This window comes from Ipomoea nil, unplaced genomic scaffold (genome assembly GCF_001879475.1).
Source record: "Ipomoea nil cultivar Tokyo-kokei standard unplaced genomic scaffold, Asagao_1.1 scaffold1237, whole genome shotgun sequence".
Classification (NCBI taxonomy): domain Eukaryota; kingdom Viridiplantae; phylum Streptophyta; class Magnoliopsida; order Solanales; family Convolvulaceae; genus Ipomoea; species Ipomoea nil.
In genome coordinates, this window is record NW_017617665.1 from 249,939 (window position 1) to 315,000 (window position 65,062).

Genomic DNA, 65,062 nt, shown 5'->3' on the forward strand with positions numbered 1-65,062 from the left:
AACAAACGGGCTGATCCCATCCGAGTTAATCCGGCCCATCAAATCTACACATCCAACGGCTCCCAATTGTCCACAAGTTTGTATTTTAAGATGTGTTTTCACCTGAATGAAATTCTATATATATATATATATATATATATATATATATATATATATATATATATATATATATATATATATATAGAATTACATTCAGGTAAAAACAAGATTTAAAATACAAACTTGTGGACAATATTGAACCATTGGATGGTGAGATTTAATGGTCCAGATTCGTTGAAGATTTTCCGCGTCTGAATAGTGTTTTTACGTTAAGGGTGGGTTTTTTTTTTCTTGTGGGGTATTTATGGTATTTTGTATTAATTTGAGTCCTAGTCAGAATTGTCCATATTTCATTCATCCACTCGCAAGACTTCTCTGTTTCGCCATTCATCTCGCTGCTAAGCTGTGCGTGCCTCACGTTTGCGGTCTTCGCGTCTCGTTTCCTCTCGCGTTTTTCACTTCCACGGAGCAATGGTAGAACGTGGGGACCTCGGGGCGTCGAAGAGGCGGGGACCACCGGTCCGAGGTGTCGGCCGAGGTACGGCGTCTATTTTTTTTTAAAAAAAAAATTTTTGGGGATTTTTTGTGTTTCTTGCGGTTTTGTTTTCTGTTGTTCGTTGTTTTCTCCTTTCTATGCATCGATTGTATAACAGGGGTGGAGGGGGTGATTTTTCCCTGGTTTATTCATTAATTTGGAGCTAGGGTTCATATTTTGGGGGTTCTCTTGCATGTGTTTGCCCAGTTAATTCCTTGGGGTTTTTTATTAGTATGCATTAAGTAGGAATGGGAATTGTTGCTGGGTTGTTTTATTGTTAGCATTTCTGCCAAAATTTTTTTTTTTTTCCGGTGGTTCTGCCGTGTTCGGGATTTGGGTGGGGGTGTGTGTGGATTGTTTGGGGTTTGGAATTTGATTGTTTTGGCTTGTCTATTATTGGTTTGTTGGTATGGAAATTGTGGCTTTGGGTTTTTGTTCCTTGCATTTCGTTAGTTCTTGTTGTTTTTTTTTTTTTTTTTCTAGAATTCTGCCGCCATTAGGGGGGTATTTGTATGCTTGCATTGTTGTGTTTACTTTCACCTCTGTTTTGCATTTGTTGTTTGATGTTAGGTCTTAATTTTATAACCCTGTCGTGATGCATATTTTACATGAGATACTTCTATTCTTTTTTTTTTCTACTTTCTGCTGCCAGTAGGGGGTTTGGGGGGGGGGGGGTGGGTATTTGTATGTTGTGTTTAGTTTCACCTCTGTTTTGCATTTGTTGTTTGATGTTAGGTCTTATTTTCATAACCCTCTTGTGATGGATATTTTACTGCTTCTATACAGACATATCTTCTTGTACATGGAGATAAAATAATTGTATATGTTTGATGTTTTAGTTTTTTTTTTTATTTCATATATACACATTTTATTTCCAGTTTATTTTTCTGGAAAACTCCTTGTATGTAAACAAATCAGCAACAAGTGTTGAGTTGTGCACACGTATGTCTGCCTGTGTGCACGGAGTAGTGGTACATTCTTTGTTGGTGTTTAGATTACTGTGGTGTGGGTTTTTTAATTTGGTGTATTACTTCTGTAAATGTTGGCTGTGTAATTGCAATTTATTTGGATGCAATAATTACTTTTGTTGCGTGTATTGTTATTTCATGTTTGTGTGTCTCCGTGGTAGTTGGTTGCGTATGTCGATGCGTTTTTTTTTTTCTAGGTAAGAAGGTTAAGGTGGCGCAGTGTGCTCCTGGTGGCCCTTTAAGTTGTTTGAGTGATGATGATTTTGTTTCACCGCCTTTGGCTTTTTTGGCGAGATTGCAACAAGATCCATTGTGGAATGGTGCTGATGCTGTTCCCGATGATGATGCATTGTCTGAGCAGTCTGTTGGTGGGGATGTTTCTGAAGAGGGATCTGATTTTCCTACTATTAAGTTTCGGGCACAGGCTACAGCGCTTGTGGATTCGCTTGTAGATTTGTCAACGCAGCAAAAGGATGATATTAGGAGCTTGGGGTTTGGGTCATTGTTGGATTTCAAGGTGGCTGAGTGTCCTCCCCGTCTTTTGCATTGGCTTTTAAGTCAATTTAATGGCCAGACGAGGACATTTGACCTTGGTGGTGGTAGATCTTTGTCTGTCAGTGAACACGATGTTGAGTTAGTGTTGGGGTTTCCACGGGGTCATATTGAGATGGCAAAACGTGATAAGCATCATATTAGTAATTTGTTGAAACACTGGAGGGGTTTGTTTGAGAAGGTGAGCCATAGGGTGACTGCGTCTCTTATTGCAGAGAAGGTTATGGGCGAGGTGAATGGTGGGGTGTGGTTCAAGAGGCATTTCTGTATGTTGGTGGTTTCCACGTTGGTGTCGTCTATGAGCAACGGCTATGCTAATCAGATGTACTTCCAGTGTTTTGATGACGTTGGACGCATTCGCGATTTGAATTGGTGCAAGCTTCTTTTGGATTCGTTGGTTGAGACGCAGGATGCTTGGAAATCTGGTCGGCATAAGTGCTTTGTTGGGCCTGCTGAGTTTGTTGCGGTATGAGTTTATTTTTTATTTTGTGAGGGAATTATTTTTTTTGTTGCATGTTGCCGTAATTTGGTGTGTTTATTTTTCAGTTGTTTTATGTGGACCGGGTCTTGCCTTTTGAGCGTTCTGTACCCCGTTAGTTGCCCTCATTTCGGGGGTGGACGTCTGAGTTGTTAGCTTCCCGGGAGGGTGCGGAGATAAGCCGTGGTGGATTTGGGGTTGGTGTCATTGAGCCCCCTATGGTTGTATTTGAATCGCATGCTGGGGATGTGCATCATCCTGATTTTGGCCCCAAGGTAAACCTTTTTTTTCAGTTTCTTATTTTTGTTCTATGTTCTGTGGTGTATTTGTTTTCGTTACATTGTGGTTCGAGTTACCAGTGCACAGACATTTGGGTTATTGTGCACGTGAGTACGTTTAGTTGCAAGGTTGTTCGTTTCATTTGTTTACGTAGTGCCGTCATGTGGTTTACTGTTGTGCACATTAGTTTAATCTTGTGTGCGTATTTGTTTCATGCTGATATATGCGCTTCTGTTTGTGTTCCCCTAGACTTTTGAATGCGTGGTTGGTGAGGTTGGTGCTATGTTAGAGAGTTCCATTCGTGGGTTGGCCGATTTCTTCGCGATGGCTCTTGGTACAGTTATGGAGGCTGAGGTTTGTCGGCAGGTGTACGGTCCTATTCAGCCCCGTTTGCGTGAGTTGGATGCTGACTTTCGGGCCATTGTTGGGTCTGTGAGCTTGAGTGATGTTCCGTCTTTTAGCCTTGGTTTGACCCAGGATTTTGGGTTCGGGGGTGTTTATGTTAGTGGTCCGGATGCAGTTACTGAAGTGGTTAACAATATTGCTGCGGAGTGTGTCGCTGTTGAGCGTGACGGGGGTAATGTTATGGATGAGGTAAATGCATTTTGTTCCCGGTATTATACGTTGGTTGTTTGATGTTGTTTAGTGGCTACTTTTGTGCTGTTGGTTGTAATGTATTGGGTGTGTTCCTTTGTAGGGCGTGGGGGATGTGTGCGCTGAACAAGCTGTTGTTGGGGTGCCGGGTGATGAGGCTATTTTGCCTGAGGGGGGCGATGTAAATATTTTGTGTTCCCCTTACTAACTATACGTTGGATGTTTGAAGCTGTTTAGTGGCTACTTTTGTGGTGTTTGTTGTAATGTATTGGGTGTGTTCCTTTGTAGGGCGATGGGGATGTGTGTGCCGAACAAGCTGATGTTAGGGTGTCGGATGAAGATGTGGTTTTGCCAGAGGGGGGCGATGTTGGCATTGGGTGTTTCCCGTATGTCGGACTGTGCACCATTCAGTACCCCAGTTGAGGTTCGTTGTTTTTGTTTGTGTTCGCAAACATATTCTATTCATAGGCCTCATGTTATGTGCATACTGGTTATTATAGATGTGCGTAGCAGATGTTTGTTTTGGTGATTTCTTTTTTTAAGGTGTGTTCTGATAGCTGATGTAGACAGCTGTGGGATTTGTGGGTTATTTTAATTTTTTTGGGGGTTGCTGTGTGCTAGTTTATATTTGTAATTGTGCACGGACGTTTTGGATTTGTAGTGGTTCCTTTAAATGTTTATGGGGTTGTGTTTGGTGTCATTTGTTGTTGTTTGTTTCTTTGTTTCATGGCAGGAATGTTTAAAAATTAATGTGGTTTCGGAGCCCACATTGTCTGATGGCCCGGTGTGTGCGGCTCCGGTGAAAGCGGTGCGTCCCGTTATGCCTCTTGGATCCGTCCCCCACGTTGTTGCCGCTCCTATTCAGTATGAGCCAACTTGCCCAAGTGAAGCTGTTGCGTTTCCCATGCCTGACCTTCCGGAGGATGCGTTAATAGTGAATTGGTTATTGGGGGGGTCGCCTGCTGACATGTTAGTTTACCGGTTTTGTTTCTTATGTTGGTTTGCATATGTGTTTTATTCTTTGTACTTACTATTTGGTTATATTAGGGTTGAGACTATATTCTGTGTTGGTGAACGGACTTTGTCGTGGGAGAGTTTGCTGTCGCTGACACCGGGTTCTGAGGTTGATGTTGGTGTTATAGATGCTTGGTCAGCTGTGTTGAATCGTCGGGAGGCTACTAAGGGCCGTGCGTCACCCTCACGGCTTTTTGCTTCGACGTTCACGACGGTTAGTATCAATTCCATCACTTCCATTTCATTTTACTGTTGGTTGCTTTGTTTGGGGTTTTTGGTATCCGGTTTTTTATTTGTTTTTTTTTTTTCCTGTATTCTTTAGTTGTCTACGGTGGTTGATACTTCCCATCCCCCGGAGAAGAGGTTAGCTTGGTTCTCTGAGCGGTTGAGGATGGACTTGAAGTTGTCACCGTATGAAGATATTTGTGAAGTTGACATGGTATGCTTGATGAAGTTTTGTTTTTCCCATCTTAGGTTTGTGTGTTTCTGTATGCTCGCACGTCCAGTCTCAGGTGTGCGCACTGCACAATTCTTATGTGCATACTATTATAACATGTCCTCACCATTTGCAGCCACCAAGTCTATTAGTATTTCAAGTTTTCATACATGCATTGTGTGGATACTGTAATGCCATATGTATATTTTTTAATTATTATTTTAGTATTTTTCTAAATAGCATTTAGTATCTTGGTGTATATCAGGTGTGCACATTGCACACTTTTTATGTGCATACAGGTTGAGTTCATGTGTTCGGTCTGATATTTTGGTGTACCACTGGATCACACCCGAATGCTTTTTTTTTTTTGTCGTGTGCAGCTGTTTTTCCCAATTCTACGGCGTGGTCACTACTTCTTGTTGTGCCTTGATTTCCCCCGGTTTCGTTATGAGATTATTGACAATGATTCTAATCCTAAAGCAAAGGCGTTGAAATATGGCGATTGTATTGAGGATTTGGTTAGTATTGCTCTCTGTGTGCCCCTACTCCGCTTTTGTTCTGTTTGTGTTATTTATTTATCCAGTTTTCTATAGTATGAGCGTTGAGTATTTTGGATTTCAGCTAGGGATGCTATCTAAATTCTTTGAAGTTATTTCTCCTCCGCGATCTACTGCGTGTGTTTGTGTGGAGTCAAAACGGTTGCAAATGCCTTGGCGGGATTCAAAGAATAAGGTTGATTGTGGTGTTTTTCTCATGCGGCATATGGAATCGTATGTTGGCCAACGTGTTCGTGATTGGGAGTGTGGTCTATTGAAGGGGGACACCCGTTCGTTGCACAAGCTTAGGCTGCGTTACATGTCAGAGATTGTGATTTCAGTTCATAATGTGCACAGGCAGATCAATCTTTCTCGGGCGTACCAGTCCATATCTGCTCCTCTTCCACCTGTGTAGACTTGTGACCTATTTAGTTAGGCATTTTTGGCTTTTTTGGGGTTGTGTGCACCCAGACGTTGTAGTTGTGCTTAGAGTTTGTTTTTGGTTCTGTACGCTGTTCTCTCCTGCTGTGGTGCGCACTGTGATGTGCTATTTCGTGGTTGTGCTTTTTACTCAATATTTGCTTATATCCAATGCTTATTAGTTTATCTTTTTGCATGGTATCCTAATTACTGCTCCCTTTAATGTTTGTGCGATTAAGTGGGTGCCTGTGTGCACTGCAGTGTAGCTTGTGTGCGCTGGGTGTGCGGTATATATACTTTGGTATGGGATCACGTTCGACCATGTGTGCACCGATGTGGCGTGTTTCTGTGCGCGGGGATTATTTTCGATCATTTGTGCGCGGCTTTGTGGTGTATGTGTGCGGGGGTTTGTCTGTGAACTTGGTGTGTAGACTAATAGTTGTGTGCTTGGACTTATTTCCCCGGGTGCGTAGGGTGGTTGCTGTGTTTTTTTTTTTTTTTTTTTTTTTTTTTTTTTTTTGGTTTAAAACAGAATGCTACGGATTAATGGGTCCATGTACTCAATGGGTGTTCATATTATCCAATTAATGAGTTTTGTGGTTGTGTGCACCGCTATGATGTGTTTCTGTGCGCGGGGTGAGTTTTTGGTCACGAGTGGGCGGATGTGTGTTGTAGTTGTGCACGAGTGGTTGTCAACTTGGCGTGTAGACAATTAGTTGTGTGCTCGTACGTATTGCCCTGTGTGCTGACTTACGCTTCATAAAATCGAATTAATAGCAATATTGTGCAGTTTATAAATTAATGGCAGTGCGCACATCGTATGTATAACAAGGGTGCTTCATATAAATAATGGTGTACGGTTCGTAATCGTAAACTAAATTGCATTGTTCACTGTTTTTAAAATAAATAGTATTCTAAACTTCGTGTGATGCAAGTTTATCTGGACAGGTGCGACTGTTGTGGCCTGGCAAGTCGCATATATTGCATGTTCGTCCTTTTTTCTGTTGTTTATTTGTGATGGCTTTCTCTTTGTTGCTTTTGAGTCTCTTCCCACTTCCTTTGTTCTTTGCCACTTGTGGTGGTTTTATTTGTATGTCTCCTGGTCTGCGTGATCCTATTAGTCTTTCGAACACAGATTCGTTGTTGCCACTCTGTTGTGTTTGTTGCGTCTCTCTTTCTAGATCTTTTTTCAGTTGTTGTAATGTTGCCAAAGTGCAAAACTGGTGGGTATATAGTCCATGCAATGGAACTACGACATACACATTGTCTATGCTCGGACAATGGCAAACCTTTTTTAAAGATAAATAGACAACTTGACATCGGCCACAAAACCTTCTTGGCTCACTGTGCAAAGGCAAACATAGGACCCACAAAAGCATTCAGACTGTTCAAAGAGATGGTGGGCAGTTTCACAGATATAGGAGCAACATGCATTGACTTCTGCAATTTTAGACGGGACCTATTGGCCTACATAGCTGAGGCGGACGCCCAAATGCTGATAGAAGACATGTTCAAAAGAAAAGATGACAACCCGGACTTTTATTTCGATTTTGACATAGACGAAGAAGCACAATTAACTAGGTTATTCTGGGCAGACGCAGAATGTCGGAGGAATTATGCATGCTTTGGAGACGTCATGTCATTTGATGCTACATACAGCACAAACAGGTAAATATCGCACTTCATTACATATGATACCTACTGACTGTGCATGCATGCTAAAAAAGATGTGCGCGTACACTGCTTATGTTAATAAAAAATATATATATAATATATATACTCGTGTGCTTGATGTACCAGATTTGTGTGCGCAGTAGCGTGCAGGACACTGGTACTACAACCACAACAAGTTTGCGAACTACTAATTGCAACCGTGCTTACATTGCAGGTACAAGTTTGCGAACTACTAATTGCAAGCGTTGTATATGTATATATACATATATATATGTATATATATATATATATATATATATATATATATATATATATATATATATATATACCCGAGCGACAGTGTCGATCACCGAGCGGTAGCCCTTTAGCGTGAGAACTGACGAGGGACACGTGGCGGCTCCACGCGTTGACAGGTAGGGCACCCGGGGATGCGACACGTGGTTGCTACGTGGGAAGCATGCCGAACGATCGGATTTGTGTCTCCGGCTCCGTGACTATAAATACCCGCGACAGCGGCCGTGTGGGGGACTTTTGGACGATCGATAGGTTGTTGTTAGAGAATCCCGACCGCATTCAGTCGGTACTCAGAGCAACCAAGTAGATTGTACTTGGGGCCTTCACTGTGATCAATAAGAGTTATTTATTTGCTTTAATTGGTCTCGTGTTTATTTAATTACCGCATTACGTGGCAATTAACACTATCATTTTGGCGCCGTCTGTGGGGACCCGTGCAAGAAAGCTATCGTCTTGACGAGCACCCGGTCTCATAGCAATCATGTATCCGTGGGCATACAACAACTTCGCCGACGATCAAGCGGATGCAGCGAGTTCATCCGACCACCAGGCGACCCAGCAGCAAGGTCAGACAATGGACCTTAATCTCAATCTCTCACCACCCCATCCTTCGAATACGTACCCGGCCGCCCAACAGCCGGTGAACTACATCCATCCAGGATACCCAACACCCGGTCAGCAGTACCAGCAGCAGCAGATGCCGTACCCCGGCCAATATCCATACCTGGTCCCACCTCAGTCGTACGGGTATTGGCCCGGTCAACCGATGTAATACACACCACCGGTTGGCTACCCACCATATACGCCTGCGTACACGGCTCCAGCCGCCGTCCCTCCAGTCTACCCGACCGCATAGGTAGAGCCGTAGCATCAGCCCACTTCCCGGGCTCGACGCTCGGCTCGTTCGCGGTTGGGGTCGGGGGGTGCTGATGAGATGGAGGCACCACGGCAGGCCCAGCAAGCACCGGAGGTTCCAGCCCGAGCAGAGGACCTCGAAGAAGTTGCCCGGGCGGTAGCTTTTGATCGCCTTCGACCGGCGATGCGACAGCGCTTGGGACCGCAAGACCCAAGCCGGCAGCCGGAAGACGTACAGATGCAGGAGGCCTGCCAGGAGGCTTCGTCCAGGCATAGCGGGTCGAGATATCACCGTCGACGACGCGCTCGGGAATCAGCCCAAGCCGCTCAGACGGCCGAGCTCAACGAGACCCGAGAATTGCTCTACAACCTCCAGGCGGAGTTTGCTCGATTCCGGAACGAGCACCCAGTGGCACCCCTGGTCGACCAATCGTCCTTGTTGAGGACACGTTTTACAGCGGAGGTAATGGCTCAGCCCTACCCCCTCGATTTGAAGGTCTCCGGGGAGAAAAGTTATGATAGCCGTACGGACCCCGAAGTCCAAGTCAACGATTTTTACGGAAACATGATAATGAAGGGCGTATCAGACGCCGTAATGTGCAGCGTTTTTTATTCCACGCTCACCGGTCGGGCGGCGGAATGGTTCCGAACTTTGCAGTCGGGCTCAATTTCTAATTTTAACGCCCTAGCAATCAAGTTCGTGAGGAAGTTCATCACCTCTAAGGTGGTGAGGAAGCCCTACATGTACTTGGAGAAGGCCAAGCAACTCGAAGGGGAGAGCTTGACCGATTTCCTCGTCAAGTGGAAGGCAGCGGTCGGGGAAGTCGAGCCAATGGACGACGCCACCGCCACCCACATGCTCCACATTTCCCTCCGGGCGGGTTACTTATACCAGGATTTCATTCTACACCCCCCGACCACATATGAAGAGGCCCTTCGAAGGGTCACGGACTATACCAACGCCGGCGAGGCGAACGCCATGAAACGCTCGCAAGAGGTCGGGTCTTCGCCCCGTAAACTGGCCGGGCGGGCGGAACATCGATTGGGTGATGACCACCCCCGATCCCGCACCAGGCCTGGTGAGTTTACGGCCTTGAACCGACCCGCAGCGGAGGCCATGCAGTACGCCCAGTCCTGCAATCTCATCAAACTCCCCCATCCCGATCAAGACGGCCCAGACAAGAGTAAGCACTGTGCTTACCATCGGTGTGCCGGGCATGACACTGAAGAGTGTACCCACTTGCGCCAACTGTTGGAAGATCTGCTCAATCTAGGGAAGTTGGACAAGTGTGTGGGGAAGAGAGAAGAAACAAAGAAAAATACCGATCGGAGAGACCACCGGCGCTCTCACCACCATTCCGATCGCTCTGATCGTGAAGGACGCTCCGATCGGTCAGGTCAGGACCGGAGAGATGATCGTAGGGACGATCGTCGAGATGACCGGCGGGATCCTGACCCCCCATCAAGCAGCCGACCGACAGGAAAGCCGACCATCCACGTAATTTTTGGTGGATTGGAGGATGCTTCCCGACCGAGGGATAACTGCCCGGTTGCGATAGTGGATTCCCGGGACACCGGGAAGAGGCAAAAAATGGAACCCATAACCTTCACCCTTGAGGATCAACCTAGCAGTGGTGACCACGGTATGGAGGCACTCGTGGTCACGATCGATGTCAAAGGGACGGATGTCCAGAGGGTCATGGTGGACACTGGGAGCAGTGTCAACGTCCTTTACTTGGATGTGTTTGAGAAGCTTGGGCTTGACAGGAAGGAGCTGACTCCGGTCGGTGTACCACTGTCGGGATTTACCGGGGCTCTTATTTACCCCGAGAGAAAAATAACGCTCCCAGTAGAGATCGGCACCTCCCCGAAGTCGATCAAGACGAAGCTGGAATTCGTTGTGGTCAACCTCCACTGTGTCCACAACATTATCTTGGGCCGACCCGCAATCATGAAGATTGGTGGGATAATTTCGATGCCTCACCTATGCATGAAATTCCCCACCCCAACGGGGTCGGTGTGGTCCGTGGCGATGTCCAATCCGCCCGGAAGTGTTATACCCGAGCGGTCAATAGACGTGACTCCGGTCAGTCTTCCTGAGTGAACACGATTGCCAAAGAGGATTCCAAAGACCGGAAGGAACAACCCGAGCCTTCCGAGGAAATAGAGGAAGTTGCCCTGTCCGAGGACCGACCGGACAGGAAGATCAAGATTGGCCGGGCCCTCACCCCCGAGCTCCGAGCGAAAGTTTTGGCAATACTCCGGGAGTTTGCTGACATCTTTGCATGGGGGCCCGAAGATATGCCCGGGATCGACCGAACAGTCATCTGGCACAAGTTAGCAGTCGATCCCGCAGCAAAGCCGGTCGTGCAAAAGACCCGGCACCTTTCTTCCGATCGTCGCGAATTTGTCAGAGAAGAGGTCAAGAAGATGGCGGCGATCGAGCACATCCGGCCGGTAATTTATCCCGAGTGGGTGGCCAACATTGTCCTTGTTCCGAAGCCCCCAGCTTGGAGGATGTGCATTGACTTCACCGACCTCAATAAGGCCTGTCCGCTCGACCCATACCCCTTACCGAGTATCCACCAGATGGTCGACGAGACGGCCGGGGCCGAGTTGATGAGCTTCATGGATGCATTCAAGGGATATCATCAAATAATGATGCACCATGAAGATGAGAGCAAAACAGCCTTCGTGACCCCGGACGGGCTGTATTGCTACCGAGTGATGCCGTTCGGCCTCTGCAACGCGGGAGCGACCTATCAGAGGATGGTCAATATGCTCTCCGCTGATCTGTTAGGCCGAACGATGGAGGCGTACATTGATGACATGCTGGTCAAGAGTCGGGACCGATCCGACCACACTCGGGATCTCCGGGAGTGCTTCCAGATCATGAGGAAGTACCAGTTGCGGCTGAACCCGACCAAGTGTACATTTTCGGTTCAGACCGGGAAGTTCCTCGGCTATATGATGACTAAGAGGGGAATCGAGCCCAACCCGGCCAAAGTTAAAGCGATTCTGGACATGCAACCACCTTCAACCGTTCGGGAAGTCCAGCAATTGACCGGTCGGTTGGCAACTCTCAGCCGGTTTCTCTCCAAGTTAGCCGAGCGCGCTCTACCTTTCTTCAAGGTATTGCGTAAAGTTAATGGGTTCGTTTGGGACGACGAGTGCCGAGCGGCTTTTGACGAGCTGAAGGAATATCTTATGTCACCAATAGTCCTGTCGAAGCCTGAGCTCGGGGAAGAGCTAGACGTATACCTCGCCGTGTCCGATGGTGCAGTAAGCACAGTATTGTGCCGAGCGATCCGGAAGGGGTCCAGCAACCGGTGTACTATGTAAGCCACGCGCTACATGGTCACGCGCTACAGAAGCTTACCCAGTTCCGGGGGTATATCGTTCGACATATACCTCGATTGGATAATGCCGATGCGGACATCTTGTCCAAATTGGCTCAAGACGCCCCGGAACACATGTCAAAGATCGCTCGGATTTTGGTGATCCCGAGACACAGCATCCACCGGTTGCCGGTTAATCCTATCCAACCGGCAGAAGACAATTGGATCACCAATCTAAAGGAATTCCTCGAGCACGGTCGACTCCTAGATGACCCCCAGCGTGCTCGGAAGGCCAAGCTTAGAGCCCCGAGGTTCCAAGTCTTGGACGGTCGTCTCTACAGGCGATCGTATGGAGGTCCTCTTATGCGCTGCTTGACCGCATTCGAGGCCGATCTAGTCATGAAGGAATTGCACTCGGGCATCTGTTCGTCACATCAAGGAGGTCGTTCTTTAGCCCGTCGAATCATGCTGATCGGGTATTATTGGCCGTCCCTCCAATTAGACTGTGAAAAGCTAGCTCGGGAATGTGAGACGTGCCAATTATTTACCCGGATGCCTGGACGACCGGCTACCTTTTACCAACCGGTCACGACTGCAATTCCCTTCGCTAGATGGGGGTGGGCATTTTGGGACCCTTCCCTCAACTCTCCGGTCGGAGAAAGTTTGTTATTGTCGCCATTGATTACTTCTCCAAGTGGATAGAAGCCGAGCCTTTAGCCACGATCACCTCTCAACAGTGTGCTCGGTTCTTATGGCGCAATGTGATTTCCCGCTTTGGTGTGCCCGTTCATCTCATCAGCGACAACGACCGCCAATTCATAAGCCAGTATTTCCAGAACTTCTTGGCCACGATCGGGACGAGCCACGTCCGGTCGTCGGTGGCTTACCCGCAGGGAAATGGGCAAGTAGAAAATGCCAATCGGACGATTCTGGAAGGTCTAAAGAAGAAGCTACACTCGGCTGGTCGTAGTTGGGCCGATGAGTTGCCCGAGGGAGGCTACTTTGGAGACCCCTTTCACCCTTGTCTACGGAGCAGAAGCCCGACTCCCGATCGAGGCTTGGATCCCGACCGACCGAGAGCGAACTTACAATGCGGAGGAAAACGAACACTCGATGGTCGTGGATCTCGACGGGGTCGAGGAAAAAAGAGAGCTAGCCGCTCGGCGTATGGCCGAGTATCAGAAGAGAGTCAAGAGTTTGAAGGATGTCCGGGTCAACCCTCGTTATTTTCAGGAGGGAGATTACGTTTTACGACGACGGGAGGCAAGTCAACCTTTGGAAGGTGGAAAGCTAGCTCAGAATTGGGAAGGGCCGTACATCATCAGCGCTGTCATACGGCCGGGGACATACCAACTGGAGACAACAACCGGTCGGGTAATCGAGGGGACTTGGAATTCCGAGCACCTCGTTATGTTTAGGCATTAGACTATTTTTTGTAATTTTAGACGAAGTGGGGGCTCGACCTGCGAGTTGGCCTCAGTCGTCATTTATTTGTGAGTTGTAAATATTTTCTTAACCGCCTGTGAGCGGGAAGATTTAATCTATATACGATCGGTGATTGCTCGACCGTTTGCATACGGTGGCCCGATCGGTTTTTTCCTTATCTTCATTAAACGCAGGTTGAGTCATCACCAAGTTATCTCGACCGGGCGAGTTCATCGACTGGTCATATGCGCTCCTCTTCGGCGGACACCTGGGTCACGCCACCGATCGGGAAAGCCAGAACTCCAAGCATAATTCCCCGATCCGTCCAACTTCTTTCCACTATCGCACCCGCTCGTGCCTCGAGGCCACAATAGTGTGGGGGCTAGGATGGAGAAAGTGCTATAGGTCCGTCTGTAGGTCCGTCGCTCGGGAACACCCCGATCCTAGAGGCTTACCAATTTTCAAAAACTCGACAAGGCCAGGAGATCGGGTAGGCCAGCACAACGTCGAAATTCCGGTCGAAAGATGCACGACTAGGCCATAAGGCCGTGGGGTCGGGCATTAGACCAATCAGAAGACGCATGACCGAGCCATAAAGCCATAAGGTCGGGCATTGAGTGGGTCGAGAAATGCATGACCAGGCCATAAGGCCGTAAGGTCGAGCACTAGTTGTTTGGTGCATGTATAATTAAAAGTAGAAGAGCAAGTAAAGACGAAAAGTGCCCGGTACAAACTCGGGACCGGGCTCCCGATTTAATTCGCTCAAACAGAAACAAGAAGTACTCTACAGACGGTCGGAGTCTACACGACCGAACTACTTCTTTGTAGCAGCATCACTGGGCTCGGCCACATCTTCTTTGGGGTCGAACGGCGGCGGGCCGGGATCAGCAATCTCGTCCGGGAGAGACGACAAGACTAGCTCGAGATCTTCGCCCTCAAGGGCTTCCTTCAAGAAGGTCTTGGTCTTCTCGCGCATCTTGCGCTGGCCGCACTTGAACCCCCATCAGCCAAACGCCCAGATCAACTTCTCCCCGACCAGAGTATTCCGGACCTCTCGGAGGAACTTCGTCCCAGAGGCATCATCCTGGAAGAGGAATTTCGCCAGGTCTCCAAGATTGGCCAGTCGGGCCTTCAACGTCTTTGTTTCCCCGAGTGCCTCCTTGGCCGCCATCTCGACCACCTCCTGAGCTCCTTTTGCAGCTCGGGCCGCTTTTTCGGCCGTATCCCGCTCCTCCCTGACCTTCTTTAGTTCGGTCCGGAGGTCGGCATTCTCCTTCTATCGTTGCTCGACGACCTTCTTCAGGGCATCAGCTTCGTTAGCCAGCAGCGCTCGGCGTTGAAGAAGCTGGGTCGCTTGGGATATCTGCAAGATAAAAGGGACGCTCGGGATTAGTCCGAGCGGGGGAACTTGCACAAATTTAAAAGGACGAAGTGTGCTTACCTCAGCCAGATCGTGGCCAATGCGTTCGGCCACCTGGGTCGGGGAGAGCTTGCTCAGGTCCTCTCTAATCGGTGCAGCATTGCCGATCCGTGTAAGAGCGGAAGAATCGGCCTTGTCGATAGGGGTGTTCAATCGGTTAACCGTTCGGTTAACTGAACCGAATTAACCGAAATTTTTTTTTCTTTAACCGTTAACTGAACCGAAGTTTGCTCTACCGAATTCACCGAACCGAAATTTTTTTCGGTTAATCGGTCGGTTAACCGATTAACCGAACTTTTTAAAGCTAAAATTTAAAATTCTAAAAATAACACCTAAAATAATAAATTCAATTAAAATAAAATACATATCATAACAAATTCATAATAAAATATACAAAAACATTAATAATAAACTCCAAACATCCATAACTTCAAATTAGTATTTATATTTATATTATTATTTATATATATATTAAAAACTTCGGTTAACCGTTCGGTTAACCGACCTTTCGAACCGAATTAACCGTTAACCGAAATTTTAAAATTTCTTTAACCATTAACCGAACTGAAAAAGTTCGGTTCGAAAACGGTTAACCGAACTTTGTCGGTTCGGTCGGTTAACCGAAAATTATCCGAAGTTTGCACGCCCCTACTTGTCGATCCCGGCCGGAGGGCTCGGGCTCTGCTGTTCCCTTCGGCGCTTCAGTGCGCCACTTTCCTCTGCCCCTTTCTCGGGCGCTTTGCCTTTGCCTTTGGGGGCGGCCACCCGAGTGACGAGAACGTCACCAGCATCCACCACGTAGCCTTCCGTGGTGGTGATAGTTGTAGAGGCACCGAGCGGCTTGGCCGTCGGGATTTGCTTATCCCCGGCCGGCTTGCCCTTGGGCTTTTACTTCCCGAGCACAATTTTAGGCTTGGGGGCTCGGGGTGCTTCCTCTTCCTCGAAACCTGCCATATCTGCAAACAAAGATAATTTGGTTAGGTCAGAATCGTGAAATGGCTCGGGGAGTTAGGATCGGGGACGAGCGGTTAGTGTTAGACCTTCATCTGCTGCCTCGACCCGAACGCCTGCCACTGCTATTGTCACCCCCATCGGCTGGGGTACATACTTTTCGGTCAGATCGTATTGCGGCGGAGACAGACGGGCTTCTTCGTAGCTTTCCTTCGAGCGGAAGATTTTATACACATAAATCTCGCTCGAAATCTTCGCAGCGGCATCTATGAGGGCCGTGGTCTCGACCGGCACTACTTGCTTTCTGTAGTGGCTGCTCCACGTCCTCTCGACCGGGAGGATCCACGGGTCGTACTCGATCGAGAAGAGCCGGTTTTTCCATCCCTTGTTGTTCCCGAGGAGGCTCTCGATCGCGCACATGTCGGCCCGGGATTGTATCATCAGAAATCCGCCCCCGTATTTGGCCGGCAAGGTCTTCACCTGGTAGATGAAGTTGAAGACCTCCATCGTGCACGCTACCTTATGCCGAGTGCATATCTGCGGGAAACACGCCAAGATCCTATGCGCGTTCGGGCAGATTTGGGCCGGGACCACTCGGTAGTAGCCTAGGAAGGCGGTCAGAAGGCCGAAGAACGATACCTGGATCGGGGCCAGGAGCGAGTCATAATGCATCCCGATCCATTTACCTTCATGCCTGTCAATGATGTGCCCCAGATCGCGGCTGACATCAAACCGGACCCGACCGGCGAGCAGAGCGGAGAGTCTTGTAGCTTCCGCCTTTGTCAGGAGGCTGTATTGCTGCTCGACGCTCTCCCGGTTTAGGAATACGAATTCCTCGGTAGCCGGGGCAGGCGGCGCGGCCGGATTTTCCTCGACCGGCTCGAACGCGGCTTCCCGATCGGCAGGAGAAGCAGCTGGTTCAGGGTAATCCCCAATTACCCGGGTCGGGGTGCCCCGAGTGCTTCCGGTCGGGGACTCTGGCGAGCTCGTTGACATTTGGCCACTCTTGCTACTCGAACTGCCAGATTCGCTCGAGCTTGACGTTCCCTCCGAGTTGAATGACCTTCCCTACTCGGGGGTTCCTTGTGGTCGTTGTGCGACTTCTGGGGAGTAGGACATGATGTCCACTTCTTCGCTGATTTCTTCGACTGCGTCATCATAGTCCGCGACCGACACGTTCTGACTATCCGTATCCGACATGGTGACTACCTAAAGGGCGGTCGGGACATTATTAGGGTCGGGTACGACCCGGGTATGGTCGGTTAATGCCTAGAGACGGCTATGAAAGAAAAGGGAAATGCGAAATTTAAGAAATTGGGAGAACAAAGGACTTACCGATTGGTTGTGGTTGGTGGCGAATCTGGAAGTTCTAGTTGATCCGACTGGTTCGCTCGGGATGCTCTTGCTATACCGATCGACTCAAGAAGATTGGGAAAGGTTCAAATGAAGGCCTCAAGGGCCTATTTATAGGAGAGCGTTTGGGCGGGAAACTAGCCCACTTGCGCGACGTGACCGTTGCAGACTTCGAGGCGACCATTGCATTCGCAGAGGCCGGCAGTTGTCAACACGTGGCGAGGGAGGGAATGACAGCTGGCCGGTCGGTTTGGTGGCTGATGGTTGGGCTTCTTCATCCCGTCCCGTTTTTTCCCGGACGGTCAAAAGGCCCGGGCTGGGGGGGGCTCTTGGTAGGGAATACCCCGACCGACATAGCGTTACCCCGACCGGTGAGCCTTCGTCCTTTTCTTCTTGTCTTTGCAGGTTACAGGTCGGGTTTCTTGTGAAGAACCCGGTCGGGATCCGACCGGGAGTTACCCGAGCGACAGTGTCGATCACCGAGCGGTAGCCCTTTAGCGTGAGAACTGACGAGGGACACGTGGCGGCTCCACGCGTTGACAGGCAGGGCACCCGGGAAGGCGACACGTGGTTGCTACGTGGGAAGCATGCCGAATGACCGGATTTGTGTCTCCGGCTCCGCGGCTATAAATACCCGCGACAGCGACAGTGTGGGGGACTTTTGGACGATCGATAGGTTGTTGTTAGAGAATCCCGACCGCATTCAGTCGGTACTCAGAGCAACCAAGTAGATTGTACTTAGGGCCTTCACTGTGATCAATAAGAGTTATTTATTTGCTTTAATTGGTCTCGTGTTTATTTAATTACCGATATATATATATATATATATATATATATATATATATATATATATATATATATATATATATATATATATATATATATATATATATATATATATATATATATATATATATATATATATATATATATAGACTTGCGTTCAAATGAGGACAAGTATATTATAGAGGACTGTGATGACGGATGTAGTGTGTGCCATTAGCCTGTATGTTGTGTGCATGGCCGAATGTAGTCGTGTGCCCCAGTTTGTATGTCGCGTGCATATATTTGTTAATTAATAGAGCCTGGGTTCGAAACCTAATGCTTACATGTATTCTTGTGTGCCATTATGTATTAAATTGTGTGCCTGATAGTAATTTGTTGTGTGCCCATTATTTGTCCTCATTTGAACTCAACCATATATATATATATATATATATATATATATATATATATATATATATATATATATATATATATATATATATATACTTATTATTAAAAAAAAAAATCCTTCTTTCATTCTTGCCACACTTCTTCCCAAAGAATAGAAAATAAAAAATGAAAAAGGAAACAAAATTATCTTAATAACAACAACAACAACAACAACAACAACAACAACAACAACAATAATAATAATAATAATAATAATAATAATAATAATAATCTACTTCTATACTATAATTAAAAAAAAAATCATATTTACTTAATTTCCGCCCAAACAATAGTAAATAGTAAAAGTAAAATTAAAAAAGGAACGTGAACTAAAAAATGAATATAAATATGTCACAATAATATTCTACATCATCAATTAAAAATGGAACTAGAATTATGTAAATTGGAAAATGAAATTAATATTAATAATTGACTGAAAATTAAAAATGACAAAATGAATGAAAATTAGGTTAATTGAAAAAGAAAATGAATATTAATAATTGACTGAAAATAAAAAAGATTCATAATTGACTAAAATGGAAAAGAAAATGGTCAAATTATTGCATTTTAATTTTTCACAATAATATTACACAGTAGAAAAAATCAAATCACAATTATATCATACATCTTTCAGAATTTCAAACAATGGAACGGAAATTAAAAATGGAACGAAAATATTTCAATAATAATATTCTACATCATCAAGTAAAGGAAAATTAAAAATGGAAAAGAAATATTTCAATAATAATATTCTACCTCATCAATAGTAAAGGTAAATTAAAAATGAAACGGAAATATTTAAAAAATAATATTCTACATCATCAAATAAAATTAGAACGGAAATTAGGTAAAAATATCATTACATTTATATTTGAATTGACTAATTGACTGAAAATAAAAAAGAATAATTAGCTGAAAATGAATCTAATATTACTAATTGACTGAAAATATAAAAGAAAATGGATATTAATGATCCATAAATGACTAAAAAATGGTCAGATCATTGCATTATAATTAAAAATCGGACATAAATTAAAAATTAGATGAAAATATTTCAATAATAATATTCTACATCATCAATAGTAAATGTATATTTTAAACAATAGTAAAGGTAAATTAAAAATAGAACGAAAATATTTCAATAGTAATATCTACATCATCAATTAAAAATGGAATGAAAATTAGGTAAAAAATATCACTGAATTTGATATTCTAGCTAATTGACTGAAAATAAAAAAGAATAATTAACTGAAAATGAATATGATATTACTAATTGACTGAAAATATAAAACGATCATCACTAATTGAGTGATATTCTACCATTATATATTTTCACCCGAGTAACTCGTCCTAATGCACTGAAGCTGTTAGCTCTAGAGGAGGATGGACAAGATTGTGTTGACACTACCAATGTCGTCTACAAAGAGGTCTCAGTAATGTGTAAATACAATCGTTGATATTATGTTTTTTTTTAAATGACAAAATTGATATATATATATATATATATATATATATATATATATATATATATATATATATATATATATATATATATATATATATATATATATATATATATATATATATATATATATCTAGACAAAAAAAATATTCCATATATACAAATGAATTAAGATAGCGATTCATTCATATAACTTAGTTGCTAGAGAACGAGCACATTTGCCTAATTTAAAAAAAAAAAAAAAAAAAAAACTTAAAAATGATAAATAAAATCTCCAAAGTTACAGCACTGCATGCGTACATCTACACATTAACTATTAATTTGAGCAATTATTTGCTCAAATTCAACCAATAATAACATCAAAACACATAAATGATTCAAATCACATTTTCAATTGCAATATATAATATTTGATGTTCTAATTTAAATACTTATATATTGATCCAAATATTCTTAATATATTACAACAAATTCATTCCGTGCATTGCACGGGCGAAAAAAAAAAACTAGTTAATTCTTAATTAGAGGAAATTTCAATTTTGGTCATATGACTATAAGGGTCTTGTTAATTTCAATCCTTGACTTTTAAAAGTGTCAATTTAGTACCTTAACTATGCAATTTTTGTCAATTTTGGTCACTCCGGTCAAATTGCCGGCCAAATTTCGCCGAAAAATTTTAATTGTTAAAATAATGAGGGTATTTTGATCATTTCACGTCTATTTTCTTCTTCCCAGGCGAGTCCATCCCTTCTTCTCCCATTTCCGGTGAATGCAATGAACTAAGATGATGGAGAAAGGAGGCTTGATGGTATTAAAGATAGGGTTTAGAGGGAGAAAGAATGTCGGAAACGCCGGAGAAGAAGAAAAGAGGCGTGAAACGACCAAAATACCCTTATTATTTTAACCATTAAAATTTTTCCGGCGAAATTTGGCCGGAGTGATTAAAATTGACAATACCCCTATAGTCATATGACCAAAATTGAAATTTCTTCTTCTTAATTATAAAATAAACAAATTTGCATAATCTTTTTCTTTTTTTTTGAGATAAATTTCAATAATCTAAAACCAAACAGTTTAATTTTGATGTCGCCGGGAAAAGCTCAAAAGATTAATGCGGTGAGCATGGATCGAACACGCAACCTTCAGATCTTCAGTCTGATGCTCTCCCAACTGAGCTATCCCGGCACTTGGTTTTGCTGTCGAACCCTTTTTTAATATCCTTTTGAGCATACATCTTGCATTTCAATTCTTTGTTTGGGGATGTTAATGAACCAGAGAACAAAAGCAGAAGACCAGAACAGAATTGCAAGAGGAAGAAGAAGAAGAAGAAGATCAGAGTTTGCAGGAGGAAGAAGAAAATTGCAGAGAGAATTGAGAGGAAGATGTAAGTGTACAAATTAGTACACGTTAGATTGGCTAATTTATTAGTTTATTTTATTAGTATGTAATGTTAATTAGTATCAGTTGTAATTAATATTATTGGAGCAAGCTAAAATGTGTGGTGGAGATTTCACTTTAATGAGTTGAACCAAGAGCAAGTCTGAAGATCTCAAATTAAGGAATATGTGGTTGAGAAGAATTCAAGCCACATGAAAGCTACAATCAAGGCATGGGGAAATGGAATTTGCGTACAGTATATAAGGAAGAGAAAACGAAAGAGGAAGTTGCCAATTCTGAAATTCTGATCACATACGCAAGCTTCCTATATTACTACTTTAATATTGATTATGTTATATTTGTGATTTAATTCTGTACTTCAAGTCAGTACCTGTGACAGCTGAAGAGATACACCAAAGGTGGTTATGGCATGCACGGTTCAGTCCTGAATAGGTGTTTAAGAAGAGTTGTAGTGGTAAAGGCTGTGAGCCGTTTGTAGTTACCTCTTGTAATACTCCGTGGTGAACATCTATAGTGGATTGGGCAGACGTGGGTTGCCCCGCAGGCGTAGGAGAAGCGCTCCGAACTGCGTAACAATTCTACTGTGTCTTTACTTTATTTATGCTTTCAATTTCGTTATTTATTCTTTGATTAAATTGATTTCATTAAACAACGAAATTGTCTGGTAACATAAAATCAAGTAGAATCCTTATTGTTAAATTGATTTCAAGATACACAGGAATTTTCAATTGGTATCAGAGCCACCAGACTTAAGTTATTAGTCTGTCGATCTGGCTACTCCGTGCCCTTTGAACTCAATTCTTCAGCGGCTATTATTATTATTTTTGATTTTGTTAAATTGTTCGATCTCACGGGTTGTTGAGTGTTACAGAATGGAGCATACTAAGGCTCTTCCCCAGCTAGTCGGTGACAACTATGCATATTGGAAGGTGCGCACGCGCACTCATCTCAAAGCACAAGGTGAAGCAGTATGGTGTATCGTTGTAACAGGCTGGGATCATCCAACCAAAGCCAGTACCAGTGAGGATGAAACTCGAGTGACGAAACCTGAAAATGAATGGACCCAAGCTGAGAAAACGAGTGCTGGACACAACGATAAGTCACTGGATATTGTTTATGGGCTAATTCATGAAAGTCAATTTCCTATTGTTGCAGGCCATGATTCAGCTAAAGGCGCATGGGAAGCTCTAGAGGCTACTTATGAAGGCACAACGTCGGTGAAACAATCAAAACTGCAACTGGTACAGTCAGATTTTGAGGAGCTCCGGATGAATGAAGATGAAACCATCGTGACCTTTCACACTCGTGTGCAAGAGCTAGCAAATCGAGCTACGGTCCTCGGAGAACCGTTCACTCAAGAAAAGTTGGTGAAAAAAATTCTACGATCTCTACCACCTCGGTTCCGGATGAAAGTTACAGCTATCCAGGAACATGACAACTGGGAGAAAAAGACCGTAACACAACTAATGGGGAATCTAAGAACTTATGAGATGGAAATCTTAACAGATCACACGAAAAAACAAAAAATTGTAGCTTTTACCGCTGAAGAAAATAATTGTATACCTGATTTAGATGAAATAGGTGATGATGCAGTTGTATTTCTGACTAAACAGTTTTCTAAAATTTTGAAACAGGTATCAAAAGGTTCACGAAACAAGAATATGCAAAAGGGAGCGTCATCATCTAAAGCGAGTCCTAAATCAGGATCATCAACCTTCAAGCCTTCTGGTTCACGTCCAGGACAGTCCAAAGAGAAACCCAACAGTAAAGGGATCAGATGCTATGAATGTGAGGGCTTCGGACATGTACAAGCAGAGTGCCCCACCTATCTTCGACGCAAGAAATCTATGTCAGCAGTTACTTGGAGTGATGATGACTCGGACAGTGAAACAGGAGGATCTGGTCCAGACGAAATTTCTGGTAATTTTGTTGCCTTTACTGCACATATGGCTGCTGGACCGTGTCATGAAGATGTTGCTGATTCAGAGGGAGGCGAGTATATCTCTGCAGAAGATTTAGAGTCAAGTGAATCATCTTTTGAAATTGAGTTTAATAAGTTGTATCCCAAATGGGCAGCACTAAGGAAAGAAAATCGTAGATTAACTAGTGAAATAGGGATTGTAACAAATGCAAAGAAAGTGTATCAAACTCAAATAGCTGATAGAGATCTGCTTCTTAAAGAGGCATTAGCCCGAGAAGAAAAACTGAAACAAGAGGTACAGACTCTGAAGCAGGAGCTGAACACCTACAAACGCCAAATCCAAATGATGGATACCACGTCTACACTTGACGAGATCCTTGAGTCTGGAAGAAAGACTTCTGCAAAATTTGGTCTGGGTTTCACAGGAAACAGCTCAAAGGATAAAACGGTGTTTGTGAAAGCGTCAGGCCCTGGTCGAGGAGATATTCCAGAATCTAGCACAGCGACACATCGCGTTGGTACAGTAAGATCACTCAAGCCATATTATAAATCCTATAACCCGGTATGTCATTATTGCAGGTTACGGGGTCATACCGGACCTGAGTGCTATTACTTCTACAAGGATCAAAGAATCGAGAAGTTCAAACATAAGAACATCCAACCCTTTACAAGACAAATTTGGGTTAAAAAGACAGATTATATCTCATTTGTCTCTTTCCACTCTAAAAGTACAGGTCGAGAAGAAAAATGGTACTTCGATAGCGAGTGTTCACGTCACATGACAGGAAATCCTAAATTTCTGAGTAACGTAAATACAAGCAAAGGTGAAGTTACTTTTGGTGACGGTATAAAAGGACAAGACACTAGTATAGGCACGCTAAACGTAGTTGGTCTGCCAAAACTAGAGAAAGTTCTGCTAGTCAAAGGACTTCATGCAAATCTTATAAGTATAAGTCAACTATGTGACCAGAACTGGAACGTGAGCTTTACCAAAAATAACTGCAGTGTCCTAGACAAAACAAATCAATGTGTTATGGAAGGCACAAGGTCAACTGATAATTGCTATATTCTCACTAACAATGTTTTGTGTTGCAGGATTAATGGAGATGAAACTGAGCTTTGGCACCAAAAGCTAGGACATCTAAGTTACAGACTTCTTGACAAACTTGTGAAGATTGAAGGTGTTCGTGGATTACCCAAGCTAAAAGTCAAACCAACCATATGTGGTGCGTGTCAAGCAGGAAAGCAAACCAAATCCTCTCATCCAGCTCAGCACACCATAAACACAAGTCACTGCTTGGAACTGATCCACATGGATCTCATTAGTCCAACTCAAACAGAAAGTGTTGGAGGTAAGAAATACATACTAGTTTGCGTTGATGATTATTCTCGTTTTTCTTGGGTTACCTTTCTCAGGGACAAGTCTGAAACCCTCGAAGCCTTCAAAACTCTGGCATTAAAACTCCAAAAAGAAAGAAATGAACCCATCATTCGACTCCGAAGTGATCACGGACGAGAATTCGACAACAATCTGTTCGATACCTTCTGCAACCAAATAGGAATCACACATGAATACTCAGCACCGAAAACACCTCAACAAAACGGAGTTGTTGAACGGAAGAACAGCACAATTCAAGAAATGGGACGTGTTCTGCTCAATGCCAAAGGACTACCTCAAAAATTTTGGGCAGAAGCTGTGAACACTGCATGTCACATCATCAATCGGTCTATCTACGTCCAGACACGAATCAGACCCCGTATACATTATGGAAAGGTAAGAAACCAAACATTAAATATTTTCATATTTTCGGATCACGTTGTTTTATCTTGAAGGATCGAAACCCTGTCGCAAAGTTTGAACCAAAAAGCGATGAAGGCATCTTCCTCGGCTATTCAACGAACAGCAGGGCATATCGTGTATACAACAAAGTTACCAAAACCATCATGGAGTCCACAAATGTTGTAATCGATGATCAACCGAGCGATATTATCACAATGTCTCAGCCTGGACCAGTGACAGAACCTGACACAAATTGTCCTGAAACTTCTGATTCCAGAACCCCTGAACCTAATCCAGAGTCCTCTATGCCATCTCCCACATCAACTCAACCTGAGCAAGGAACTGAGTCTGAGTCTGAATCTGACACTGATCACTGTAACATTGATATCCCTACTCGCATCCGGAAAGCTCATCCAATACAAAACGTAATTGGAGACCCCAGTTCCGGCGTAAAAACCAAAGGTAAACCGAAACGTGATTACCTTTAATTAGCAGGATATTCTTGTTATACTTTGCAGATCGAACCGAAGAATATCAAAGAAGCTCTAACATACGAACACTGGATCAAGGCCATGCAAGAAGAACTGGGGCAGTTCGAACGAAATAAGAACAACTACAAAAGAGGAGGATCAGAAAAAACGTTATTTATAAAACGATCAGACTTATTCACCAAGCCGTTAGACAAATCGAGATTTGAACTGCTTAGAGCTGCCCTTGGGGTTTGCAATCCCACAGCTTAATCTTCCACACCAGGTACAACAAATAATCTCTAATTAATTTTTTTTGCTAACGTGGTTGTTGTTTATTTGTTGCAGGAAAATAAAATTCTAAACCTCTCCTTATTTTTAATATTCTCTTTTTACCATTCTAATTATGCCAAGCGTCATTAAGAACCCTATACCTGCATGTTTCCTTACACGGCTTACCTACCTTATATATCTATATATTAGTTTACACCACTACAAAATTAAATGTGTCTTGAAATAATAATTCCAAACAACTTCCACCACTCTCTCCTAGTATGACTCTACTACTACCCCTACAAACTAGTCACATCCTCATCCCATCCATCACAACTTTTGAGAAGCCCATTAATTAAATGTCTCCTTGTCTTTCTTACTCTTACACGCCAAACCCACACCCTTCATCTTCATCTCTACCACGCGCAATCACCAAACCTTCAACAATGGAAGAAGACAACCCTTTCGCCATTTTCACAACCAAATCTGAAAGATTGGAGCTATTTCGCCACATCATCAACGCTGAATCTCCTCTTACATCTGATGATATGGATCGAGTTCTCGCCACAATCAAGCACCATGCAAGCCTTCTTGAAGGACTCTCGGATAAGGAAATCAGGCAAATCCAAGCTTTAGCTCGGTTCATATCAGTGGAGTCGTGGGCTTTTCCGGCCGAATCAACCGAGCTACCTCCGCCACAATCCGAGTTCGTGCATGCCTCATCCCCGGAAACTATGGTAGTATCCTCACCTTTAGATGAAACTGTTTCTGTTTCTAGAAAATTAAATTTCAACATCTCTTTGCCGAATCAGTTTGTGTTTACCTCTACTGATATGTGTGCCCCTTCCTTTCCTTTACAAGGTGATCCGTATGATTCTTCTTCACATAAATTACCTGAAAATCTTCTGCCATTATCTGATTTTGTGCATGCTGTGTCAACTCCCTTCACCATTCGAAATATTAACCAATTTGTGTCTCCCATGACTTGTGCGGCATTCTCTATTCCCATAACCATCCCAGTCTCAAAATCAGTAGAGGCTCTCATCCCAGTGCCCACCTCACATGACTCTGTTCCTATCATCTCTATGCCCGTGGGCAAAGCTTCCCAAAAAGGGAAAGAAAAAATTACTGTTTTAGGTACAGCCGAGAAAAGAAAAATTGGAGCATTGGATGATGTTGTCTGCTTGTCTGATTCCAAGCAACAAAAAAAAGGGTCCACACTGCTACCCAGGATGACAAGGTCCAGATCAGTTTCAGGCCCAGTACCAAGTCCAGCCCCTGCATAAGCGACTGTCACTGTTCCTTCTGGCTCAAAGATAAAGAAACCCAAGACGTAATACCATCCGATTTTACTGTCTCTCGCCTTGATGTCTGATTGGCAAGTTCATGCTACTAGGGAATTTATTTTAGAGAAGTCCATCAATGTGGAAGACTTGACAGAAAAATGCAACATTATCCCTATCTTGCGAGATCAATGCCTGCTTGCATCCCTTGTTCATGTTGGACCGTATTCCACATGGCTCACTGCCGAGTTCTATACAAATTTTTCCTTGGATACTTTTTCGGAGGGGTCACCTCGGTTTCAACAGGTTTTCATCCGGGATAAATGGTATCTCTTAAGTCCAGCTGTGGTCAATTCCTATTTTGGCACTCCAAATCATCAAGCTGCCCCTGACCCGAGTCCTAATCTCCTAGCCGCTGCTTTAACTCACAACAAAGAAGTCATTTGGCCAAGCACCGGACTCGAAAGCCTAAAGCTCACCACGGTCTACTTTGTTCTTTTACGGCTTGCCTCAACAAATTGGATGCCGGCTGTTCGTCATCATCTTATGTCTGACCAACTTGCTGCCCTCCTTTACAAGATCAGGAACCGACTTTCCTTCAACCTTGGAGAAATCATCTTTGGGCATCTCGCGCAATTTGTGAGACGAAGGGAACCTAAGGTACATCTTCCGTTTCTTAGTCTAATTTTCGGGATTCTACAGGAACATGGGTTCAAGCCCTACAAAGATGAGGTGGTAACTGCTCATGACTCGGTCTATAAATATGATGATCGTTTAATTCATAAGGAACACTATGATGATAGAGCTACACTCATGATCACTCCCGGCGCACCAACTGTCACGCTCCCTGTGTCTGCCCCTGCATCATCCGCTGACACTGCTTCAGCTCCAAATCCACGTCCTACGGCAGTGCTCAAGGAACCTCAGACGCTCATGGATCGACGTCAAATTGTCCTCACTCTTCAAGCATCGATCGCTCAACATCGTACATCGGTTGCTTCTCAACAAATTACTATTGCTGGCTTAGAAAATTGAAGAGATGCTTAGTTGGAAGAAATAGCCCGAATAGAGGCCATCTATTCTCGAATTCGGTCTAATACTGGCGCTGGCACAGGTTCTATTTCTGACAGCGATGACTCTGAGTCAGGCACCCGGTCTACAAGTTAATCCAATCCACTAATATGATGTTCACCGTTTTTGTTTGTCATTTATTTGGCAAAAAGGGGGAGTATTGGAGAAAAGGGGAGTCTGAGAATATTTGGTTGGGAATATTTGGTAAGTTTTTGGTATATTTTGATATGGATGTTAATCCTTGGTATGACTTAAGTATTAATAATATTGGTATGACTTAAGTATGAATTGTCTTGGTATATTTGGTATGTTGAATGCATGGTATGAATCAGTTTTACTTGGAATGCATATGAAGAAAGGAAAGCTCCAAATTAGGGGGAGTAACTCAAATTACAGTATGGAAAGCGTGACATATATGGTATGCTTGATACAACATTATTTCATGCATGATTCACTATTTGTTAATTGGATGAAGTATGTGAGTCAACATCAACTAAGGTCCAAAATAAAATCCCACACACAAATAAGCTTTGGTCTGGTCCTAAAAGAATTAAATTGCACATTTATTTTTTTTCTATATGTTCAGTACGTATACTATGGGATGTTAATAAAATATTCGTTCTTTTTCCCAAAGTATAATGATACTATTGTTTTACTAAATAAATTGCCAAAGGGGGAGATTGTAAGTGTATGTACAAATTAGTACACGTTAGATTGACTAATTTATTAGTTTATTTTATTAGTATGTAATGTTAATTAGTATGAGTTGTAATTAGTATTATTGGACCAAGCTAAAACGTGTGGTGAAGATTTCTCTTTAATGAGTTGAACCAAGAGCAAGTCTGAAGATCTCAAATTAAGGAATATGTGGTTGAGAAGAATTCAAGCCGCATGAAAGCTAAGGCGTGGGGAAATGGAATTTGCGTACAGTATATAAGGAAGGGAAAACGAAAGAGGAAGTTGCCAATTCTGAAATTATGATCACATACACAAGCTTCCTATATTCTGCTTTAATATTGATTATGTTATATTTGTGATTTAATTTTGTACTTCAAGTCAGTACCTGTGATAGCTGAAGAGATACACCAAAGGTGGTTATGGCATGCACGGTTCAATCCTGAATAGGTGTTTAAGAAGAGTTGTAGTGGTAAAGGCTGTGAGCCGTTTGTAGTTACCTCGTGTAATACTCTGTGGTGAACATCTATAGTGGATTGGGCAGACGTGGGTTGCCCCGCAGACGTAGGAGAAGCGCTCCGAACTGCGTAACAATTCTACTGTGTCTTTATTTTATTTATGCTTTCAATTTCGTTATTTATTCTTTGATTAAATTGATTTAATTAAACAACGAAATTGTCTCGTAACATAAAATCAAGTAGAATCCTTAGTTTAAATTGATTTCAAGATACACATGCATTTCCAGAAGAAGATAACAATTGTATAACGTTGCTGCCGAACTTCAATTTTTCATCATTCTGCAGACGCCGAAGAGGTAATCTCAAAGTCCCATACTGAAAATTGTTAAATTAAAAAGAAGTTTTTAAAATTCGAGTGTAGTGTGATGATAAATGATTATATGTAACGTTGAAGAGTTAGCGGGTTGTTTTTGTTTCGTTTCTGCCATTTGGACTTCACACCAAGTGTTGAGTTATTGCCTCAAAGAGAGGCTTCATTACCATGAGTTCTTTTCACTGCATTCCAGTGGAGGTTGGTGCTTAATTTGAATAGTATACTAACAATTCTTGATTTTCTTTTCTGATTTTTACTATGGCTGCTTGTGCTATTATTTTATACAAATTGCTACCCTGAAATAGTATATGGGCAACTAACAAGTGTTTTTATGGAGTTAATTTTGGGCACTAATCCAGTCTGTGTTTTCTGTTTGTTTGATTTTTTTTTTTTAATTATTTGATTCAATTTCTATATATACGTGGAAAAAGAATATATCTGAACTAAGTGCCGCTACTTAGATGATTTTTTTTTCTGGAGGTTGGTGCGGGGGCAATGGGTATCTAAGTTTAAATCTTTTAGCTTTTACATGTTTTCTTCTACAACATGGACTGTGTTGTGCACCCATAAGTTCAAAACTTTGTTGACTAATCAAAGTATCAGATGGCATGCTATTCCAATTGTTGTAATAATCATAATGCAAAATTGATATGCATGAAAAGGGGGATGAGTTTTTTATAATGAAGAGCAAACAGACAATGTAGACTTAATGCACTTTGGATACTATTAGATGTTGTCTTTGCAAAAAATGTAATTAGTATAATGAAGCTGATGTTTTGGTGGTTGTTTGGTGACTGATACATTCAGTGAGCAATATTCTTTCACTGTTTCCCTTATGCAATCTTGTGACATTATCACTTCATGTTTTCTTGCACTTATCTCTCTGTAAATGCGAAAAACTTGAATTATATATATTCAAAATTCAAAGTATCGGTTACAAGTAGTATGTATCAATCAAGAAGGGGTACAATCTCTGTATATGAGAAGTCCTCTGATTCTCTACTAGAAGTATGCCTATTAGATGTGTGCCAAATTTGGAATATGCCAAATTGGAAGTGTGCCGAGTCCAGAGTATGCTGAACTTGAAGTATGCCGAGTTCGGGAGTATGGCCGAACTGGAAGTATGCCGAGTTCCTTGTTGGAAGTGTGCTGAGTTCAGAGTATGCTGAACTGGAAGTATGTCAAGTTCGGGGGTATGGCCGAACTGGAAGTATGCCGAGTTCGGGAGTATGCCGAACTGGAGTAGTTCCTTGCTGAAGGACCTCCGGAGTTGGTAGCTTGTTCCTCAATGAAGGGCTAATATGCAGCTTGATCTTCAAAGAAGGGCTTCCAGTTTTCAAGTGGCGTGTTCCTCAGTGCGGTATACGCAGTACAACTGCGGGCGTGTTCTAGACGATATCCTGGCGAGACTTCGGCAGAGCTTCACTATGCAGATTTCCAGAGCTTTAATTCTTGAAAATGAAACCACTATTTATAGTGGTGAGGGTGAGGGAAAATCTCCAACCAACTCTTAATTCCTTATTTAATTTAATTATTTTAATTAAATTAAGGAACGTATCGGGACACCATTGCGTCCAGGTTCATGATTTCATCAAATTTCCACATAATATCAAATATCCAAATTCCTCAAAATTATATAATCCACATATAATTTTAGTGGGCCAAGACCAAGTCAAACCCGCTATATGCAACCCAATTAATCCAAGCAGCCTGGTCCGATTTAATTAAATATTCCACCAACTTAGGCCAAACAATTCAACATTCAATTACATTTAATTAAGTAATTAAACCAATTAATTATTTAATGGGCCATTTAATTAACCCAATTAAATAAATATTAGTCCAATTAAATTAATTAAAGTAATTAATTTAAGAATTAAATATCCACCACGGTCCAACAATATTATTTAAATTTTCAATGCTTAAAAATTGCCCCTTCGAGACTTGCTTGACGTGCCTCAAATGCAAAGAGAAGGTAGTCTCGAAATTAACCGTAGTAGTCCAAGAGTCCAATTTTGCAAATAACAGCCCAAAATATTATATTCCAAAATTTTTTTTTTGCCAAGATCCAACAAAACTGTAGGCAAAAGCCCAACTATAGAGGCTTGTTTCCTTTTTTCCCTTCTAAAAACTGTTTTTTTTTTTTTTTTTTTAAACTTTGGCCAACTTGCAATTTTAGCTTTAACTGAAATCAATCTACGGATCTTCCCAGAAGTTGAACCTTCCTGAGAATTTGGCCAGATACACCAAATGACACAACCCTTATCCCATCATGAATTGTAGCAACGGATCATACCCGTGGTAAATAATATTAAACCCTTTTCATACCCCACCACATAATTAACCACAAAATCATAAACTGATAAGGATTGAGTTAACAGAATTAGAGGTCCAACACACTCAAATTCCTCATCCTCTGACTATAAATAATGTAACAGTTCACCATCCTTTTCCCAAACCAAGAGCAGAGCTAGCTACCTGCAGTTAATTTCACCGAGCTTCAATCTTCACTGTGACAAGGTAATCTTTCTTCTTGCAACTATCTATATTCTTGACTTTCTTTTGACAGGGGAAGAAGGAAGACGAGACATGTGAGGCATTGGGTAGAAAACACTGAAAATTGATTTTCTGAGGTGTATTTCACCATTGATTGAACTCACCGTCGACTGGAAATTGATTCTTTCCGGAATGGTTTGGTTTCGCGCCGTTAACCCTTTGGGGACGAAAGCTGCCGTGTAATCATCGGGCACGCGCTCCGGCGCGTTGCCGTTGCCGTAAGGTCGCCGCAGGGTGTTGCTCCGGCACCCTTCCATTTCTACGAACGGGAGTCCGAAACCACCGTCTCGGAAACAAACTATGCTTTGTTTCTTCTCCTCCACTTTGTTTAAAGAAAATTTCTCGTGCCCCAGGAGTTCGCCATGCACCATAGAATCGTCGCCGAAGGACCAATTGCTTGGACCGACTGCCGGCGAGCTTGACAGAGAAGAAAGCTTGTTCAGGCTTCGCTGTGTTCGTCGACAAAGGTGCCAAAATAGGAGTTTATTTTCCTTTGCTGAAGTTCTCACTTTAATTTATTTTATTCTTTGCATTTAAACTAAGACTGCATAGAGCCATGTGCCGTCACACTTTCCCATGTATGCTTGCGTGTGGACATAGTTTTCTTTGAGGGCAACATTGAAATACAATCCACAGTTCTATTTGCTTTGTTTCTTTCCCATCACACTTTGCTTTGTCCTTTTCCCCAAAATATAATAGCATTACTCTGTCCTTGTTTTTTCGTGCATGTGTATACACGTTGTCTTATCTTGTTAGCTTTTAATAATTCTCCACTGCAAGCGTGTATATATACATATGTATATTAGCATGCATTCCACTACATTGGTTTCTCGATTCTCGTGACATACACATATATATAACATAATATGCATAGTGGTTTGGTTTGCATATGATCTGGGTGTGTACATAATAATTTATATATGCACTGCACTGGTCCATGTGATAATATATATATATATATATATATATATATATATATATATATATATATATATATATATATATCTTTGGCTTGCACCTTGCAAATTATATATATGTAAATGCATAATAATATATATACCTATGTATACACGTACATAATATATGATATATGTACGTGATATGTGTACTCATAAAGTATATATATTATATTAGTTGTTTTGTGACACATTGTGACATGAGAATTTCCTTGAACACTTTCATGATAATTTTCTTCGGACTTTTAGTCTCATAACATTTTCTTTGCTTTATAAATTTTGGACAACTTTCGGACTTGACATCTTGGTCCTTAATGCAGATTCATACATCGCAAACCATTTTTGAACAATGGTAGTGTTTTGGGAAACCGTGGGAGCCGATCAGAAGAGGAGGCTCAAAGTATCAAGCGACGAGACTGGAAAAGATAGCATGTCGTTCATCGTTTACCCACCAATGGCGTCGAGAACTCGTCTTTCCCAGATACCGCCATATAAAGTGGAAAATTGGACCCATGACACTGACACCCAGCCATCGAAAACATGGGTTCTGAAGACCGGCTTAAGTCATGTGGACTACACAGACACACTCCCGACTTTAGGGAGATGGATACTTGAAGGTGAGGCTTCATGGAATCAGCACCCCAGCTTTAAAGGTGAATTTAGCTTCACAAAGGGGTATTGGGAGTGGACTGAGGCTATACTCAGTCGGCATCGCAAACTTCTAGAGGATGTGACGATCTACGACGGCGTATATGCCTCCTTATTCACATATGACCGCTCGACGCCTATCGTCCAAGCATTCTGCGAAGCGTGGTGCCCCATGACAAATACCTTGCTTACATCCCTCGGTGAGCTTTCAATCTCACTTTGGGATATGCATGTACTTTGTGGTCTACCGATATCTGGCGACATCTACGATGAGTATGTTCCAACTGCCTCGCAATTAACAGGGGAAGACATCAACTCCGCCCCTCAATGTTGTAAGTATTTGTTCCAAGCATACTGTCACCTTGGTAACCGAATTAGGCAACGAGGTGGTCGCCGTGGGCAACAGGAGAAAAGTCGTTCAGTTCACGTTGTTGAGTGGATAGAATTCTGGAGCAGAAGACCGCAAGTTTATGACAGGCCACCGCCTAGGAAGGAGGATAAGAAGAAGACTCGCCCGAGGAACACCCATAATCCAAGTGGCAAGATCCCAACATTCGGGGGTTGGACCAAAACGACCAAAGCGCCTTTTGCTGAGCTTGGAATTCCCTCCGAATACGAGGAAGAGACCCATTTGGCGGCATACCTAAGTTGTTGGCTGTGCGTATTCGTGCTCTCCATCAAAGCAACGCGACTCATTCGAGCCCAAACATTCCAAATGGCTAGTCTAATGGCGACGGGCAAAACACTGAACCTTGGGATCCCCGTACTTGCGAGCATTTACAATGGATTGAATGTAATATCGCACTCTAGTACGCCGGGGTCAGTTGATAGTCACTTTCCCATTCACTATGTGTATGGATGGCTGTCGTTCTACTTCGACACTCAATTCGCAAATGATCAACCATCCGCTTCCCCGCTGATGATTGCCTACTCTGGAGAGGGTGGCGCGAGGTACTATGGACCAGTAGAGGCTCGTCGTAAGATGTTCAAAGCCGACAGCGCCAATTGGCTCTGCACGACGCGCCGCCTAACTAAGGATCTCCACTTCCTCGATAATGGGGACGCACACTCTACCGACCACGAGTACCTCATGTGTCTTCGTTCTAACCACCTCATATTGCGATGGGCGGATGCATGTATCGCAGAGCCTTACACTCCTCATCGATTCAGCCGACAGTTCAGCTACTACCAAGACGGCAGCTCTGGCATACTGGGCAATGATGAACGTGAGGTCACGCTTTCGGAGGGTTTCCAACGTTGGCGCCACTCTACACTTAGGGGTTTAGGGTCGCAAGTGACATTTCCCGCGACTCGAGTTACTGTCACCATGAAGAAGTATTTCTCGCCGGGCTATAAAGATTGGTGGGCCCAAGTCCATGGGGACTACCTTGAGCGCAATATCAAGGGTTTAGCTCCTGAGGATCCAGCCAACGTGCAGCAGGAGGCTGGCACCGCCAAGAAGGGCAAACACCCAGTCCAGGGAGATGAACCACCACCCAAGAAGAGAAAGGAGCATATCATCTCGAAAAACAAGGCCGATGTGGTACGGTCGGACTCGGGTGATGAGGAAAGCCATGACCGTCACTGGAAACGGCGACGAGACAGACATTCGCCTTCCCCAGTGGAGGTAAATCACTGTTCTCGCTTATCCCAATGATTGCTGGTAGCACTTAATTTACCCTCTTTTACTTCTTGACAGGAAAATGTGGCGATACCTGCTAGTGGAGGAGCTGAGTCATCAAATAAAAGGGTGGCAGCCAGCAATACTGGAGAAAGTGGACATTCAAACAATGCCTCAGCATCAAACACGCACCAGTCGGGGAATTCCCTCGACGAGCCACGCGTAGGTCAGCAAGATAGACCTGAGGTCTCTGTCTTTGATGGAAAAGACCTCGTACTGGAAGAATTTAAGGTGGTTGTCGTAAATGTCTGGAACAAGCTTCGCAAAAAGTTGGACGACACCTCGGTAGAACACGTTTCATCTTTGCAAGAGAGCTTTTTGAACGCTTTTGCAAATCTGCGGAAGTTAGACATTGATATCTTTCCCTTGGAAACACGGGTTGTAGAGATTTTCACGAAAGCTCAAGCCTTTGATAACTTTAGGTCCACAATTTTTGACAAAACATCGAGCGAGTCTCAGTCTTTATCCCTGGCGAAGGATGCGCTTAAGAATGCACAAGACGAGTTTAGGAAACTCAAGAAAGATCTATTGGGCCAACATAAGATGCTTAAGGCCACAAAAGATCGGGAAGAGGAATTGGAGAAAGAACTGAAGTTAGTTCGTGCTAAGGCAGAGGAATGCGACACTGCAATTGCCAAAATTACAGATGACCTGGGCAATGCTAAGACTGCCGTTTCGGACGCTGGGGCAGAGGTCACCCGCATTAAGGACCTGACTGTACTGACGCCAGAAGATGAAACGAGCTTAAAGGAGGCAAAGAGAGGCTTAGAAGCGTGCAAAGACGATATGCTTAGCTTTAGGCTTTTTTATTGACTGATACTCTTTGTCATTTAGTTTCTCTTTTGATTGCAAGAACTTTTGTTGTTTCGTTTCTAACTTTTGATAATTGAATGCTTCTCATTTATGTGCCGGTCCCTTAGCGATAATTCATACAACTTTTCTTTCACCCGTTGAAGGATTGTCTAGATAACCCACTCTTGCAACATGAATTGGATTTGATTTTGTTATGACTGAACTTAGATAATTTGATTCTAAGCTGCCTACGTACTCCTATGAAGGAGATCAAGTCAAACGTAGTTCAAATGATTTTTTTTTTTTACAACGTAGAGCCGTTCACAGTTTAGACTCATGCGGGCCAGGAACGTCTATGATTTGGGCCCACCCACAGACAAAGCGAGATGCATTAGCAGTTTAACCACGTGCTGCATTTTTGGTGGATGAGTCGTTCATCATATTTCCACGACTTGTGTTGACACCCCAAGTTTAAGGGTGGTAAAGCTTTAGGAACCTTCCATTGATTGGACCGATCTTCAAACCATCTTCACTAATCAACTTGTAAGCCCCACTAGTGTAAACTTCTAGAATCACGTAGGGACCATCCCACCTTGAAGTGAACTTGTGACCAGTTTTTCTCGTGACGATGATGGGCCTGCGAACAGCTAGGACCTTGTCCCCAATTTGAAAGGAACGGGTCCTTACCCTTTTGTTAAAAGCTCTAGACATGCGAGCTTGATAGCACTCCAGGCTTTGTTGCGCTTGCAGCCGTTTCTCATCCAAGGCTTCTAACTCAGCCAAGCGTAGCTTAGCATTTTCTTCATCAGTAAGACCCTCCTGTATAGCCAACCTTAAGGAGGGTATTTGACGTTCTAGAGGCAGGACCGCTTCTACACCATACACCAAAGAGTATGGAGTGCTTTGAGTAGGTGTGCGGTATGTGGTTCTATACGCCCACAAAGCTTCTTCCATTCTGTCATGCCAGTCCCTTTTCGATTTTGAGACCACTTTCTTCAACAAATTGCATAGGGTTTTGTTAAAAGCTTCAGCAAGCCCATTTGCAGCTGCATAGTAAGCTGATGAGTTTCGCTGCTTAAAGTCAAAAAGCTTGCAGATCTTGTCCATCAACTTGTTGTCAAAGGGCTTCCCGTTATCTGTTAAGATATATCGTGGGATACCAAATCGATAGACGATGTGGACGCGGAGAAAGTCTGCAACATTATCTTTCTTCACCTCCTTCAATGCCACGGCTTCAGCCCATTTTGAAAAGTAATCTGTGGCAGCTAGTATGTAGGCATGCCCTGCAGATGACTTAGGGGTAATTGGGCCAACCACATCAAGTCCCCAAGCATCAAATGGCCAAGATGCAACTGTTGGGTGTAGAGGTTCTGGTGGCTGATGAATAAAGTTTGCATGATATTGACAAGCTTGGCACCTTCGAGCATAGTCTATGCAATCCTTTACCATTGTAGGCCAATAATATCCCATTCGCTTAATGTGGAAATGCAACTTGGGACCGGATTGATGTGCACCACAAACCCCAGAATGAGCTTCTTGCATAGCTTGTAAAGGTTCCTCTTCCCCTAGACATCGGAGAAATATTCCATCAAAGGAACGACGATACAATGTTTCTTTATAGTAGATGAAGCGAGGAGTTCGACGCTTTATATCCACCCTTTTACGGGGGTCTTCAGGTAACTTTCCATCAGTGAGGTAGTCAATTAAGGGTTGCCTCCAGTCGTCTTTGCCTATATCATAAACTGAGGCAGTAGGGAGTTCAACAGTTTCATCGACTGAGCCGTCTTGATTGAAGATTGGTGGAACTACCCACTTTTGACATACCCGCACTCGGGCTGCAGGATGAGTAATAGTTGAAGCCAATGCGGCTAAGGCGTCAGCTTGCTTGTTTTCCTTCCTCGGTACATGTTCAATTGTGACGTCCCCCAACCATTGCATTAGTATCTTTGCATAGTTGTTATATGGGACTAACTCCGCCTTTTTCACTTCATATAGACCCAACACTTGGTTTATGATCAACTTTGAATCTCCATAAATGTTAATTCTCAGTTGCTTCATGTCAGCCGCTATTTCAAGCCCAAGTATCAATGCTTGATACTCAGCAACGTTGTTTGAACATTGCTCGGTCAAGGTGAATGAATATGGCAACACCTCGCCTTTCGGAGTGACGAAGACAACTCCAGCACCTGCCCCTTCTCTATGTGAAGCTCCATCAAAGTACATCTTCCATGGGGGTAGTATTTCAATGACAAGCACATCTTCATCAGGCAAATCGTCAGACAACTCCCACTCAGCAGGTATTGGGTGGTCTGCTAGGAAATCGGCCAAGGCTTGCCCCTTGACAGACTTTTGCGGCACATATATAATTTCAAACTGTTGAAACAATAAGTACCACCTTGCGAGGCGATCGGAGAGAACGACCTTCGCCATAACATATTTCACCGGGTTCGCTTTGGAAACAAGTCGGATGGTATGAGCCTCGAAGTAGTGCTTAAGTTTTTTGATGGCGAACACAAGTGCCAAACATAGCTTTTCAATTGGGGAGTACTTTAACTCGTTCGGGGTCATCATTCTGCTGAGATAGTAGAGAGCATCCTCCTTCCCCTTGTCATTTTCCTGAGCAAGCAAGGCTCCCACAGAACTGTCTTGGGCGGAGATATAGAGGATTAGTGGGCGACCGTGAACAGGAGTGGTTAGCACAGGCGGCTTCATCAAGTATGACTTGATACTTTCAAATGCGTTCTTGCATGCCTCATCCCACATGAATGGGATGCCCTTTTTCATCAACCGACTAAAAGGTTGACATCTTCCTGCTAGGTTTGATATGAACCTTCGGATGTAAGCCAACTTCCCTTGTAAGCTTTTAAGCTCATGAAGGTTTCTTGGTTCAGGCATCTTCATTATGGCGTCAATCTTTGCTTGTTCAATCTCGATGCCCCTGTGTCGAACAGTAAACCCGAGGAACTTTCCAGCAGCAACCCCAAAAGCACATTTCAGGGGGTTCATTTTCAGTTGAAACTTTCGTAGGCGGTCGAAGACTTGCCTTAAATGCACCAAGTGATTTGTGCGCAATTTCGACTTCATAACCAGGTCGTCTACGTAGCATTCGACCATTTTATGGAGCATATCATCAAATATTGTCTGCATAGCCCTTTGGTATGTAGCACCTGCATTTTTCAAACCAAAGGGCATTACTTTGTAACAGTAAATACCTTTCGGCGTTCGGAATGCAGTTAGGTCTTCATCTTCCGGCGCCATGCGGATTTGATTGTAACCGGAGGAGCCATCCATGAATGACAGGATCTCATGCCCAGTCACGGCATCTATCATTAACTCCGTGATAAGGAGCGGGAAGTCATCTTTCGGGCATGCCACATTGAGGTCCCGAAAATCTACGCAGACGCGGATCTGGCCGTTCTTCTTGCGCACGGGCACAATACTGGATATCCAGGTTGGATATTTAACTTCACGAATGAAGCCAGCCTCAATAAGCTTATTAACTTCTGTTTCAATCGAGGGAATGAGCTCGGGGCGGAAGCGTCGTTGAGCTTGCTTAACCGGGCGACACCCTTTCTTCACTGCTAAGCGGTGCACAGCTACCTTTGGGTCTAACCCTGGCATCTCCTTGTATGTCCATGCAAAGACATCAATATATTCTTTCAGCAATGTGACATAGATTTCTTCATCTTCGTCAGATAGGAGTGCGCTAATGAAGATAGGACGAGGATTTTCAGGCGTTCCCAGATCAACTTCTTTTAATTCGTCCATTGCGGCTCGTACCCCTTCTTCTAACTCATGGGGTGCATCTTCTGCATCTTCCCCCTCAATCGGGGTTTCATCACATAACGTGATATGGAACGACGATGCCACCTCTTCCTGAGTAGTTGGTGGTACATCATCACTTGAGCCTACGGTTTCCTCATTTTCTTCTTTATGTACACGAGTGTGTACAATGGTCTTCGGTTGGACTTTCAACACTTCACCGCATGAAACATGAATATATGTTTCTCGTCTCATCCGAGAAGGAATCATGCTTCTAAGCCTTTTGGGAGGTTCCACTTCAGCATTGGCATTGTCTTTAATAACTTGGACAGCTCCAAGTCGATCATGCATTGACTTTCTCTTTAGGGCTTTAGGACTTGACCCCAGTCTATCAAAGACTGAGCGTCGAGAGTCTGCCTTACCGATTCGGTCGAAGACTGACTTCTTTTTGTCTTGCCCATTATCATTGGTAGGAGTGATTTTTGGATCATACTCGCTTCCCTCCGCGGAGATACAATTACTTGCAGCCCTGTTTATAAGAATCCGCACTGGTTTAGGGGGAACATAGCCCAACCCTTTGCGAGTTTGAGGTTCTTGGTGACTTGCCTTGCCTTTACCACCGGCTTCTGGGATAAGCTTTCCCAACTTCTGTGGCTCGTTGGGGTTATAGCCAGCCTTGGCTAGAAGCTTATAAGCATTAGGGTCGAAACCCTCGGTACGTTTGGCGGGGAATATTTGGCCCACTTTATCACCACATTTCTCTTCGGATGATTTTGCTGCATTTGTTTTGAGTGTATCAATCCTTGCAAGCGGGAAGATGAGTTTTGTGTTGTGTTGATCTCCCTCTACAACTTGTTTTCCCTTTGACTTTGATTGGGAAGGTGGATCGTCATTGCCTTCCTCAATATCTTCAACAATAACTTTCCTTTTAATGTAGAACTTTGCATCCGCAAAGTAAGACTCAGCCTCTGTGAAAGGGCTTTCATCGGCGACAACCTTTTCAACTACGCCGTTTCTTTCAAACATAAGGCATTGATGCCTAGACGAGGGTACCACCCCATTTTCATGTATCCACGGCCTTCCAAGTAACAAGTTATAAGATGTCCTTGCATCTATGACATGGCAGAGGACACCTGAACTTAGGTTTCCAATTCTTAAGTCAAGTCTGATGATGCCGATTGCTCTTTGCCCTCCCTGGTTGAAGCCTTGTATCATTAGACGACTTTGGGCAAGCTCATCTGTAGATATACCAAGGTCCTTCACAGCTCGGAGGGATAGGATGTTGACAGCTGAGCCTTGATCAACCATAATTCTTTTGAGTTTTTGCCCACGGGTGTAGCCTTCAACAAATAATGGACGATTGTGTGGCGTGCCTCCAAGTAACAAGTCTTCATCCTTGAAGGTAATTTCCATGGTGTAGGAAGTAACCTTATGCATTAGCACTTCCTCATCCTCGGTGTGTTTAGGAGATGAACATTCACCTCCATCTTCTGGCTTGTCGTTTGTATTTAGGCAGGAGCTAGAAGTGCCTGCCCCTTGAAGATCAAATCCCTTAGGCATATATTGAGCCAAAGGAACTGGTGCACGTGGCTGTTTGACATGGCCCTTCGTCTTTGATTTGCGGGCATGGGTACTTTTTGAGGTTTTCTCAACCCAACTTTTCACTATGTGTTTTTGATGCTTCACAGGCTCGAAGTTCTTCTTTCTATGAGTGACAATTACCCATTTACCTTCGGATGCGTTATCATTCCGCTGCGGTTCTGAACTTTGACCGACAGCGTGCTTAACAATGAAGGGGAGTGGACGCTTCCGTTGTTTCCCATCTTCCTTTTCAGTACACAGCGGAGCGAAACGTCCGGGTGTAATCGAGATTTGATTTGAGCTCGCTTTGGCATCGGCAAGCTCGATTTTTCCATCTCTGGCCAGTGCCATTACTTTATCTTTGAAGATAAAACACTTCTCAATCGGATGACCAAGAAGACGATGATACTTGCAATAGTGTGGATCATCCACCCTTGAAGCTTCCTCGGGACGTTTCATTTCAGGCAACTCAATGAGCCTAAGTTTGAGTAGCTCATCAAACATGGGAGATACATCGGAATCCATGAAAGGATAAGTCTTCTCCTGCCTTTCTTCAATTGTCGGCCTTCTACCACCCCTTGACGGGCCAGAAAATGATCTTGACCTAGGCCTTTCAGTTGCCTTAGTGAAGACTGTCATGGGAGTAGCCTTCACATTCATCACTTCTTTCTTTTCCTGCTTTGGAAAAGGTTTGTTCCACTTTTTAACTTCTTGTTTTCCAGGTGCATTGGAGGAGCTAGGCAAGTTCAATATGTTGAGCCCTCCGCTGGCTTCGATGCTCAATTCCATGTCGTGAGCCTGACTGGATAACTCCTCAAAGGACTTTGGCTTAATCCCTTATAGGATATAGGAGAGTTCAAAGTGCATTCCTTGGATGCACATCTCAATTGCAGAACTTTGGGATATTCTTTCTTTGCAATTCAGGCATAGTTCCCTCCACCTTTCGATGTAGGTACCGGCGCGTTCACCCTTCCATTGGCGAGTAGTGGTGAGTTCCAAGAAGCTGACCGTTCTCCTTGTGCTATAGAAACGAGTTAAGAACTCACGTTCCATATCATGCCAGCTATCAATGCAGCCGGGCGCGAGGTCAATGTACCAATCAAACGCAGTTCCCTTTAACGAACGGACAAACTGCTTTACCAACAGATCGCCATAAGTCCCTGCATCATTGCATGTTTCCACAAAGTGGGCAATGTGCTGTCGGGGATTTCCCTTGCCATCGAATTGCTGGAACTTAGGAGGTTGATAGCCGTAGGGCATTTTCAACTCCTCAATTCTTTGTGTGTAGGGCTTAGCATAGGAATATGAAGGTTGGCCTTCATCCAACTTGCCTTTGATGGCCCCCATTATGTAGTCCTTCAACTGATCCACCGGTATCATGCCTTCGGTAACTGGAATAGTTTTCTCAGTTGCAGGTAAGTGGGAAGCAGCTTCTCCTACCACATGGCTAACATGAGGTGGTGGTGATTGCTGACCAACCTCTTCTTGCCCTTCAGGTTGCTTTCCTGGAGCACGGCTTCCTTGCTCCTCCATGATGCTTCCTACCCTATTATCGAGGGTGTTAAGCCGTTTCTCTTGATTTTGGAGAGCGACAGCCATTCCTTCTAGAGACTTAGCAATTCTAGCTAATTGCTCCTCCACAGACTCTGTGTTTGTCGCCATGGCCGGCATGACATTGTAGACATGTGACCACTCAGGTGCAGCCTTCCATAATGGATGTGGCGGAGTTACAGGGGAAGTGCTCCCGCTACTAGCGTTCCCTTGTATAGAAGTTGGACTACCACCATCGGTAGCTCCCTTGGGAGAGGGTGGACTTCCAGCAAAAGCAATTGCCTTTGAGGCAGCAGGGGCCTTGTCGAGCCTTCGAACCACACGTCGTGCCATGGACTGAGGTTCAGGCACTTGGACCCCCAAATCCTTTGCGCGGTTCCTTGTCAGCGGACCATGCGTTTTTGGGGTAGTGCCAGAGCTAGCTACAGGCGTAGACTTGGACTTGGTAGCTTGGGCATAGGTCCTCCTGAACATGGGATTGTTCGATGCCATTTGATGCGCAGGTAGAGGTATAGTAGTAGTAGAGAGATGAGAGGCAGAGCGGTCCCATTGGGCGTGCCAAAATATGTAAACGCGAAAAACTTGAATTATATATATTCAAAATTCAAAGTATCGGTTACAAGTAGTATGTATCAATCAAGAAGGGGTACAATCTCTGTATATGAGAAGTCCTCTGATTCTCTACTAGAAGTATGCCTATTAGATGTGTGCCAAATTTGGAATATGCCAAATTGGAAGTGTGCCGAGTCCAGGGTATGCTGAACTTGAAGTATGCCGAGTTCGGGAGTATGGCCGAACTGGAAGTATGCCGAGTTCCTTGTTGGAAGTGTGCTGAGTTCAGAGTATGCTGAACTGGAAGTATGTCAAGTTCGGGGGTATGGCCGAACTGGAAGTATGCCGAGTTCGGGAGTATGCCGAACTGGAGTAGTTCCTTGCTGAAGGACCTCCGAAGTTGGTAGCTTGTTCCTCAATGAAGGGCTAATATGCAGCTTGATCTTCAAAGAAGCGCTTCCGGTGTTCAAGTGGCGTGTTCCTCAACGCGGTATACGCAGTACAACTGCGGGCGTGTTCCAGACGATATCCTGGCGAGACTTCGGCAGAGCTTCAGTATGCAGATTTCCAGAGCTTTAATTCTTGAAAATGAAACCACTATTTATAGTGGTGAGGGTGAGGGAAAATCTCCAACCAACTCTTAATTCCTTATTTAATTTAATTATTTTAATTAAATTAAGGAACGTATCGGGACACCATTGCGTCCAGGTTCATGATTTCATCAAATTTCCAAATAATATCAAATATCCAAATTCCTCAAAATTATATAATCCACATATAATTTTAGTGGGCCAAGACCAAGTCAAACCCGCTATATGCAACCCAATTAATCCAAGCAGCCTGGTCCGATTTAATTAAATATTCCACCAACTTAGGCCAAACAATCCAACATTCAATTACATTTAATTAAGTAATTAAACCAATTAATTATTTAATGGGCCATTTAATTAACCCAATTAAATAAGTATTAGTCTAATTAACTTAATTAAAGTAATTAATTTAAGAATTAAATATCCACCACGGTCCAGCAATATTATTTAAATTTTCAATGCTTATACTCTCAGATGAAAATGTTGAAATCATATCTTCTGAAGGCTGCTTTTAGAAACTGTGGCTATAATCTTTTCCAGTTCATTCCACAGGTAATGTTGTGCCTTGAACCTTATTGATGTTATCACATATTTGCTTGTTATTATAGTTATTTTGAATCATCACAGTGATTAAGTTCTTTAATTTTGTCTATTTAATACATATTTTCCTTGCTATTATCATTTAATTATGGTTCACACTTGTTTTGAATGTTTTACGGTGTTTGTTAGTGTTTTTGAACCATTCTAGGTCAAAGATATGAGCAAGGGAAGTTCAAGGATGAGTTTTGAGCAATTTTGGACAAGTTCGGTGCCCAGAGGATTCGACGCGTCGAGCCAAAGGCTCGACACGTCGAAAATTTCCAGAAAGTCTTCCGATCGAGACCATCAGGTCTCGACGCGTCGAGAATGACGCGAAGAATTACTCATGCGGCAAAGCTTACTGCATGGTGGGCTGCAATGTTGGAGCAACAATTATTCCCTAATCATTGGGACACTCCTTCCTAAGTCAAAGCTTGCTAGCTATAATAACATTCCAACCAAAATAGTGGAACGGCAATTTCTTATTTTAAATATAGGAATTATAATTTGAGTCCAATTTTGTACAAGATTCCTATTTCATCTCAACTTTGTACCCACTATAAAATCCCTCCTTCCTCAACCCTAAGGAGACAGAGAGATTTTCAGAGTTCTTTGTAGACAAGAAAGAGAGAAATCAAGAGGCTCAAGTTATCTTTGGAAGCAAGGAGGAAGCCACGGAGATTCGGGAGAATCGCTTGGTCAATTCTTGTACTCTTTTGATGATTTGTGATTCTTTATTTATATTTGCTATGTATAATTTAGCCATGCTTGGCTAAATTCTTTAGGGATTTTTTGGTGAATTTGTTTATGAACCTATGTGCCTAGTTCGTTAATTTCTTAATATATTTATGTTTGGTTTTATGATTTGTGTTGCAATCTTGTTTTTAACCTGTTGTTGTTGGTAATTAAAGGCCTAAATTACTAGCTTCATAGTCATATTTGTGTCACCAATGGGAATTGGGGCATAAATTAGGGCACACACGATTGCACCTAACGGTTGGTCCTTGGGAAAGGGGAACTAATTAGGGGAAGTTTATTCTAGATTATTGTTCATCGGGAGATGGTAGTAATTAGGAATAATTGAATGCTCATCTTTGATCTTATTGGGTGTTTAAGCCATGGGAGTGGAAATTCACTAGGAATAGAGATTACGGGAGTAATTCGATTCCACTTTGCATTCCCACACAAATCTTAATTCCAAACCAAATATTACAAACTTTAATTGGTACTAGGTGATTAAACATTGTGATCCCAAGAATCCTATTTTGCTCTATTGTCTACAAAACCTTGCTACTTATTTTATTCTGCTTGTTATTTTATGCAATTAATCAACCTTCAAGTTTTGTTCGGACTAGTTTCATATGAGTAACCTAGTAGCTAGTGATTAGTACACCACCTCTCTGTGGTTCGACAACCCGAATACTCCGGGTATTATTTGTTTGCCCCAAATTACAGCAATCACTTATCTTTTGTGGATGCATCTTTATTAATATTGTTAATTATATTGCTTTCCTAGAGGGGGTTGCACAGCAAAAACAAGGAGGCAGCAGAGTTCATAGCAAAAGGGTGGAATGCTCTGAAGGAAGTTGATAGAGTGATTGATTATTGTGAGCTAAGGGACAGCCGGCTCATTCCTCTCCTATGTGTAAGCTTTAGTCTGGAGTGCTTTTTAATATTCTATGGTCTGACTCTCTGGGCATGTAAATATTTAGATATGGTGGATTTGCATTAGGATGCAAAGGAGAAATTTGAATTGGCTTTGGAGGCAGACAACTCAAATACCCAAGCCAGATATTGGCTGTCAAAAGTGCATCTCAAGTACCATAACCCCTGGCGCTTGTAAAGCCATGTAAGAAGTTTATCTGTTCACCTTGTAAACATAAAACATATTTTCTATTGCATAATCTTTGTCTACCTAATTTGAATGTTAATTGGCATGTAGAATAACCTGCAGGCTTCTTATTATTCAACTTGCTGATATACTTAAAATTAATATTTCTTCATTTTCCTTTGTCATAATAGCGGTGTTGCTTTGCTAGTTGAAGCTGCTGAGATGGGTGATCCAGATGCTCAATATGAATTAGGCCGCCATTTGAGAGTTGAGGTTAGCTTTCTTTCATTGGGGAATTGTACTGTTTTCATTTTGTCATGGATAATGAATATAATCCATTTGGTCCAATTCAGTTAATTAGTGAGTGTCAAGTTCTTTTCAAGTACCATTGGTGAGATTTCATACTATTCCTAGTTTTCCAAATGCCTATCATGCACCTAGCCACCTATGCTTATCTTATCCATGTTTCAAATACTATCATTTGAAAGATGAGAACTGGATTATGTAAGACATAATCTGGGGATCTTCAAGATATAGACTGGTCACTTGTCTAACTTGGGGAATTTAATCAAACTTCAAAGCTGGTCAATCACATTGACGATATGCAGGCGGTGAATACCAGTCACAGGGCCCATTATCTCTACTTTCTCTTGTTACTTGATGACGTACTTGGAATTTTATCTGTTAGTTCTGCTGTCCCAAAATTTCAAACATGTTCTCTCATAAGCATCAGAATATTGACCCAAGGTAATGGCCATTCAGATTCATAACAGTATGTTCTTTTAATGCAAGCTCAAACTCTAGGAAATTGCTTTTAAAGACCCAAGGTATTCATGCAAGACTGCAAGTCTTTGCTTATATGGTTTCTATGCATGGGAGAAGGTGCTCCATGGGGGTACACTGTTAACGAAAAAAAAACTTATATTCAAAGTCTGTGTTCATGCATTGACATTTGACACCCTCTAATTGAATTACTTGACACAATGTCAGCTATAGTTATTCCTTTATAGCTTGGGTCTGGGTTCCTGTTTTGGGGATTTAAGGCATCTTAAAGTAAAGTTATTCACTCATTAGGGTTCCTGTTTTGGGGATTTATGGCATCTTAAAGTAAAGTTGTTCACTCATTGTGCATATGTAATGGTATTATATTTTGACGCATTTTTAAGAACTTTCAACAATTTGATAGAATGATTATGTTCAATCAGATCAGCAAGCATTTTACTATATAGAGAAGGCAGCTGATCAGGTATAATTCAATAAGCAACGACTATGCACCATTATTTCTCTGTGTCTGCCCTCAAATTGCTAAAACAGCGAGTTTCAGTTGCATTCAGGTGCACTATACCTTCTAGGTGCTGTATTTCTGACTGGGGATTGTGTAAAGAAAGACGTTGATTCAGCAATATGGTGTTTCCATAGAGCATTACAAGAGGGCAACCAAATCTCGCTTGTTTTCATTGCACTACAGTCATAGAGCTAGTTAATTGTACCTTCTTTGGAGCATAGGTGCTGTATTGGATTGAGATGGTTGAAAAGGCTGGAGGAAGAAGAGAAGCGTCTGCTGTCCTCATAGTTGAGACTTTGGAGAACAACTTTCCTTTTGGGATCGGAGAAGAATAGTTGAGAGAACAACATAATTAAACTGACTCTTGATATCAAGAGTTAGCTGCCATATTCAGCTTCAAAGGATGCATCAAATGATGAATTCAATGCCATTAATATCTGTATCTTGATTAAGTTATACCTCCATTTTATGTACTGAACTCAAGTTTGCACAGGTAGAGGCAGAGTTTTTTGCACTTTTGGTCCCACTACTATAGTGACATTGGCAGAATTGATCCACGATTTTTGAACTTTGCAATTTTAGTCCACGACTATTGATTTTTTTGCAAAAATGGTCCTTCCGGCCACTTTTCCGTCAAAATGTCACCGGAAGAAAAATTTTCCCTTTTTAGCAGGGGTAAAATTGACATTTGACTTGTCTCCAAAAAATAAATAAATAAATAAATTGGCGTTTGACTTAAAAATAACCCCCCCCCCCCCCCCCAATTTCCCGAACCCTACCTGCGAACAAGACAACAACAGTCACAATTAGTGGCTTGGATTTCATGGCTTGATTCTCCAGTGCGAAAAATTCAAGAATGACTCCGCGTAGGTTGAGGAGTGATGGTAAGTTTTCAATGTCCAAACTTTTAGTTTGTAAAATATTTGTGTCTATATTTGTGGGTGTTTGTATGATGTTATTGCTATGAATTTTGTTGATATGTCTATACTAGTTTACAGTGCATTATATACTTTTTGCCTAGTACGAAAAGTGCAGAATATGCTTTTATATTAAGTGTATTGCAAACCTGTAGTATTATAGATGGGGACCATGTGTTCTGGGGACCAGTAATCAATTTATAATGTTTACTTGTAACATGTGGCATGTGTTCTGTGAATGGGGACCACACTCCAGTGTCAACAGACCTTGGAGTTGTAAAACTAGAACAAATGGCTTAAATCAGGCAACAGACCTTGGAGTTGGAAAATTGGAACAAATGGCTTAAATCTAAATATTGTATTTCGAACCAGTAAATGCCTTAAATATGGTTTAAATATTCTTCACAACCATTGTCTGGCACCATTGAGTTACCATATGTTATTTCAGTACCCACAGACATTTCCTTAAAAATTTGTGATAAACATTTAAAATTGCCTAATGAATTTGATTACAAGTGAACATATTGTTTTTGTTGTTTTGTTGTGCATAATTGCAGCAATTTGATTACTATTATGTCTTCGCTAATTATTCATTTCTTCTTCTAACAATTTGATTATTGTTTTTATAATTTAGGTGATAATGGTAGTTGTCCTTGGACAGTAACTCTAAGAAAGCAACAGAATTCTTTGAATTGGAGCATCCTTAGATTGACAGATAAACATGATGGATGTTGTTGGACTTCTGAGAATTCAAGAGCAACGTCAACTGTAGTTGCAAAGAGGTGGAGTAAGGAGATTGCACATCATGATGACTGGAAAATGGAAAAATTTAGGCAAAAGGTGTGTAAAGATGAAAAGTTTCATATTAGTACACATCAAGCTTATAGAGCAATGAAGAAAGCTAAAATTCAAATTAGGGGTAATCTAGATGATAATTTCAAAAAGATTTGGAGTTACCGCCAAGAAATTATCAGGACTAATCCTATGACAATCTGTGAGGTGAAGCTCAGTGACAATGTTGAACTTTGTGGGGGAAACAGATTCCTTAGACTGTACATGTGTTGGGATGGATATAGGCAAGGTTTCAAATTTTGTAGGCCAATCTTGGGAGTGGATGGAACTCATTTGAAGTCTGGAATTGGGGGGGTTAATTCTGACTGCAGTTGGACTTGATGCTAATGACTCAATCTTCCATGTTGCATATGTCATTGTTGAGGGTGAAACAAAACAGTCTTGGGTGTGGTTTTTAGAATTCTTAAAAAAAGACTTAGAAATCAGTGAGGGGAATGAACATGAATTTACCTTCATGTCAGATAAACAAAAGGGTTTAATAGAAGCATTTGAAGTGGTATTGCCTAGAGTTGAGCACCGATTTTGTGTTAGGCACCTTCATGGGAATATGAAGGTTACGGGATTTCAAGGAAAGGCATTGAAGGATGCACTATGGGACTGTGCCAAAGCAACAACTGTGCCCAAATATACAACTGCACTTGGAAAACTTAGACAATTGGATGAGGATGCATATGTTTGGCTATCTAATAAGAGTCCAACAGAATGGAGTAGGTCACATTTCACAAGTGTTTCTCATTGTGATATGTTGGTGAACAATATTTGTGAAAGTTTTAATGCTGTAATTATTGATGCACGTAAACAACCTATCATTTTGTGCCTTGAATTAATCAGAAAGCAGCTAATGACCAAGCTATTTGCCAATAGGGAAAAAGTGAGTAAGTGGACTGGCAATATTTGCCCTAGGATTGTGGAGAAAGTTAAGATTATTGAGGAAAAAGCAGCTGGTTATACAGGATATCAATGTGACACATATTTATTTGAGATTGGAGGTATGTATGAGGCACAACATAGAGTGGATTTGCAAAGAAGAACCTGTTCATGTAGAAAGTGGGACCTCACTGGTATTCCATGTGAGCATGGTGTTCGTGCAATTTGGCTTAAGCATGGGAAAGGCCATGTAACTGACTACATCCACCCCTGTTATTCTAAAGATACATATTTGAAGATTTATGAAGGATGTATTAGACCAATGGCTGGCCCTGATGATTGGCCTATAAGTGAAAGAAATCCACCCCTACCTCCTGTGTACACTGCCAGAGTAGGGAGGCCACAAATATTAAGGAAAAAGTCACAAGATAAAAAATGATGGAGAAAGAGTGGCAAGGTCTCAAATAAAATTACATTGCTCCAATTGCAAACAGTCTGGCCACAATAATAGGAGATGTCCTAATGATCTACGTTTGACAGAAAAACCGGTAATGCTTTAATTACTTTATTGTATTTATCTTTATATGTTTAGTTTAATAATTTTACTTATTATTGTTGTTTTTGTTTAGAATAATCCCAGAAAAATGGTGAGATCCAAGAAGCAACCACAAGTTCATAACAGAACACAACCAACTGTTGAGAACACTTCAGAGCCAGTTGTTGAAAACACCACTGAGCCTAATGTTTACATTCCAGCTCCAATGGTAAGCAGTGGTTTATGATTTATGGTTTATGGTTTATGGTTTATTGTCTATGGTTTATGGTTTATGGTTTCAGGCAATGGGAGCCCGTGATGTTTTAACACAAGAAGAATATGATTTTGATATTGCTTTAAGTTCATTCAATTTGGATGATCTTATACTGCTAATGCAAGAACAAGCCCATGCAGAAGAACCCCAATCAGATTCAGTTCAACCCCAAGGAGATTCGGATCAAGCCCCACCAGTTCAAGCACATGTAGAAACACTTCAAGCCCAAGTTCAAGCCCCACTAATTCAAGCCAAGAACAAAACTAATTTTAGAGTGAAACTTCCAGTTCAGAGAAAGTGTTCTACCAAATCTAGTTCCAAGTAAAATTGACTGATGTAATGGTTTATGGTTTTTTTGGTAATGCCAAAACTGTAATGGTTTTTATGATTCTTTTTGTAATGCCAAAACTGTAATGGTTTATGATTTTAGGCATGTTATTTTGTCAAACTATGATGCCAAAACTGTTGTTATACTGCCAATGCAGTTTTGTTGTCTTAAAATTGTAAACATTGATTATGGTTAATACAGCAGACTGTTTATGGTTTCTTTGTCTATGGTTGATGGATTTTTGTCTATTGATGAGCATAACACAACAGAGAATTGATTGTGGGTAATCTAAAACAGCAACAAGGACAACATGCAGAAGATAATGTTGCATATCATATACAGTAGAAAGCATGGTGGAAGTATTAAATTTCACTTGATCACTAATGAACTACAATTTTTTTCTCATCATTCTACACGAGCTGTAGTTTCACAAGTAACATAATGATACAACAATGTTCAGCATTGACCATAGATCTGCCAAACTAAAATGATCCTACACATTTCTATTCAACAACATGAACATTCATAATGAGTAAAAGAAACAAGAGCATTAGTCATTTGCCTAAAATGCACACTAACCAACCTAATTTAAAACGCTTCCTAGTTACTGCAAACTTCATTATCTACAAACTTCATTCTCTGCTTTTCCATCACCACCATCTGCTGCAACTTTGCATTCTCTACTTGCTCGTAAGCTTCTTCGAATTTCAGAATTGCTTGAGTTAACTCTGACTCGGACGTGTTTGAATCGATAGGAGGCCTTCTCCGAAATGCCTGTTTATGCTTCTGCTGCATCTGCAATGGCGTCTTGTTCGCAGGTAGGGTTCAGGAAATTGGGGGGGTTTTATTTTGTTTGTTGTTTTGGTGAATAAGAGGAGTAGTACTATTTTTAAGTCAAACGCCAATTTATTTATTTATTTTTATTTTTTGGAGACAAGTCAAATGTCAATTTTACCCCTGCTAAAAACGGAAAATTTTTCTTCCGGTGACATTTTGACGGAAAAATGGCCGGAAGGACTATTTTTGCAAAAAAATCAATAGTCGTGGACTAAAATTGCAAGGTTCAAAAGTCGTGGACTAAAATTGCAAGGTTCAAAAGTCGTGGATCAACTCTGCCAGTGCCACTATAGTCGTGGGACCAAAAGTGCAAAAAACTCGGTAGAGGCACGAGCGTGCCTTTACTGTTTACCTGTGCCCACCAGGCGGAGTCCTACTTCATATACAACTTGTCTGACTTCTCGATTATTTTTCAATTTTCACCCTCGAATGAACATAATTGGAGGCTGAAAATTATATATTCAAAATTTTTGAAACTAAATCCTATATTCTATTTGGAGATCATTTTGTTTTTATCAGGGTTGCAAAAATCCCGCCTAGGCACCGAGTAATCGCCGCCTAGGCGCTAGGCGCCCCTAAGCCGTGGCGATTTCCCCCCTAGGCTTCCGCCTAGGAGACCGGCCGCCTAGGCGCCCGCCTAGCGCCTAATTCGGCCGCCTAGCGCCTAACTCGGCCGATTACGCCGAGTTTACTCGTCAATTTCTGTCGAGTTAGCCGAGTTAACCCGGCCGACTTGACCTTTCTAATTTTTTTCATTTATATATATATAATTTTTTTTTTTTGAAAACCATAGTTTTGATGTTATGACTTATGAATTATCATTAATTCATTTATTTGGATGTGTTATTTGAATAAATGTTGAAAACAACCTCATTAAAATTGTCAAACTGCAAGTCTACCACTGTTTTTTTGGCGCCCGCCTAGGCCGCCTAGATTCCGCCTAGGCGCCGCCTAGACTGCTTAGGCGCTAGGCGCTGCCCGGGCGCCCGACTAGCGCCTAGCGCCTACTGCAACCATGGTTTTTATCATCAGATTCTACCTTTAGTATCTGTTTGGAAACTCAGAAAATAACTTTTCAGAAGTCTTTTTTCATATTTTGTTGTGTTTGGGTATTCAAAGAAAATAAAGGCAAAGAAAAATATTCATTCTAATCCACGGAAAATAAGTTGATCTAATGCCCAGCTAGCACGTTAGTTTTTGGCTTTTTGCTGAAAACCAAGGTGTTTTTTACAAGCCTCCACCATGGTTGACAATTTTTATTTCTTTTTTAATCCTAACTACCTAGTGGTAAAATTCAAGCAATCTATCTCGCAAACTAATCGTCTAATTTTATTTTTTTTTTATTACCAATCGATTGGTATTCAATAATACCTTCAAGCATTATGTTTTTTAAGGATCACATAATGATTAGTAAGTTACTAACTTAATTAGTCAAACACTTTGAACTACTTTAGGTTTTGTGACCACCTTTCACGTGGTAAAAAAATCCTCACTTTTTCAGTCATGATGCTATAAGTAGCATTTTCAATTCTTTTATTAATGATTATGTTAAATTAACCATTGTTCTTCAGAAATTTTATTTAACCAAAGCTATAATAATAGAATTTTAGCTCATATTTTGCTTCTTTCACCCAAACTATACTCCAACTCCACAACTTAGTAGCTAAAAAAGCACAAATGTATGCAGGCCAGGCCCTAACATCCATTAAACTAATAGGGGAAAAAAAAAAGTTTAGTGTAATATTAAGTCAATGTTTACGTATCCCAGTATTGTGGTTAGTAAAATTATACACAAATTACATGCATGACATGCTATCCCCAAAATCTCAATGTAGTAATAATGGTTTAAATGCAGTACAGATATGTTAATTCAAAGAAGAACTTTGTAAAGGTTTTAAACATTAAAGTATGGAAGGCTAAGACAAGGACTTGCTCTAACAGGGAGAAATTATGAAGTTAATAAAAAACATTCTTATAAAATAAACTCAATAGTTTACACCATTATACACAACATGCACCATCATCATTCTAATACATACATAGGCAATTTAATTGCAATTCACAGTACACGTACCATTCAATTCGTTTATTCGGAAGAATCATCATCAGCATCATCTTCAACATCATCAACTTCTTGAATTTGGTCCACTGTAATTAAATCAAATGACAAAAAAGCAGTTGAGAATAAATTGAACAAAATTTGTAATTCAAAAAAAGTCATACTGTGAGAGAAAAGAGGCAGACCATGGCGAATAATGATGGGTTTGTGTCCAATATTCTCCCGGCTATCACTAATTTCTTTGGCAGAATTCTTAACAGGCTGGGGGCAATTTAGTAACTCAATTGACTCCAGTGCATATGCATTTTCAAAGCCAGTTGGAATAGCTTCCAATTTTGTACACTCTTTAAGAACTAGGTGCTCAAGGCAAGGAAACTGATCCCCTTCATCGACCTCCCAACTTTTAAGGTTTTCAGCTTCAAGGTACAAGAATTTTAGCTTAGGGAAGTTTCCCTCTGTGGGTTTCCAATCTGGATCATTACACACTTGTTTCAGTTTCAGTACTTCAAGATTGGGCAACATGCCAATTACGTTTATTTCACTCCACGGCAAACGAGTTCTCTTCAGTTTCAATTTCTTGATGTTATTGAGGTTTAGTACTGGCAAAGACTTCAGATTCAGAAGGCCTGTTGGTGAGCCTTTCCGGAATGCAATCATTAATGTCTCCAGCTTATCCAAACTTCCAAGATTCTCAAGGTTAGCAGGCTCTATGGCCTCAGGACTTGGCTTTGATCCACAAATAATCCCCAACTTTTTTACATTTCGGATTCTTGAAAACACTTCCTTGGTACAATGGTCTAGACTCAACCAGTAGAATGTGTGTAAGTCCTCTTTGACCTCACTTGGAGGATCCACTGAAAGAGCATAGCTAACCTCAACATGCCTTAGCTGTGGTGACTCCAAAAGTTTAGATGGCAAACACATATCACTGAAGCCCATTCCATTCAGAGAAATAACAAGTGTTTGCAAATTTTGAGTCCCAGAAACTATATCCACCAGCTCTTCAGGACTTAGACAGTCATCCAAGGCTATATCCATGTACCTCAGAAGAACTAGATCCCTTAAACTCATGAAAACTTCATTAGATAATGGAGGTAATTCAATCAAATCCAACACTCTTAACAAGTTAGACGGTAAACACTCGCCAATAAGTGTTGGAATTGCATCTCTATGCAGAAAAGATAGGGAGCGAGATTTGTCCAAATTATGGCAAACATAAACATTTCCATAATTTGGCCAAAAACTTAACCAACGAAATCCCTCGTGCTTTACACTTCCACCACCGTTGCTAATTGTACTTCCATCATCATTTAAATTCTTCACTGTTCTAAATCTTCTCATGCTACCAGCATACAAAAGGTTCTCATCTTCAGCTTTGTTCACACAAAAGTCATGCAACAGATCATGCATTCTGCATGTCTTCACTTCACCATTTGAGCTCTGATTGCGAATCAGAATCATGCTTCTACTAATAAGAGCTCGTAAGTACTCGAGAGCTGTGTCTTCTAACGCCCTGCCCATATCTTCCAATGCTTTTTTCATGTCTTTCAATGCCTTGCCATTACCTACTTTCACAAACCCCTCGGCGATCCACAACCTAACAAGCTTTTTGACAGGCATCTCACTGTCTTCTGGAAAGACTCCCAAATGTAGAAAACAAGGTTTCAAATGTGGAGGCAAGTGTTTGTAACTCAAAGCTGGAATTTTTGTACATTGTTCATCACGTGTTAATATCAATGCTAATTCTGCTCGAATTTCCTTCCATTCCTCCAATGATCCTTTACTGATCAGAATCCCCGCAACTACAACTATGGAAAGGGGTAATCCTCGGCATTGTTTAACGATTTCCTTCCCAACGTCCTCATAACCCAGTGATTTTGGAAAGCGTGTTTCAAAATCAAGGTTTCTAGAAAATAGAATCCAACTATCCTCATCACTTAAAAAATTCAAGCCATAAGGTGACTTACCTGAATGAGTATCTTGAGCCACCTTTTTGTCTCGAGTAGTCAATAATAAAATGTTCCCCTCAATTTTAGTCTCAGTCGGAAAACAAGGTTTGATATCTTCCCAAGCTTCAATACTCCATACATCATCCACAACAATTAGATACCTTCCTCCCTTCAACAGCTTTTGTAATCGATCTCTTAAATCTTCCTTGGTTGAGGTCTTAATTTCTTCGGGGGTCAAGGTCGTAATGCATCGAAGAAGGGCAATGAGAGTTTGTTTCCCCTCATATTGTTGTGACATCGTTGCCCAAGCGCGAATATCAAAACGATTTGTAATTGGATCATCATAGATTGTTCTTGCTAAAGTCGTCTTCCCTGTTGAAATATTATATAAGCTAAGGTATCCTCAAATGTAATTCATTCATGTAAGAGAATTTGGAGTAGAACTCACAATATCTATATTCTTGCTCGTGAACAAACTATAAACTACATGCTTATTAGATTCATTTACAACCAAAATAAGAGGGAAAATGACACTTTTTTCTTATGAGTAATAGTTGTATAGCTTATTTATTCCCTAAATTACAGGTGCATCTACTTTTCTTCCTTATTCTTGAAATGTCTATTTTTATCTAAACCGGTTAGGTAGTTACAATTGGCATCCAAAATCCTAAAATTTGAAGGACCTTTTAGGAATATTAACCAAACCTTTCCAATTGGCATCCAAAATCCAAACGCATGAAATAAAAAGAATAGCTCGCATGGGTAGCTCAACTGGTCATAGATGTGAAACTTTGGAAGAATGACCAGGGATCGAGTCTCACCAGAGGCAGTGTGGGAGCAACCTCTCAAAATGAGGGGGGCTCCTTGTGCGCAGTGAGTACCGATCTAGCCCCTGTGATTAATGTTTAATTGAGTCACCATGAAAAGAACAATTACCCTTAATTCTCGTTTTTTAGACATGCAATTAAGATTGAAATACAAGAATTGAGAGAAACTATCTTGTCTATTTTCCACATTTATTGGGACATCTAGTTGATATTCTTAAAAAAAAAAAACTCTTATTTTGAGAAATAATGTCTGCAATGAATATTAGTTAATGAATTTGGGTAAAATAATAATAATAATAAAAAACAAATTATATCATTTTTGTAATAAAAGATATACTTCAAACTCCCATCATTACCGTTTGTGTTGTGTTATAAGTAAATATTTCCTTTATTCTATTTTACTTATCATATTTATTAGGGATAAAGGTCAAATAGACCCAACTATAAGTCAAAGTGTAATTAGTCTGACTAAAAAAATAATTAGACACTTTAATTTCTCATTTTTATGCATTCAAGTTAATTAACAGATTACCAATAGCCTCTAGGTAATTGGTACATTTTTAAAATTTAATAAATTAATTAATTTTTTTTTATAAAAAAACATATATTTTTTTAATTCAAATAAAGTAGTTAAAAAAAAAAAAAAAAAAAAAAAAAAAAAAAAAAAAACCTCTGCCGTCATATTTCCCATCCAACCGGACAGAGAAGCCAACCATCGCTTCTTTGTCCAACTGGACGAAGAAGCCGGCTTAGCTTCTTGAGTTTACCTTTAAAATGAGCTAATTGAACAAATTTAAAAAGTTATTGGCTAAAATGCGTAAAAGTGAAGAGAGAAAAGTTTATGGGCTAAGATTTAGCTTATAGTTGAAGGGCTGGTTGAGTGGTTGGCTCTATTACAAAGGACAAATTATTGTGTGGACCATGGTTCATACAATTCTACGTGAACTATAACAAAAAGTACATTTTTAATATATTAAATGTACATTATTTGTGTACTGAATGTACATTATATAAAATAATGTACATTATATAAAATAATGTACTTTCAATACACAAATAATGTACTTTCTCTAAATACAATATACATTATTAATATATTAAAAGTACATTATTTTATAACATGCAAAATATGATTCACACAGCTTGTGTGGACCATGGTCCATACAATAATGATTGATTACAAGGTCGTGACCTTCATCAAAACGAGACACAAAGGTACCATCTAAGCTTTAGTGCTTGACATTTATCTCTATTAATTATTTATTAGTCAAATCAACTCTTTTTATTTACCTATTTTCTTTAGAGTGTTTTTTTAATATAAATTTTGGATAAAGTACAAATAAGCTACTGAACTATTTAGGAAAAAGCAATTAAGCCATCGAACTCAAATAATCCCCAAATAAGCCACTGAACTCGAAAAAAAAGAGTAATTAACATTTTTAACAGGTTAACTCTAGGTTTTTGCTGGCTGGATTGCCAAATGTTAATTTTATTTACCATTTTTTTAATTATATCCACCCACGTAGTAATATAATTTAAAGTAATTATAATCAAAGTAGTTTTGTCTTGTCTAGATATAATTTATTTATTTATTATTATTTTTAAAACAAAAGATCCAGTGAAAAATAATAATAAATAAATCAAATCACGACAAGACAAAACTATTTTGATTATAATTACTTTAAAATATAATATATACTACCCAAGTGGATAATATTAATAAAATAAATAAATGCAAATAAAATAAACATTTGGCAATCCAATCAACAAAAACCTGGAGTTAACATGTAAAAAATGTTAATTGCTCTTTTTTTCAGGGTTTAATGGCTTATTTGATGGTTATTTGTACTTTATCCCTATAAATTTTGTATTTTTTAAAAATAATATCTAAATATATATATAATGAAAAATAAAATTATAAAATAAGACGGAAAGTAATAAAATTAGAATTTAAGGAAAATGCATTACCGATGCCTCCCATTCCAAAAATTGAGATAATTTGTTGTTCTTTAGTCTTGCCATTGAGTTGTTCAATTATCTGCTTCAACTCCTCGCGGTTTCCCACCATTTCTTCCTTACGCGGCGTGTGAGGGATGGTGTCCTCATCGGGAGGAAATTGCGAGGAATCAGCTAACGAGCTATCATGCTGCTTCACCGTCTCCAACAATTCGTCTATGTCTTTTCTGATTTCTTCCAGGCTCCCATGGATCTCTCTGCGAGCGTCTTCTTTCCGCTTTGCGTTTTCCGCCAGGAGAATGTTTCTGAGTTGAATCTCAATCTTGTCTTCTGCTTTAAGTGAAACGTCTTTGATTTGGTTCTCCACGCTTTTGATTTCGGCATCCTCGAAGGCTTTGATGTGGAATTTCTTCATGAAGGCTTGCAAGGTAGAAAGATGTTGAATGAGAGATCTCATCTGTTTTAGGTCATCAGGAAGCACCCGGGGGCTGGGCTGCTGAATTTCAAACTCCATTGTTGCCTTGAGAGAAGCTAATACGACGGAAGCCATCTCTCACTGTTATCAGTCTCTCTGTAAATCTGTATGAGATAGAGATTGAAAGCTTTGCAGCACAACTCCGCAGTGGCTTTATTTCCGATCAAGTCAATGTCAACGACTCCTCCGTGTTAACTCAGATAATAGAATACTCCATATTATATTACCGATTACTTCTATGTTTTAAAGTTACATTATTATTGCTGATGACAGCCTAGTTATTTATTTTTGTACAACTTGGGTTGTGATTGAGCGGAAGGAACTTATTCAAAAGAGGTTTCTATTATTCAGTGCTAGAAATCTTAGGTACACCAAAAATCGCACTTCTTTTCTAAATTTACTAGGAATGAAAATTATGTTCTATTTACTTGGCGATGAAAAATTAATGCAAAAATGGAGAAAATGAAGTGAGATCGGAAAACTAAATCAGCATCAAACAGAAAAGAAATTTTAAAACATTAAAAATGAATCAAGAAGTTGTAAGTATTTTCCCTAAATACAATATATTATAATATATTGTATTATTGAGTGGCTGTAATGCAAGTAGGAGATTGAGTCAATTAGTGACTTTATTGTATTATTGAGTGGCTGTGGTGCAAGTAGGAGATTGAATTAATTAGTGACTTAATCTGTTATGCAACTCATGATATTCCGTTAAACTTTAACTGAATATCTGCCTACGTTGATGGCATGTAGGCTTCTAAGCAAAACAGTCCTCCCACAGCTCCCGTGTTCAGAATACACGCACCATCAGGTATTCGGGAGAGAAGTGGTGGACAAAACTATTCTGCAGGTTTACCGTCCCATGGCAATAACATCAACTATGGCAAGGGATATTCGGATGTTCCTCAAGATAGGTTACTCGTTACTACAGTTTATGTTAGTCAATTTATTATCTAACATTTGGTATCAGAGCCCTATTAATCTCTGCCTGGTTCATTAATTAGCAACAAATATATATTTTAAAGTATATTTGCTTTTTTGTTATTTCCTGGAAAACAATGAGGTTGTATGTTTTTTCCTTTATACGAAATTGTATAATTTTTGGGAAATATGTACTGCGGCTGTTTTTCGTTTTTGGTTTTACAGCACCGTGGGGTGGCTGCGGAGCTAAATAAGGCGTCAACCGTTCCCTTTGCGCAGTTCGATCGTTGACGTCGACGACTCCGACGGGGGTACTGCTGACGGTAGAGCTGTCGTTATTTTTCGATCCTCCGCTGTGAGCTTCGCCGCTGGATGGATGGCGCCATGGGGTGTTGTGGTTCTGGCTGGCGATGGAGGTGGGCACTGGCTACCATGGTGGTGTCATCCATGGATACATCCCGTTCTAGCCGTTGCTGTTTCTTCTTCATCGGTGCTGCAGTGGAAAAGAAGAAAAAGCCTTCATCCTCGCCACTGCAAATTTAGGCGGCGTTGGCGGGCGTTGTGATGAGGCTAGGCATCCGGCGACGTCCGGCTTCCTCTCCTCCTTAAAGCCGCGGGCAGTGGGTGGCGTCGGCGAACCAGGGCGCCGCCGGACTAGCTTTGCGACAAGCTTTGGCGTTGCGGTGTGGTGGTCCGGCGGAGGCGGGCTTGGCTTCCCGGCGAAACCGTCGCTGTTTCCCTTCCCCTTCAAGCGGCACTACTGCCTTGGTGTCGTCTTTCTCTCCTACAGCGCGACTGGGAATTGCAGGCAGGGTGGCGGACCAGTGCTGCAGTGAGGAGAAGTGGCGGAGCTTCTTCGCTATTTTTTTTCGGCGAATCGTTAGAAGAAGACTCCTAGTATGCCTGTTTTAATTAAAAAGCAATTTCCTTCATTTTTATTTACCATATATTCTAGAGTTAATCAACAATTTGTTCCATCAATTATTGCCAAACTGTGAATGTAGTCCTTTAATTCCTTAATCATCGATTTAGTCCCTGAAATTTTTTTTTTTTTTGTTGATTTAGTCCCTCCGGCCGTAGTCCATCAACCAGCCGGCGAGAACTCCGATTAACCATGGGTATTTTGGTCTTTCAGCCCTCTTCTTACCTGACCAACCTCCGATTAACCAGCCGGTGGCCTTGTCTTACTTAAAGAGATTGGGGCTGGAACAAGAAATGACGTATTCTATGTTCAAAACTCAATCGGATCGCCGATTTCAAAATTCAACCCGTGATGACTCGAAGAAAGCGGCTCCCGGGAACTGATTTTTGGTGCATTGAAAGACAATGCGTCTCTGATCAAGGCCTCGTTCATGACAAATCGCGCCGTTTCATCTGTCCGCGTCGCAGTCATACCCGCCACCACCCACGCCTCCGCATCTCCGCCGCGGTGGTCGGTGAAGGGATTGCACAGGCACACAATGATGCTCTCAACCCTGTCAATTCCTCTTCTCGGTCAATTGTTCTAAACAATGCCCTTTAAATTGGCATATTATAGAGGGGCATTTTTTACAACATTTACACCACTCAAAATCCAAAGCATGCTTTGTATATTCATAAATTATTTTATTATAATTGTACATTTAGAAAAGCATATATTAAGGTTGGATATAGCATATTATTAACTCATGGCCTTTATATTAAATATCCTTTAATTTTGGATCCTTAGGCTAATTTTGGACATTATAGCCTATTAAGACGGCTTGTTTGGTTTCTCATTTAATTTTGAGCATATTTTAGTCCGGCCTACTTGTCACTTGGGACTTTAAAACCTATTTTGAACAAGCTATTTAGGACCTATCTTGGTCATTAAAGTATGGATTCCACCTCTTTGATTGATATGTTAATAATAATTGTAGCACCTTTTTTTATTTGATTATAACATGTTTATTAAGTTTTAATTATTACTAACTACCGTATTTTGTTATAACGGTATTTATCATTGATAATAATATAAAGTTGGATCTATTTCAACACTAGACCATTTATTATTCATGTTATAATTAACCTAGGCATTAAGGTTCATGGGCTTGACTTAGCAATTTGGTGCTATAATTATTATCTTTGCCTGATTTTGAGTCGTTAAGTGTTTAAGGATTATAGTTACCATTTGAAGCCATTAAGAATTATAATTATTATTTTTTTGCCATTAAGAATTATAACTATTATTTAAGTTGATAAGTTGATTATGTTTTTAATCTATTAATAGTTTTCAGGGCCTTAACATTAATATTAAGTTTTTTTTTAATTTTTTTTTATTTTTTATGGCAAGCAATGTACACTGTTGATATATTGCATTTACATTGGTAATCTGGTAATACCTTAATTTTAGTCTTCTTATGACTCATGGTTAATTATTATGTGGTAAATTGAGATTAGTATTTGGCATCCCTCAATTACAGTTTTGCATTTATTGTAATTAATTTGCATTATTAATCACTGTTATTAAGTTGAGGGGCTAATCTCATTTATTACCTTTCATAATAATTATTCATTCATGGTAATTTACTATATTTGGTACATTGGTAAGATTACCCATGTCACTTCATTTTTCCATTATTATTAATAATGGTAATTAAGTGTTACCAATGAATTGTTACATACCATTGGGCGATTCATTGAGATTACTAGCATCGACGAGTCAACTACACTCTCCGCGAAGATGAGAGATTTGGAGGCTTTCTTTGCTATCGATGTTAGTGCTATCGATTGATGTAGTTCGCATCATTAAGGTACGTAAATCATTAATTATAGTTTACAGTTTATTATTATTGGTAACTACTGTTATACCTGTTAACTATTTTTGAAATAGTCACATTTTATCTTTAAAAATATGGAAACATTAAAATATGTATTACCATGTTTGTCATTATTGAAATATTAATGGTGATTATAATGCTCCTTATTACTATTAATATTTTAATTAATGATAACATTAATTTTATGGTATTAAGTCATGAATTGTTTCCAAATAGATTTATGTGGCATTTATTTTCGGACATAAGTTTTATTAAATTTTAAAGTTATATCCGAAAATGTTTTAAAGTTTAACATGTTTTAACTATCATTTTTCCATATTTAGCCTCCAAATTAACATAATAATATTATTATGGCTATTTATTGCTTTTTGGATTATTTACAATTTTATGTCATTAATGATACTATTAATTAAGTCTTGGAGAGTGATTTCAGAATTTTGGAAAAACATTTTTTGCAAATGACTATTGTCATTATTGTACACCTATTTCATAATTTATTTAGTATTTGAATTATGATTTTAGAGGTTATTGCCCACATTTTGTTAAGTATGAATAATTGCACATTTGGTGTTTTTCATACTCTTTAGATTGTTTTATGTTTTTAATCACATTAAGTGCATAATATTAAGTTTAATATGCAACTAGGATTTGTGAGATTTTTTATTTACGAATAAAACATATACTATGGCTTGATATTTGTTAATTCAGCCTGTTTCTCACAAATTTGATTTTATGCAATTAAAACATTTTCACGTGGGCGTATATTTTAACCTTTCAAAGTATATATATTTATTACATCATTATTCAAATTTTGGATTTCTTTTGGTTAGAAGTCATACTAGTTTTGAATATTAATTGTATACTTGAGGTTATTGCTCATATTAAAATTATTTTCAGTTATGCAATTTATTTGGAACATATGAGTTTATTATTTAATTTTATGCATATCTGTTCTAAGCATAATATTTTATTTTTAGATTATGCGATTTATTATGCCTTTAGAAAGCATAGTTTGGGAATGGATTTAGTTCTTATTAAGTTGAACTTTATGCATAAAATTAATTGCAGTGGTGCCTGAATTTAAGCACGTTTAGTCCGTTAATTTAGTTTATCGATTTAAAGCCTTATCCATAGTGAATCTACAATCTTATAGATCTCCCAAACGATTTTGCTTCAAATATGAAAACACATGACTTAGGGAAGTTTCTTGGGGAGGAATACTAGTTCTATGGCCCTGGCTTAAAAGCCTTGTTGCTACTAGTCCCCTTGCGATGCTACTCTGTCTAAGGAGTGGTATTTAACCGAGCTTCGTCTCGACCAACTTTCATGGGAGTATACCTAATAATTGTCTATCATGTGTTGGTTTAATTCGTTTGTTAGCCTTTAAATTCCCCTTTTGCCAAGTGATAACAGTTTTAGATTAATTAAAGAGTAGCCACAACATCTTTAATTTACTAAAAATTGTCTAAATTTCAAATCACATAAAGATGGCAAGGATAAATGTCTAGTGATCATATAATTTTAATTAGTTGGGGAGTAGTCACAGCATCCTTAATCAGTTAA

The 65,062-nt window shown here is 41.1% G+C and overlaps 1 protein-coding gene, 2 long non-coding RNA genes and 1 other non-coding gene across 4 annotated transcripts; 2 read left to right on the forward strand and 2 right to left on the reverse strand.

Moving 5' to 3' along the window:
• Positions 1-20,950: 20,950 nt before the first annotated feature.
• TRNAF-GAA lies at positions 20,951-21,023 on the reverse strand. Its single transcript has one exon. It is a non-coding gene; the product is annotated as a tRNA-Phe (tRNA).
• Positions 21,024-21,164: 141 nt separating this feature from the next.
• LOC109183924 lies at positions 21,165-44,776 on the forward strand. Its single transcript, XR_002054665.1, has 3 exons — positions 21,165-21,222; positions 29,458-29,520; positions 44,681-44,776. It is a non-coding gene; the product is annotated as an uncharacterized LOC109183924 (long non-coding RNA).
• Positions 44,777-46,873: 2,097 nt separating this feature from the next.
• LOC109183923 lies at positions 46,874-48,050 on the forward strand. Its single transcript, XR_002054664.1, has 3 exons — positions 46,874-46,889; positions 47,803-47,862; positions 47,941-48,050. It is a non-coding gene; the product is annotated as an uncharacterized LOC109183923 (long non-coding RNA).
• A 6,372-nt stretch (positions 48,051-54,422) lies between these two features.
• LOC109183917 (putative late blight resistance protein homolog R1B-16) lies at positions 54,423-59,984 on the reverse strand. The gene is made up of 3 exons (XM_019333947.1): positions 59,315-59,984; positions 54,756-56,891; positions 54,423-54,659 (listed from the first exon to the last, which is right to left on the reverse strand). The coding sequence occupies exons 1-3, from the start codon at positions 59,850-59,852 to the stop codon at positions 54,598-54,600; spliced, it is 2,736 nt and encodes a 911-aa protein (XP_019189492.1). The 5' UTR covers positions 59,853-59,984; the 3' UTR covers positions 54,423-54,597.
• Between the last annotated feature and the right edge of the window lie 5,078 nt (positions 59,985-65,062).

Coding starts and splice junctions, on each gene's coding strand:
- LOC109183917 (XM_019333947.1), bottom strand. CDS start 59,852: ATGGCTTCCGTCGTATTAGCTTCTCTCAAGGCAACAATGGAGTTTGAA. Junction 56,892..59,314: donor TTTTGGAATGGGAGGCATCG/GTAATGCATTTT, acceptor ATATTTCAACAG/GGAAGACGACTTTAGCAAGA. Junction 54,660..54,755: donor ACCCATCATTATTCGCCATG/GTCTGCCTCTTT, acceptor ATTTAATTACAG/TGGACCAAATTCAAGAAGTT.